Genomic DNA, 72089 nt, shown 5'->3' with positions numbered 1-72089 from the left:
AAAGTCCAAGGTTCAGCTATGTAAAGTCATAAAGTTCGTTAGCGCTGGTAGAACGGTTTAAGCCTCACAACATGGACTACTTCAGGTCGTGAGCGGCACCGCTGTGATAGCGAAATGTCGTCTGGCACGACCTCATATAGTCGAGTGCGCCAATGCGTCAGATGATTTTGTAGGGTCCAAAATAGCGGCGTAATAGTTCCTCACTGAGTTCTCGGCGGCGTGTTGGGGTCCAAACCCGAAGACGGTCGCCGGTCTCGTACTCGACGTAGGGTCGTCGAAGGCCGTAGTGTCGGCTGTCGGTCCTCTGCTGGTTCTTGATCCGCAGGCGGGCGAGCTGTCGGGCTTCTTCGGTGTGCTGCAGATAGGTGGCGACGTCAAGATTCTCGTGGTCGGTGACGTGCGGCAGCATGGCGTCGAGAGTCGTCGTCGGGTTCCTGCCGTAAACCAGATTGAACGCAGACACTGTTGAAGCTCGGGCAAGTTGGCGTGATCTTTTTTAATAACGCCAATGACAAGGACGAGACAAGTGCACATGCACAGCGCTGCCTTACAACTTGTTTTTATTGAGGCGATTTTTACTGCGTAAGTAAGGTGGCAACAAATCTGAAATGAAAATACACAAAAATACACAAAATTGGTAGGAATGACAGTACCTGAGCACAGGGCTACACTGACACATGAACAGCTGTGCACGTGTTTCCTATTTATCTTCAAGAAAACCCAGTTCTTTTTCTGACAGAGCTATTGAGGCAGCGCTTACCCATCTGTCTTTGAACTTGTGGATTTCGTGGGCTTCCGTAATCTCTCTAGTGAGTTTTGTGCAATTATCTTCCTTGCAGAGACTGCACGGGAGAAAGAAAAAAGAATAAGGAAGCGCGCTGTTAGGCCATCTTCAGTCAGTGCAGCGTGTTGTCGGATAATCGCCTGCAATAGCCTCATTGAGGCTGCAGTATGAATAAATGAATAAATAAATAAATAACAGTATGAATAAATAAATAAATAAATAAATAAATAAATAAATAAATAAATATTTTTTTGGCATCAGAAGGACGAATTGCTGTGGTGGGTTGTGGCTCTCTGTCGCGTGTCCCGGCTGGCTGGGCTGTAGGTCCCGGGGCGCGTTCGTCGCCCATGTCCGCTGCTCCGTCTCTTGCCGAGACAAAGCGTTTTGTTTTGCTAGCTCACCATAGCTTCGCTTTAGGCTCCCGCAGAGCGTCGGATCTCCGTGATATTCTAGCGAATGGTCGGAGCAGTATCTGGCACCCGTGGAATGAACGAGGGGAGACGCTTGTGCGGAGCGCGCAGCTATTCTTTTAGCATTGTAGTCCCGACGTTGTCATGTAGTCGTAGTCACTTTACTACGTCGTCGTGCCGTTATCATTTCCATGTTCGCGCACCGTCATCGTGGCGCTGTTATGCCGTCTACCAAAACCTATCAATGACAATTTACATCGCCGGTATCAAACACTGCTATCGACGTCATCATCATACTTCGGATGTATTGCTAGTGTGTGCATTTATTTAAGCTGTCCGCATAAGGTATTCGCTTGCTTTGACAATCATGTTGTATGGTTTCTGCAAAAATGTTTTTTTTTTTGTGCAACACATACTTCACCTGTATTTAAAATGCTGTCTTATCAATGCGTGCACTGTGCTCCTGTGCAACAGCATCTTCTCAAAAGAAATGATTGATTACGTACCAAAGCGAATGAGCCACAAACCATTCCCGGTCACGAAGCAGACAAATGAGTGTTGGAGGCCGATGCAGCTAAAAGTGAAACAAAGAAACAAAAATTCCATGGAGCAAAGAGTACAATGAGCTCGAACTGTAGGAGACAAAGGCACGTTTGCCCACAAGATAGAGAGGAGTCACGACGCGTACAAGCGACATCGTTTGTATCTGTCAAAGCACCGCGAGACCGGTATCATGTAGCGAGTTCAGAATGCAAATAATGTTATACGTTCCCGGGTGCCATAAATAACAACTGTCCAGGAAAGGGTACAAATTCTTAAGGAGAAGGGAAATCGTGTCGGGTAGAATACAAATCGTGTAAGTAAACTAGCGCTACAATGAAAGCAACAGAAGATAAAAAAAAATCTTCTTCGCGAAGTAATAGATTCATAACCGTTGTGTCGGCGCGGGCGCAAAGTCTTTTTTGCAGTTTGGATCCATTGCAAACGCAGGGTAAAAAAAAAAAAAAAACGGGATTGTCCGCTATTGAAGTTACCCTATATATTCAGAGCTTGGTGGACTAGTGCTCTAGTATGACTCTAGCGCTTTAATGACGCATGGTAAAAGGAATTCAGACTTTTTTTTTAATGAAGCCACCTGAATATGATCCAAAAATACAGGAACTAACCACCCTCACAAAGCAGCGCAAATACTTTGTGTTCTGGCCTTAAGGCGGCGTCGTTCGAAAAAAAAGCGCATTCAGTCGTTACGAAGCTCTCCCAAATGACTATAATGATTTTTAAGCCACCTGTAACAGGTATGCGTATCCGTTTGGTTCCTTTGATAAAGTAGTTGGCTGTTTGCGTGCTACAAGATGCAGGCAGCGAGGAAAACACACATGAGGAAGACGAGCTGTGCGAATCTAAGAAGGTTTATTATTGGCTGTGCTTTTGTTGGGTGGCATATTTTGACACATTTTGTTCGGTGACAGCATTTTCGAAAATTCTGCCTTTGAGCTTATAGCGCGTGCGGCATGACAGGGGTAAAAAAGGGGTCCATTTTAGAATCAAGTGAATGATATTGATAAGTTCATTACAACTTCTTTGATCATTTCCCAGGTGATAACTAGTGCTTCTTTGCGGAGATACAGTGCATCATACGTTGTTCGAACACGCTATAGTGTCTCGCGAATGAATGTCTCCTTCTTCTATTTTTTTATCATAATTTCTTCTTATTTCACAAGTCCAGAATTAGGCGCTTGCGCCTGTGGACACTGAGGAATTGAATTCATTTGCCACCTAGTATCTTTATGCATTACTATTATCATATTATTAACAAAATAGAAGGCCTTGCTGCAAAGCTAACGGGCAGACTTTTTGTCAGAATACAAACACTGTTAGGCTTGAACGAAATCAAAAAGAGAGACGAAGATTGTTTTTTTTTTAATTCTTTCAGAAAGATCTAGCAACACAGACAATACGCCAAATTCAAAACCAAGGAATTGGTTACAAATTTTCAGCCCCCTCCCTCCCCCCCCCTCCCCCCCCCCATTACGCATGCCGTGATACTGGGCTCTTGCGGTCGAATTTTACTTCTCAAGGCCATATGGTCAGAGGAAACCGATAATGAGCGTCCGTAACGTTGCGCTTACAAAGCAAATTATCCTGAACTAAATAATAAAGATAAGATTTACAAGGTTCCGCAATTTGAAGCTAAGGAGCATGGTTATGGTTTTCTTTTTTTTCCGGACACATGCTGCATGCGAGGCTCAAAATCCACACGTCAGTAGTTATGCATATGATGCGCAAATTGAAAAGAAAGCTTGTAAGGATTGACTGACGCACTAGTTATACCCCTGTCAAGCGGGCAAGTTAAGTGCACTTACGGGGAGTGCACTTCGGTACCTTGAGTCACACTTTAGGCAACGCGCTTCTTAACGGGAAAACAGAGTGCACTCGCAGTAAAAACAAAATGGTGACAGACTAAGAGCGCGTTTTTAAAGATGTAAATTAACAAGAGAAAGCTGCTAAAAAGCGATTGTTTTAAGAAGAATTATATATAAAAACAAACTTCATCCATTTGTCTCAACAAAAAACGAAGAAGTTTTTATTATAAGTGTGTTGCAAGTCAATGCTGGCCAAGACGAATGCCTAGCCAATCCAAAACAACATGGCGGTGTGCGGCAGTTGATCCTGCTCATAATCGTGCTAAAACAGCATATGAGCGAGTATATATGAGCAAAGACGGCAAGTTCGATATTTAGCTACACTGCAAAATGCCACGCACACGATTCAAAGCACGACCGGCGTGGTCAGCACGCTTTCACACCAAAATAAACACGAACTGAATGAGCATGGCGGCACCGCAATGCCGCATTATTCTGGCGCCGTTAGTTGCGTACATGATAAATTCGTTTCTTTGTTGTGCTGTTTCGCTTCTCGCTAAACACAAATTATATTGTTAAAAGCTGCTCAATAACTGAAATGAACATTTGTGTCCTTTTTCTATGCATTACATTTTGCGTCGTTGAAAGCGTTGGTGGCGAGGCTAGGCACTCCTTCAAACCGTTGGCGGCGAGGCTACGCACTCGGCCAGCAAAGTGCGTTCCGTGAACGTACTCCGACTTGAGTGCACTCATATGAGAGTACACTCCGCTGCGACGTTAAGATTTGGGAAAGTGCACTTCAAAACCGAGTGCACTCGCCGTAAGTGCACTTAACTTGCCCGCTTGACAGGGGTATTAGTCTTGCATAGCTCCACTCTTAAGTGACATGTACTTTGCTTACTATGACAGAATGCTGCTCTCCTCTCTTAGTCTTCATTCGTTGTCAAGACCATTTATTACGCAGATGATTATTTGGTGCTTTTACATTGTAAACATATTTACTACAATTCGATTGTGCAGATGACTCTTGCTGTTTTTTGCGAGTGCTTGAAGCCCTTGACTTTAACCCATGAGATGCTGGAAAATGAATCAATCAGATTACATGACTTGATACTTCTCTTTGGCCAAAGGCATGTCTGCTTTTCATACGAGCCTAGAGGCAACAAGTCACTGCTCCCGTACAAGAAGGAAATCAATTTTCTTGAAAGTGCATTGTAACAAGAATGCACTAGGTGCGAGGTCTTTTTTTTATTTCTCCCTTTTGACCCAGGCGCCCTTTCTTTTCATGATCTTGTTGGTACTGCTTTACTACTCTGTATGAAAGGCGTAGCAAGATAATAAACACGTAGCTCTTAGTCAGCGCAGTGTGTGCGTGTGTGTCATTCCTCCTTTGTGTCCTGTATTGATGTTCTTTCTGTGAAAAGGAAAACAAAGATATGGTTTCATGCTGAGAGCACCATGGAGCAAAAGATGACAGGTTCAAGATTTTATGCTTCTGAGATAATTGTAGCATTATTTGGTAAATCTAATACACACTTAGAGACACATTTGGTCACGTGAAGAAGCGCAATGTTTTTCTGCGTCACTTCCCCGAAGCGCAACAGTAATTATCAAAGTTACCCTCAAAAAGACTGTCCTTCGTTGCTGTAAATGCCAGTTAACATTTCGGGGCCACGCCGTCGTCGTCGTTGAAGAATTGTTATTGTGACCGTCATGTCGTCCTCATCTTCATCAGTATTGCCCTGGTCCTCGTCATCAATGTCACGCTAACGCTGAACACGCCGCCGCCTTCGTTAATGCCACTGTCGTCGTCACGCCACTGTCTTCGCAGTCGTGCTCAATAGTCGTTGCCCCTGTCCTGTTTTGCTCTCTGTCACTTTCTACCGCCACATTCATAGTAATATTCTGGGGTCCTGTGTGCCAGAACCACGATCTGATCATGAGGCACGCCGTAGCGGGGACTCCGAGTTAACTCTGACCACCCGCGCTTCTTTGACGTGCACTCAATGCGTGGTGCACGGGCGTTTTTGCATTTCGCCGCCATCAAAGTGCGGCCGCCGCGACCGAGATTCGACCGCGCGATCTCGTGCTTAACAGGGCAACCCCATAGCCGCTAAGCCACCACGGCGGGGTCGGTCTTCATATCGTAGCCGTCGCCTTTGGTCATGCCGTATACTCGTAATGACAGTTGTCATTACTGCTTTGCAGTGTTCTTTTTTCAAGAAGAGCTGGCGAAGTTTCGGCAACTGGGCAGTTTACTCCTCAAGTATCACTAAAGAAAATATTTTTTTTTTCAGTATTCACTGCGTCACACCGTATTGATGAATGCGTTGTGATGATTTAACGGCAATGCTGTGATCTGCTCCAAACAGCGCGGCCTGGAAGTGCATTATAAGAGTTACATACGAGCTGTTTTAAATATGCGATCATATAATGAAGCGGAAACGTATAGATCTAACGTTGAAGTTGTATGCACTACAATACACCTACGAAAGCAATGGCCGAGTGCTTTCATCAAGCACCGATATACAGCCTCGTGATAAGTCGAATGTTTGTTCGCTATAATATGATTACCGCACCAGCATGCCAACGTGTTAATGCTCCTCCACTTCGCGAATTAGTTTAAGAAATGGCCGCACACAGCCATGTATACGTGGCGGCTTGTTTCATCGCAGAAATTTCTAATTATTTACTTGAGATAGTGGTGCTTGAAGGTTATGGTCCATCGCTAGTAGCCCATGGCAATTAACTGAACCTAAATGCCCAAAACTATATGTCATTCCTCCTTTCATTTAACAGGCCTACCCAATGCTAGACGTGGTGGCTTGTTCTTTGTTCGGTTACCCCAAAGGCCTGGTGGGGGCATTAAATAGGGGAAACGATAGTAATAGATAATGACGTGGTAAAGTTGCAGCTAACTCCTTTAGCTTCATTTGCGTTGAGCAGCACACTAATCGAGTTGAGCCGCAATAATTTCGAAACAAGCTTATACCTAGGTATTTAATATGTCCCTTTCTGTCGAGCTTTCTTACGTAAGCAAATGTAACCAGTGATTTAGTCTTTGTTGGCGCGCTTCTGAGTATATCCTTGGTTGGCTATTCTTAGTAGCATTTGGCACTTGTATTTGGCTCACGTATAACCTTTGTATATATACGCACAAATATATCCGCCGAGTACTGACCGCCCCAGCAAGAGACGGCAGTCGAGTCAAATCCAGGAGTGTAGGCAAAGAGATATTTGCTTTAAAACCCGGTAGACTTCTGTCCCACTGTTACAGTGAGTCTTTGAATGCTCAGAAAAAGAAATTGATCCATTAGCTTTATTTCTGGCACACTGACTGCATAGGGAAACCAGAGATAGAACTCATCTAATGTATCAGGTCACGTAATCGGCGATGAGCCGATGATTATTCAGATTTAGCAGGTCCTCTGATTTGAGTCTCACTTCCTCTTAGGTTCCTTAAGCACGAACCAAAAGGTGCAGCGGTTCGGGGTTGATAACCAAGATTCCATGATGTACCGAAACTCCGAAAAAATAAATGAGCAGTGCCACAAATTCTTAACGTCGTATTTACATGTTGTTTTGCTGTTTCGCAATGACGACAGGAGTTAAGTATACATTCATGCACAGTCCTACAACTTGAATTAAGAAGCACGTACATATACCATGGTTCGCGTCATTATCGCTTTAAAGCTTCAGCAAATGCTCAACAACGTCCACCTGTCACAAAAACACTCGCTGGTCATGTAAGCCACAGATCACGAGAATAAAAGCAGACAAAAAAGATAAAATTGCTAAACTCGAAGTAAATTACACCAAATAAGAAGCAAACCACTATGAGGCTGTGATGCTCGCTCCCGACACCTAATACCAGCTGCGCTTCTTTTTTGGTCACCGCTGAATGGCAGTATATGATTTCGGCTCATAAAGCCGGCACTTCCCATCGCAAGAGAGCACCCTATTTTTGCGCAGCTCAAAAGAAAAAGAAGACAAAGGCCTATTACACTGAGGATACGTGTCATTACTTCCTAACGACTTCTATTATCATTAGCACGGGAAAGAAGCCCCTTTAAGGCGAAAGAAGCCGGTCATAATAGATCTTTTCTTTCTTACCTTCGTAGGCACTTTCCTTAATAATTTGTTTCTGCTCTTTGTGAAGTAAGTTCATGCGTCTGTTGCACTTTTGTTAGGCTCAAGAGAGTGCCCTGCCTGCCGAACAATAGGATTTGCCTTCTTTTTCCTCCTGGCGTATACCCTGTGGTCATCAGAATGGACAGGCCGGCCGACAAAGTAGCAGCTGTTAAGCAAATCCCCAAGATAATAAAAAGGAAGAGCTAGACCCAGCGTCGGGGTTATATATAAGTCTAACGACTGGGAACATCAGAGCAAATGTGGAAGGCTACCCCGCCCAGTATTCTATTTAACGGAAACAAAGGAGCGGCGTGCCGGCACGAATGTGATGAGCCATTATTTCATCCTCCGTGTTTTCGGAAGTGCCATGGAAGTGTTACCGCCTCCCTAATGTCACGCTTACTTTCTTATCACCAAGTCTTATTATTAAAAACAGTAGGCAGGCCTGCAGAAAAGTAAGTAATGATAGATGAAGAAATTGAATAACGAGTCGAATTTTATGTGGTCGGCAAGTTAATGTCCTGCAATTTGCTTTTCGAGGACCACTGGTCATGCTCCCTGCGAAACGCAAAGCTTAAAGCCCACACAGGCGCCGTATATATTCTCTGTACGAAACAACAAAGTATAGTCAATGAATGAACAAATAAATTAACGTAGAACATTATTGAAACTTCGGTGCAAACAGTGTCCTGCATATTTTTTTTCGTTTATAACTCAAACAAGAAATGCTCTTGGCCGTTGTTATGCAAAGCTTCTCAACGTTATATCCGTCATTACAGAAAGTTCGGCTAGTTGGAACCGTGGCATCATTTAAAAAGAATTCAGTGCTTAGTTTAAAAGAGTAAGAAAGGCAAAATGGTTTAAAGGAAGGCAAGATTGAACCCTTCCGTCCTGTTGCTCTCCATCCTCTTCCATTGCTTACTCTTTTCCACGTAACGCTGGAAATTTTCGATTAATGTTGTGGTCGCCTATCTCCGTGCATTGACCATTGAAAATACGCCGGACGAGGCTCTCTGAAGAGCACTGCGACGTCCGCAGCCATACGCTATATTAATTTTCTTTTCAATCGCATGCTTTGCAGTATGGCGTATATTATTTAAATAAACCGGCGCACTCCTTCTTCATTAAGAAGCTTCCTAAATGACCTGTGGAAATTCTACACAATTAACTGTTCCTAGTCTGTGGGCTCGTGTGGCCACAGACGGTGAGCATTCGCTGTAGCTGGGGTGGGGGGGGGGGGGCACTGCAGTTCGAGCACTTCACTGGGTCTTCAGGTGATGGGTCCCAGGCACAGGTTACAGAAGGGGTCAGATAAGGTCCGTACCGAATTGAAAACTTAGTTGGTATTATCCGTCCCATCGACTATTCTTTTTTTTACGCCTTCATGGACATGCAATTTGTCGTCGTTATTTTATCGTCAGGCCCAGGCAACTTCCTCATCCTCAGCTTCACCCCTGACATACCGCAAATGAAAGCAGAGCTACCGCCCACGGCGCTCATTTGAAAATCGGCATATCCCAGGTACATTTGTGGCGCAGCCTGCTAATGCGGCGGGTAGCTATCCATGAGGAGCGCTTGTGACATGGGCTCGATTCCGCTCAGCATCAGATAAATTTAGGGGTCTTTCTTGTCATTGTAGAATGGCAAATTCCTAGTGGTACACACCTATTTACCCAAGCTGGCTTGAATGACGTTCATTGAATAGCGGCACACACCTCTTGACACATACTCAGTGCCCAAGTTGGCATCAAGGAGGTTCATAGTTGAACAGTACAGCCCGAGGGGCACATACGCTGTGCTCCAAGTCGGTGTCAAGGAGTTTCTTCGAATAGCAGTACCTAGCCAGTCCCGCGTCTACAGTGACCTATGTTGGCGTGAAAGAGCTTCGTTGAAGAGCGGCACGTGTGTGCACATTACCACATACCCAGTGACCCGAGTTAGCCCCATGGTTGGTTTATAACTTTGTTCCCTCAGCAGCGAAACCCGACGCGCTGCCCATTCGACAACGGCAGGTGGAAAAACGGTTATATACAAGCATAGATAGCCCCCGGAAAGTGCGTGAAGCTCCCTAAGGATGAAGAATGATAAAGCACTATTGTCGACTTATAGGTATCTGCAAAGAACGCATACTTAGTGGGTTAGCGCATGTTGCTGTTAAGGAGTGATGATGCATCTGTACCAGCACTGTCTGAAAGAATATATATATATGTATAAGTGACCATAACGTAACTCCAGCTTCAATATTCTTTTTATATTTGGTCTACCCCATTCTTGGACTACTCAGCATGTGCCGCTGTATTTGTGACAGTGCGTATGTGCCTAATCTTGTTCTATCTTCTAGAATACGCATGAAGCATTGTCACACAGGGGGGATAGTATACCTAAATGTATTTGGATATGTATCTTACTTATCTGTGCTACCCGTGCACCCCTCATCCCCATTCTTCCTCTCAAAAGCGTCATACATAGCTTCCGTCCTCGTCACATCGTAGGGTGGAATCCCACATTGCGCATCCGGTGAATTTGGAGTAGCACGAGCTATGCACTTCGGCATAGCTCGTGAACGGTGTATTGCATAAACAGTAAATGTTGCACGGACATAATGTAGTGACCTGTGCGGCACGATGCTCTAAAGTATCCTCGCTGGAAATACAACAAATCAGTTGTCATGCAATCGCCGCGCCGTCATACTATCATCATCACCGTTGTCGTCGCCTTGCAGCTGTCGTCACACACAAGCTCGAATCACACACAAGGCGTACATGTTCGTTCCTCTGCTAACGCTTTGCAGAACCACAAACGATGCTGAGTAGCCAGCTACTCACATCAATTTCCACAGTGCATGGGATCTGAATGTTTTATAAGGCCTATGAGTCCCTACAAACGTGCTCTCGCTAAATGCCTAGAACAAAATCTTTGAAGGTGTTGTTGTGTGGCTCTTATTTGCTAAACCAACATGGGTCATGACGCCACCATTCGGGCGTCGAAAGATTGCTAAACATCCATGCAATGCAATATATGCAAAGCTTCGAGCAATGTTTAGTTGTCTACCGATTTGGACATTCAATACTTGAACGGCCGAAATAGCTTCCGGACCAGGAGGAATTTTTCAGCAAACCAGGGCGGGAAAAGTTTGGAAGGATCCCCAGACCAGCACAATCTTTTTCTCAACTGCAAAGCTTCTTTTCTGAGAAATCCGTAGGGGTTGTCTTCGCACCTTCATGCTGTATTCGGGTGGATGCAATATTCCCTTTCATAGCTTACTACTCGCTTTTATCTTACGAAATGTAAATATTGCACCTTTTTAATTAAGCGCAACAGCGTTGCTACAACCGTACGTTTGACAAATATCCATGTACATGTAATTATCCGTGTGGCTGATGCTGTTCGCATAAATAATATGATGAGCCACGTTTCTCACGCTCAGAAACCGCGTTTAGGTGCGAGAATTATTACTTTGTAGAAATCATTGTTTTTCTTATTTTCTGCGAGACAAGCATGAACTCACGCAACTTCATACCGAAAAATTGCCCGCAGCAAATCAGGCTATAAGGGACGTCTAAGTCGATGGTGTCGCGCCAGTTTTCTAACATATTTCATAGGTCTGCAACACTACTATCAAAAGTGCAGTTTACTTATATGAGACTTTCTCTCCCCAGTCATCAAAGTATAGAACGTGATGACATGGTGGCGAGCCCGTGAAGCTCGTGTAACGGCTCTCATGCGCCCCCGATGCCGCAGAACCACGGCGAGTCTTCGTGTACGTTCTTTCTCCGGCAGTCTTGAGAACGAGGTCTGTTTCCGACCGACGAAAATACATAGAATAGCGATGATCTGCACGGACGCTATAGAAGCATCGCGATGGAACGAAACTTTACGACAGACGACGTATAATTGAAACTCTGGACACTAGAGAGAGTCAGTGTTTGGGGAACTCCTCCTAGGAGTGATGCAAAGCTCGTGATGGGACAGTCCCCTGATGCTTTTATCTGCGACTTTCTTTTTTTCACAATTGAAGGCACGTGCAGTGTAGGTGCAATGTGTTAAAAACTCATCAATGGCCGCACTATCCCCATTTAGTTCTTTCCCTTTTATAGTTCTTTCGTTTCTTCTTTCTTTTTTTTCTTACTTCTTTTATCTTTCCTTTCCTCTTTTTGTTAATCTGGTTTGACCACACGTTCAGGTAGCGCAGTCATAGTTAAACTTCGTCTTGAATGGCGCAGAAGTTGTGTGCAACTTGCTACGCAAGTGCTGAGAATATTTGACATGACACTGAAACAGTGGGGCTAGCAAAAAAAAAAGAGCAACAACAGGCTCGCCGACTAACAGATTGAGTGATTAACTGACTGATCTTAACGTGTCAAACCAACGCCTATGCTATAAGAGACGGCAAAGTGATGGGCTCCAGATTTAGTTTCATGCAACTGGGTTCTGAACAAGCATAGATTTGTTATCCCAGCATTCATTCACTCATTCATTTGATCATTTAATCATTTATTCATTCTTATTCATTTATTTCGTTGAGCTGTAGGCTCATGAAAATTCGCTGCGCTAAATTGAATTTGCAGTGACTACGCTAAATAGATGGAATAAACTGTTGTTGTTGTTATGGTATGGTAAAACTTTATTCTGGCCGTTGGGAACGCGCGTCACGACGTAGCGGGCCGCTCCCACGCCGGTATAGAAAGGCCGAGCCACTCTTCTGTGTCGCGGGCTCAATGGACAGCCCATAGTTGTGCCTCAAGATCGGGGCTGCTTAGGGCAGCCTCCCATTTGTACGATGTGACGCCGTCGCCATCGCGTAACGCGGGGCAGCGCCGGAGCATGTGTTCCAAGTTAGCTACGTCTGAGCATAGCTCGCAAATTTTGGTGGATTGTGTCTCTGGATAGATTCTGGGTAACAGTTCGGACTGGCTGTGGCGCATACCCATGTGGGGGATTTCTGTGCATGTGTCGCGTTCACGTCTTCTTCGCCATCCTAGCCACCACATTGTTATTTTAAGTTCTTTTCTATCTTTATTTTGTCTTATCCTTTTTATATTCTGAAGATGCTATTGTGACTATTCTCAATTTCACAATCCTTCCTACATTCTCCTCAAGTTTTGCTGACATTAATAATTAAACCTTTACACACGATGCCCGATGCTTGGCCGATTAGTCGAAGCGGATTTTCGCCACAGTTCCAGAGGCCATAAGCATCATCGTCATTTAGCTGCCGGTTGGTCTCTGCGATTGAACGAGAAAGAACAAAAAGGCATCGTGTTAAGCCTTCGTTCCTTTCAACATCAACTTCAACAACTCGTCTCACCGAGTTTGTTCCGTCTTGAGTTCTCTCTGAAAACTCGGATCTCCCGGTGAACTTCTCTCACGTGAGTTGAAAATCTTCTTGTTTTATAGGTACCATTTTCTAGCATACACTGCCCGGTACAGCTGAACGTTCTTCGGGAATATCTATTTGCACCCCTCGGACCTACACCTTATACGATAGCGAATCGCGCTGTTCTCCAGCGATATTCTTAGCTGTTATAGGGCCCAATCACAACGATCAAGTTGCTGCAAATTTTCGGCGTCGGCCAATGTCGGCTGGCTTTCATGCTTTGCTAACTTCTTCAGGTGTTGACGCTTCGACTTAGAATGGGACGACTTTGGCGTCGAGCGAGCGTCGCATTGTTCTAGGCGACGGGGGCCTGCGCCTATGCCGAAATTCCGTCGGAAACTTGTTCCTTGCGATTGGAGCTTTATGCATGATTGGTTGTGCTGCTAGTAACCTTGGCTTTAATTGCCGTATAGCGAAAAGCTTTGTTCAGAGTTGCGCGATAACATTGTTCGTAGTTTTTCCGCTATTAAAACAATGCAAGAATGGCACGAAAGCAGAGCTAAAGACTCAAACTGGGAGCACGCAAAACACACGGTACTCGATTAGGGGTGACTTAATGTGTTAAGAGCAGCACAGTACCTATGTGAGATGCAAAAATGGCGTCTCTCAATATCCAGTGAGAGACTGCATAATTATTTGGACCAACTCACACACAACTGGTGGTACATGAACGCTTGTAGATATGTTTTTCTAATTTTGAAATCAAGCACAGTATATTCGTCTCTTTAGTGAATAATTTCTTGCCTCATAATTTTAATGCAACTTTGATGCCACCTTTTACGTGTTATTCTTTAAAGTAAAACCAAGCATCCTTGCTTGCGCTGCAAAGGTCATCAAAAGGAAAATGAATGAGAGAATGAACATTTATTGAAATAGGACGGCGCCTCAGCCTAGTTATTTTGAAAAAAAAATTGTTAAGAAGGTAAATTTTTAGTGGTGCCTACTCCTTAAAAACGCCACGATTGTCTGCGATAATATTGTTGCGAGGATAGCCTATAGTTACAATTAGCGACTAGGAGCGGTATAAGGTAAAGCTATTCCAAACTTTTCTATTCCAATTCTGCAATCAGCCCTCCGCGATATGTCGAAAACGTTTTTGGACCACCCCTACTTCGCTTGTCTGTCACACGACGTCACTAAAACTGCGATAGCTCCCCATCTGATGTGACGTCTACACACTGATTATGCACAATTTGACCGAACAAAACAAAAATAGTTATTTCTGATTCGACGCCTTTTTGTCATTAGCCCTCGGCTATTGGTGAAAACTTTTCGGTCTTCACCCACTTCACCTGCCTATAACCCGACGTCACAGAACCGCGAAAACTCCCCGCGTCAAAGTGACGTGTGCGCGTTAAAGTAGCAGTAATATGCCGAACAAAACTGGAGTTTTTTTTTCTGAATAGCCGCAGGCTGCCCCTTTCCGAAAGGAATAAAAGATGGCTGCCGTCGATCGCTCAGGCACTGGCTACTCCTACCTGCCGGAGAGCATGGGTTTATTTGCATACAATAAAGCTTTTTGCATGGCCGTGTAACGTTTTCGAGCACTATCGGCATGTTTACGACCTCGCTATGCCAACTCTTTTTTTCGCTGAGGGTCCGTTTTAGCAGCATTCTTAACCTTCCGTTGCATGCCACCGCGATTTTCGACCAGCCACCGCAAGCTAAGTAAGGGAAAGCGGAGCAATCGCAGACGCCGGCACCACCCTCTTCATCCAGTTATCGATTTTCAGTGCACTGGCTCGGCCCCATCGAACCCCTGTCCACTTGAGCGTGCTCTTCGCCTCTATTTAGCCTATTAGATAAGACAAGCTGATGAGTGTAGGCAATGTTATTCGTTGTTAAAGCAAACAAAAGTGACCTCCTATAAATAAGGAGAACGTTTGATTTGTCTCTTTAGACAACAATGCGGGTCACCACCCGATGCTTGCGTTGGCGGAAGGATGAAAAGCACAACAGCACAAAAGAACCTAGAGAGTATAGCAGCTTGCGTATCGTTTACTATAACCAACGTACCTGTGGCGATGCTAATACAAGGCTTTCTGGCTAACCTGGGGCACTGTGAGCCGCACACAAGCGATTTGACGGGCTGTGTTTGTTCGCGCTATGGCATCGTGAACGTTCGTAGTCAATGAGCTTAGAGCATAGGGAAGTGAAGTATCACGGCACAGAGAAGGTTCGCGTTTGTATTGAAGATAAAACGGTGAGTAACCGGCGGTGTCGTTTCTAGACGAGCTCTAGGCGAAAATAACATAGCTTTCTAGCCGCGGTGGTCCGCGGAAACGTACATGGAGAATATGTTCAACGTCTTCTCGCAGCAGGGGACAAGTGATTCCCTCGTTCGCCAAGTTTAAGCCGGAGATGCCACACATATTTCTGCGGCGTGAAGAAAGCATTTGTGGCAATCTGACTGTAAATTGTTCCGGTTTCGGTAGTGCTGTCTTCCTCCTCAGGGATCACCTCTTGCCTAGTCTCGAAGGAAACCGAGAACTAGGCAACATAAACGCAGCAGGACACATGTTGAGGGCAGAGTAGCGGGAATGCCTGATTTATTTAAGAAGACGGAACCACCATCGGGAAGGCATTTTGGCAGCAGCAGCGGCAGCAGCTTTATCGACCAACTCTGACCAGTATTTCTACGGCACTTTTGCAGGTCAGTTAGAAATTTCCTTGCAAAATTTTGCTTCAATTAGTTACCTTTACTGCTGCTGCTGCCGCCACTCTTTTTCTTCTTTTTCCCATTGTGCGTTCCTAAACAAATAAACGCGTGTGTGAACTTGTGTCCAGCCTTACGTTGTCATGGCTCCGGAAGTGTGTCCGGCCTTCAATAAGGATTGTCCAGATTGTCCAGTGTAGGTTGTACTTGCGTATATTACTTCGGAAAGTGTTCGGGAGTTGCAGAATTGACATTCAGGTCAAAAGGCGAAACATGGCGTAAGGCCTCGCGCGGTCCAACATGTCGGACCGCAAGCACAAAGAGCCGCCAGGGTGGCAGGTCAAACACTGAACAGGATACTGATTATGCCAGCTTGATATTCAGCATAAATGACAATCTAGCACAGCTGATGACATCAAAAAGAACGGTGGAGAGCATTGAATAGTCAATGCAGACAATGTCTGACCAGTACGACACAATTCTTCAGCACATTACCCACTAAGATAAGGACATATCCGAGCTAAGGAAACCAGTGGACGTCATTGAGAGTAGGGAACGTTCACTTGACTCTGAGCAGATAACAAAGGAAATCAATGACCTGGAGTGGCAAAGCAGGAAATTAAACCTTGAATTCCAAGGCATTCCAGGAAGTAAGGATGAGGACCTGCTATCGAAGCTTACTGCAGTTACGAGCAGGGTGAACCTTCCCCTGCTAACTATGAACGATGTGGCCGCTGTGCATCGGCTGCGAGCGCCTAAACATAAGGTCCCAGCGATTATTGTCCGGTCTACAAGACAGTTACAGAAAGATCTGTTCTTCAGCAAGAAGTGAGAACTGAATCAACTGAAAACAAACTGTTTTATGCTCGAGAATTTGACAAAGAGGAACAAGGAGTTGCTCAAAGATGCAATGAACCACGCGAAAAACAACTTTAATTATGTGTGGCACAGAAATGGGAGAATTTTTGTGAGACAGTGAAACAGAACAAACTCAGTTCACATTGCTTGCACAGCAGATTTGAATAATACAGTATAGCTTATTTGCTTTTTCCTTTTTTTGTCAGTTTTTCACAAGTTACAACGGAAAGTGTACTTTCGTCGTTGCACATGGCGGTAAATGCATCTTGCTGTGTAATGCCACGTGATTTTTCGGATGTTTCTAGATCTCAGACATTGCAATCTTTCAGTGTGTTTCATTTAAATGCTCGGTCTGAGGTATCTAAGACAGCCGATCTCGAGTTGCTTTTTACGCAACTGGGTTTTGCTTTTGATGTGGTCATGTTGACTGAAACCTGACATGGTGAACATAGCAGTATACTCAAGTTTCCTTTCTATGATACATTTGTTTTAAATCGCACGAATAGTCGCGGTGGTGGCGTACTATTGATGGTAAAGAAGCACTTTCAGTGTGATGTGTTACCTGAATTTTCTCTCATCAGTCCTGATTAAGAAATATTGTCCCTTGTTATGGAAAACAAGGTAGTGGCGGTCATATATCGTCCTCCACACGGAAATTTGAAATCCTTCTTCGCTTTTATTGACCTTTTTTGTCCTTCATAAGTCAAAACAAATACGATGTCATTTTAGGAGGTGATTTTAATATTTAGCTCCTTACAGATAAGCCCGCAAAAGAAGAATACGAAAATATATTGAATTCTTTTGCCCTCTTAAACGTGATATGCGATCCTACACGTGTTACATTGCAGACCGAATCACTACTTGATCTACTTATAACCAATATGCACATGCCTATTCTGAAAGCAGGCGTAATAAATACTGATATCAGTGACCACCGACGTTTTTATGTGCGTTCCGAAAAGTAAATTTCCTAATACAGAAAAGATACCAAAGTTTTTTCAAGATATGTCGACTAAAAACCTGAACAATTTCAAAGAGAAAGTTCGTAATCATGACTAGAGCAATGTTCTTAAGGAAACAAGTGCCGAAAGGGCTTATGATTTCTTTTTAACGGCTTTTTTGTGTATATACAACGAGTCCTTCCCTTATAAACACGCACAGGTACGAAGCAACATTAGGAAGCCATGGATCACACCTGAATCGCTGAAGAAAATGCATAAAAAGGATAAGCTATATCAGAAGTTTGAAAAAACTCGAGACCCTGACAGTCTTAAAGCTTTTAAAGTGTTTGGAAATAAACTGACGGGGGAAATATGCAGTGCACGAGTTCCAATATCTCTGTAACCAGTTTTGCTGCTCGATGAATAAGTCGGATGAATTATGGAGGAAATTGGATGGGCTTCTAAACAAATCTACAGGCCCAAGCCCAGTAACAAAAATTCAGACTCAAGATAAGGAACTCACACGCACTGATTTAGCTAACGCATTCAACAGCTACTTCAGAGAGATAACTAGTAATTGCGTTGATTCTAATACTCTTCATATAAGAAACGAGAAGTCAATGTTCTTAACGCCAATATCAGAATCGGAGGTCAGGTTGGTTTTCATGTGGCTAAATAATAGCAAATTTTGTGACGCAGACGGCATTGTGATAACACCGGTGAAGTTTGGGATAGGAGATATAGCAGAGTGCTTAGCTCACATATATAACCTCTGCTTATCTCAAGGAACATTTCCGGGGCAAATTCAACTCGCCAAAGTGAGCGTATTGCGCAAAAAAGGAAGTAAGAATGATTTTACAAATTTTAGACCAGTGCCCATACTACCAGTTTTCTCAGAATGATTTGAAAAAATGGTTCTTACTAGATAACAAATTTTAGCGAACAATGCAATATCATTCACGGCGCGCAGTATGGCTTCGGAAATATCGATCAACAGAAATGACATTGTTAGAACAAAAAGAATTTATCCTGCAATCGCTCGAAAATAAAGAAGTAGCCCTTGGAATATGCGTGCATTTTACGAAAGCTTAAGATTATTTAAATCACTCCATTCTGCTAAAGAAACTTGAAATGTACAGATTCCGCGGAACGGTTCTATCACTACTGACGTCCTACCTTAGTGAGCGCAAGAAGTACATGTATTTAAATGGCTACTCTTCTAATATATTACCGATTTCTGCCGGCGTAACTCAAGTGAGTATTCTGGGTCCATTTCTGTTTAACTTATTTCAATGACATTGTTAACGTCGATCCGATGGTGAAATTTGTCATTTACGCTGATGATCTGACATTGTTATTCTCTGCCGGAAGTATAGATGAGCTAATGCTGAGAGCGAACAGAACGCTTGTGGAATTAGATACATAGGAGCAATTAAGAAATTGAAAATAAACGTTAGTAAAACGAAGGCTGTCATATACCGTGCGAAAAACAAGAAGATTAACATTACCTGAGACATTAAACTGCAAAAATCAAAGATAGAAATAGTAAGCGCATTTAAAATACTTGGAGTGTATTTCAGTGAAAATATGACCTGGGACATTAATATTGACCACGTTGTGTCAAAAAAGTCTCGCATCGTTGGACTGACTTATGCCAACAGATATATTCTACCGCCAAAGGTTAAGCTTCTATTTTACAATGCGCTATTCTACTCACATACGAAATGTTGCCAATCAGTTTGGGGAAACACGACAGAAAGTAAGTTGCAAAGAATCATGATATTGCAGAAGGAAATGCTAAGAAATATCGAAAACGTCCCCATGAGTCACCCTGCCTTCCCTCTGTTCTTGAAGTACTGTATAATGAAAATAGACGAGCTATATCCGCATTGCCTGTGTTCACGTTATAAGCTTGAAGTAAAAAATAACAGCTATTCCCTACTACGGTTAGCATCGCTTTCTAAATGGTCCGCACCTTATGAGAATCGAAACACACAGCCATGGCTAATGAAAACGTGCAGAGCCAGATACGGACAACAAATGGTAAACAGAACGCTGCCGCATCTGTTAAATTTCTGCCATAACAACAGATTCACTCCCGAAACAGCATCGAACCAGAAACTGAAATTGTTCTTCTGTGTCAAAACTCCTTTCTCATGACAGAATTTCATATGGTTTTTCATCTCTGCGCATGTACGCTATACGCATTACAAAGTACCAATGTACTGTTTCACACTACACAAATGTGTACCATTTTATTCTTTGTCTTTTTCTTCATTATGTAGCGCTTCTTACTTGCAGTTTTTTTTTTCATGTTTGTACGTTTTCTTTAACATTGGTCTATCACGCAGTTAACAAACCTTTTATTTCTAGAGTTACTTATTCTCACTGTTGTGGACAAGTTATTGCTGCATCACTATTACTATTACTATTAGTTTGTGGTTTTTATGTTGCCATTACAAAAGTGTTCTGCTTGTATTTTCTACTCCGGGGAGCTGGGAACTAGTCAACCTGACTTGTCAGCGTTCTTTCCCGCACTCTCTCACTTCATGAGTGGAATAAAGATTATTATTATTATTATTATTATTATTATTACTATTACTATTATTATTATTATTATTATTATTATTATTATTACTGTTATTATTATTATTACTATTATTATTATTATTACTATTATTTCATTTGCGGAACTGTTTAGCAACAGCATTTGACGTGTTTGATGCTCTGTTTCTCTTTGACGTGGGCTAAAATGGTCAATATGTAGGCGGTAGTTTCGGCTCAAATTCCGCTTAACCGGAGCTCACAAGAAGCTTTCCGTGTAACCGAAGTTTAACCCAACGTTGCGGCCAATCAGTGTTGTTACACTCGTTATGCTTATCCATAATTTTCTTTTTTGGCGAGACTCCTTTACCCGAAATGCACTCTTTTTTATTGTTTTGTTATTGATCACATACCAATGTGACTGTTTACCACTGATGTCAAGTCAGTAAATCGAATGCAGGTTAACATAGCGTTTTATAACGTGTTGTGGATCTGTAACCTGAAAACTTAACTGCGGAGCACATAGATATAATTCCTAGAAGCTTCCATTGACCGTGAACGTGCGGTATCGTTAGTACAGATACCATGAGACTATATAGAGAATTCGAGCGCTCTATAGGCGAGATTCTTCAGTATATCAAAACACGCATCTTGCTGCAATGTCGTCAGACTATTTATTTTGTGTTGACATCACAAGCTGGCAAGGATGCAAAATGTTGGTGCAAAGGGACCACTGTAGTTTTCCTTTTTCTTCTTCTTGTCTTCCTCAGGTACAGAATACAGATAAGATATGGCCTCCAGCAGCAAGGGTTCTGTGGGCAAGCGAGCAGCCACAGCCGACCAAACAGAACTGGCCGAGAAGCCTCCACTGGAGCAGCAACAACAGCATCAGCAAAGGAAGCATCAACAAAAACAACGGCCTCAGCAACAACATGAACTACCTCAGCGACAGCAGGTAGATCATCAACTGCAGCAACAGCCACAGCAGCAGCCTCAGCAGCAGCCTCAGCAGCAGCCTCAGCAGCAGCCTCAGCAAAAGGCCCAGCAACAGCAGCAAGAACAGCGACAAGATCAGCAACTACAGCCTCCACGCAGCTGCTTGAAACGCCCATCGTCCGAGAAATCCTTCGCTGGGCCCGACGACAAGCAATCGATGCACCCAACACCCGCCAGCTCAATCGCCCAGAGAGAAACAAAGACGAAGCCAAGCCATGTAACTGAAGGAGCTGAGGTGAGCACTTTCAATGCGTGGCATTACATGGTAGGTCGGTGAAAAAATGTCATATGAAGCCGGAAAACCTATTTCCCAATACAGGGCAAAAATGCACAGTTTAAGCCCATGTGTGCGAGTTTAATAGCTGCCATCCGGAGGACAACGGCAAACGCTCATTGTCCGCGAGAACAGTAGGCGTGCTGGCGCGAACATGGTGTGAGACTGTCCGTTTTCGCCGTTCCCCAAACCCCCATACGTTGAAAGAACGCGTTAGAGCGAGGTCAGAAATGCCTAAGCCTATACTAAAAGGGGTACAGCAAGCATCATGGGGCGCCCTGCTAAAAGACTCGACCAGTGAGAATGGCAAGTGGCTAAAGAAGACATAAACGAGAGTATGCGCCACTCGTGCATTAATTACGCATGCACGCGCTGCCATCTCCCCTCCACTGCCTGTGACAGCATTAACTCGTTGGTTTTGCCGCGCTGGGAATCGCGTAAACAAACTAAGCGGAACATCTCCGCACGAGAACTGTCGGACATGCATGTAACATTTTATGACTGCCGGCGTGGTGAGGAATGTGTATGTTCGGCAATGTAAAAAGGTGCATCTCTCTGCTCGTGCTCCTTGCGCATATATAAGTAAATCACGGGTGCTACATCAGTATAACCTCTACACACATCATTACCATACATAATACATTCCCTACCACGCCGACTGCCATATATTGGTACACGCATAGCTTGGACAGTTGCCGTTCATGGAGGCTCCCTTTAATTTCTTTTTGAAATTCATTTGTTCATTAGTAATATAAAATGTAACTCATTCTGAGATGAACATGAGCAGAGGAGCTCGTGTTTGTCGTTTATTACTAAAACGACACTAAATACAGACACTAAATAATTTCATACCACTAAAGTATTCTATTTCAGGGTAATATGTTGCTTATTAGAAGAGATAATAAACGTCTCAGTTCAATTTTATTGAATGTCGTACCGAAATCCCCGCACCGATACTTTAGTGTCATGTCGCGTATCTAAGTTTTGTCAAAAAGGTCCTAGACCACTCCTCGGGCTTGACGAAAAGGCATAGTCTGCGGATAGCTGACGTTGCTATGAGCCTCTCGGCCAAGTTTTGCAGTCATGCGCGGTGCCTGAACTCGCAAGCGGCGCGCCAAGTAACCTTTGTCTCTAACACTCTCTATTCAACAGCAGCTTGCTCCTCAATTTTTCTAGACGCTTTATTTAGTAATATAGCGGATTCTCATACGCGCCTGCAATTAGCCAACAGCTGACGTCAATCAAGAAGGGAGTTTGGATCAACTGCACTTCTTCCTACTGTCACTATTATGTATTTATTGACGAAGTCTAATAAACAGACTGCAGTTAGCGAAAATCTGCTTTCAAATTTCAATAATAATTACGTACTTCCGTTAGTAGCCGACTATCGTCTGCTCACGCTCAGAAGCGGCTGCCCGCGAAGCAATTAAAGTTTGGCCACCCAGCTTACCGATCTCGTAGCCGTAGGGTCTCGCTAATTTCGACTTGTTTTGAACACTTAGCTTGCCTCGAGGCGCGCGAAACTTAAGGTCACACGACACACTAGCTTGCCAGCGCGTGCTCACTGCTTCCCGCTCCTGGATGGACGTATTGGCAAACTTATTGAAAGCGCTTCAAAATGCGCAAGTTGGACGTGGCTACTGTCCGTCGGTAAATCTGGTGAAGGATAAACTAGTCCGCACCACGTAGCATGGTCAGACGAGCGTATAAGCGCGACCATGCACTCAAGCCATGTCGTGCACAATGGAAGCACTCGCATGCGCACAACAGTTGCCTGTAGCGGCGGCATGCTATGCAGATACTGCGGCCGCCGCGGATTGCCACGACGAGTCCACTGGCTAACCGCACTGCGGCTCGCTAAGGACAAACGCGTTTGGCTTACGTTGGGCTTTACGTTTGGCGCATCGTAGGCGCCAAAATGGAAAGTAGTGGTATCTACGTTACCATCCAAAATCAAATTTGAACTACGCGCCACGGTGACTTTCAGTAGGTGGAGCATTGTGGGTACGCCCCACTGCACCGTAGCCTTCGCAGTGCAAGGCATTGAAGAAGGAGCGCAAGCACCGCGAAGGGGGTATTTGATTGCCAATAACTTCGCTTCTGCTGAACGCATTGATGTACTTTTTGCGGCAAAGTATTTCTGAAATAGCCTATTTTACCTTCAACTGCATTTCTCCACTTCAATAAAAAGTGGTGCAGGGCCCCACCAATAAAGCACAAATTACTTCGCTCTTTAGTGTCTCCGTAAGGTCTGTCCTCTTTCTTCGTTCAATGCAAAGGAATGGAATTAGGCGAGAATAAATGAGGGAAATCACTTGAATATTGTTCTCACCGCCTTTGAGCAGGCTGCTGTAGCGGAGCAAAATATCATTCACTAGTGTCGCACTGAGAGTAATTTTCTGCTTGTTCTACAATAAGCGATAGGATATCTGCGCCGAGATACAGCATTTTCTGACATATGTACATTTCTAACATACACATCTACAATTTTCAGATAAAGTCAAGCACTGCATAAATAAGTAACGAGCCCCAATAACGTGTACGCAAGTACGCGTTATGGGGTCTTGTAAAAAGCAAAAGCAATTTGAGCCATTTTTCTGCTACATATTTTTTCCCACTCTGACTAACCAGTTCCGCCAACATATTCCCAATTTTTCCTGTAATAATATCCTCTTTCTATTACGAGTAAGCGCCACTGCTAGGATAATGAGATGAACTAACTGAATCAGTAAAAATATATTTCTTATTGCTTTTACTCCCCGAAATTAAAGCTTATCAGTCGTGAGGTTTGTATGGAGAGCCAGTAGGACTGTACTCATCGACCTAGAGGTAAAGGTACAAGCAGCTTTTTCTTTTCTTTTTTTTAAAGCGTATGCGTTTTTTTTTTTTACGTGGGCAAAACAAGTACCGGTTTTGTTTCCATAAAGATACCTGCGATAGTCATTGTGGAAAAACTCCTGGCAGATTCCTGTTGATCCTATGATTGCACACATGACATTGACTGGGTTTGTGGTAACATATCAGATGAGGAAACGGCCCCAGACTGTTTCAGTTTAGCCATAATAACTGAAGCAATCAACTTTCATTGAGCCCTTGACTAAAATCAGTTAGTCATTGCTTCTGCACCTGTGATAAAATTTCTGTTGATCGGCAGCAGTTGTAGCGAAAGGACTTGGCTCTTTACGAGCAATTTTTCTTTCGCTATTATTTTTCGTGTTCAATGCGTCTCGACTAATCGTCGCTAATACCAGAAGTAAGGCTTTAATCTCAGACCCGTCTTTGTACAATGTCTGAATACTGTGGAAATGGTCGCTGTACAAATTGTAGAAAGGATCGTGTCATAAGAACATGATATCATTATATTAAAATGTGCGGGGCACTGTTAGTGCAGTCAAATTTTATAAATTTATCACGGGCCGTTAAGCTCTATCCCTGAAGCAATGAAAGAAACTTGATTTGAATTAAATAGTCATCTAAAATGCCCAGCCTATTTAAGCCAGACTGGTCACTATAAATATTCTATAAGCGCAATCCCTCTTCCCGCTGCTCATGCGAGCTGTCGCATGCATGCATGACGTCGAAGGCCATTAATTCCCAATTTGAAACTCAGCAGCGAAAAATTAAAGGAGGACCTGAGAAGTGTTCTTTCTTTATATATGCACGGCTGGGATACTTACGCAGCTTAAGTCACAGCTTAAGAAATAATTCCTCTATGGAATAGAAGAAAATGGGGGAGATCCTAGAAAGAAAACTGCGATCCTGTGACAGGATCGCTGAAAACAGATAGGAGTATGCTGATTATTGTTCTGATAAGATTAGGACTCAAGATGAAAAAAGAGTTCGCTTGCAATAAAAATGTGCGCCAAGAGTAAAAAAAGTAGGCAGGGGCGCATAACGTAAAGTTGAGCCAAAATTTTCTATTCTAATTTTGCAATCAGCCCTCCACGATTGGTCCAAAAATTTTCAGGCCACCCCCACTTCACCTACCTGTAACGCAACGTCATGAAAACCACGATAGCTCCCCATCTGATATGACGTGTAGACACTGATTATACAAAGATAGATCGAACAAAGGACAAATAGTTATTTCTAATTCAACGCCTTTTCGCCATTAGCCATCTGCCATTGGTCAAAAATTTTCCGGCTGCGCCCACTTCGCCTATCTGTCACGCGACGTCACAAGACTGCGACAACTGATAACCTCATCAATATGACGTATATGTGTTAAAGGTACATTAATAAGCGGAACAAAATTGAATTTCTTTCTCTCAATAGCCGGAGACTGCTCACTTCCGAAAGGAATAGAAGATGGCTGCCCGCTAATTCCTCAGGCACTGACTACTCGCACCTACCGGAGAGCATGAATTTATTTGTGCATAATAAAGCTTTTCGCATGGCAGTATAACGTTATCAAGCCCTTCCGGCACGTATACGACATCGCTCTGCCAGCTATTCATTGCTGTGGATCTGTTCTAGCGGCATTCTTAACCTTCCGTTGCATGCCGCCGTGATTTTCGACCAGCCACCGCAATCTAGTAAGGGGAAGCGGACCCATCGCAGGCGTCGGCATCACCCTCCTCATCCGATTATCGATTTTCACTGCGCTGGCTCGTCCCCATCGAAGCTCTCTCCACTTGAGCGTGCTCCTCGCCTCTGTTCAACCAATTAGATATGAAAAAGCGCTCAATGTAGCCAATGTTATTCGTTTTGAAAGCAAACAAAAGTGACCTCCTATAATGGAGGACAGTGCTTGATTGGGCTGTTCAGACAGCGCTGCAGGTCACTGCCCGATGTTTGCGTCGGCGGTTACGTAAACTTGACGTCAGTAGAGTGGAATAGAAAGAGGTTTGAATAGTTTCACGTTATATGGCCCCTGAACGCACCCTGACGTCTGTCTATACAAGCGGAATTTTTTTATTGATATGATATAAGGAGACGTTGACGCACAATTTTAGGCTCCGGCTACTCCCTAGTTCTTGAATGGGTCTAGCCTACAACATACAGGGTTCAAGATTACATATCAGACAACATTTCACAAAAACACCAGAACTTGTCACGGAACGTTTTTACAGTAGCCTTATGACGCAAGAAACACATCGCACATACAATGTACAAGTTAAATGACTACACACGTCTGTAGAAGAAAGTCTCAAAACTACAAATGATACTGTGGCCCAATAATACAGTCTCTAGTCAGCGGGTGGAACATACATCGTGTAAATGTCTTATCACATATAGTCACAACAGAGCAATCAACATAAAATGATGCACAAACATATATATAATACAGCGACATTGAAATGAAAGGAACATTAAAAGCGTTAATAACGGCCAACAATGCCGCTGTCATGAGAAAAGTTTTAATGCTTTCAAGGCGCTCTTCTGCAAGGCCGTTGTTGTCCAAGGACCCAAAAGTTTCTTTAAACTGAAAGGTATGCGGTCTAATGTAGTCAGGGACGATTTAAGTCGGGGTCTTGGTGTGTTGTGATATATATATCCTTAGATTTGGAGAACAATACATTGAAAGGCAGCACATGGAATATGCTATGTGCAGGTGACTTAATTTACAGATTAGGGCGTCTCCGTATTTTGGGCTCATTTATTTTTTTCTTGTTCCGCAGCTGTCGGAATATTCTGAGGGGGCGCCATTCGTAACTACCGAAAAAGCCTGGGCTGGCTATTTTCGCGCGTTTATATCGCTTTGTATAACAAGGTGCCCCACTATTAGTGCCATGAGCTCTCGGCAATAATTGTGCCTCTTATTTTTTAACATTTCTCCACATCGTTTCTTCGAACAATCTTACCATTATTCTTCTGCATTTTGACCGTGTTTTATGCTGGTTTCTTCATTTTTCTCCTAAATGGCACCCTATAGACCATATCAACCCGCAATCTTGTCACTGAGTTAGGCCCGACATGTTGCTTCCGAGGTCGCCATAATTCTAAACATTCACCGCAAGATTGTCCACTGGGCTCTCAAGCATGTCAAACACTAAAGGATTTTTCCCGCAGAGGTCGTACTGTCTCTGTGGTCAATTATGGCCTTAAGAAAATTGTGAGGAAGAGAACTCAACTCCATCAACGGAGAGGCATCAGAAGGATGTCCTTGGTGCTGAATATGTCGACGACAACAATGACAAGAGCCGTGCGAAGGAACATCAAGATGTTCCCCTGCAAGCTCCAGAGGAGACATGACTGACGGACCGTGCAGAGAAAGAGAAGATGGGAAAAATTCCGGCTGCTCTGGACACGAGCCACGTATGAGGAGACTTGCCGACTGTCTTTACTGGTGAAAGCATTTTTACGCTAGAGGTGCGTCACAACACTCGGAAGTCTCGTCTGTTTGCTCCGAAGTTCGAGCTTGCTAATGCAGCCAGCTAGACAGTTCTTTTGAGCCCACATCCGGCGTCTATCGTGGTTTGAGCTGGGGTAGCCACCACTCACCACATTCCTTTTGTTTCTTTTTTTTTTGTGGGGGGGAGGGGGCGGGGCATGTTGTGCAAAGATATACACTGAGACATTCCTTAAAGATTTTCAAAGCCTCTATCACTGCCCTGATCCTAGTCCCACTTGGATGAGTAGTCTTGCACTGCAGCAGGACGGCGTCTCAACCCAACAATCATAAGGCAAATGAACACCACAGAAATGGTGTCGCACTTTCACGCCCCATTTCAATACAGCTGAAGAGTGGTCGACGAGCTACCTGATTGAAGCTCAGTGAAGTTCCGTGTACACGATATTTTTGAAAAGCAGTTTCACATCCATCGGCACACCAGAATGGCAACCATTAAAGCATCGCTGGAGGGAGCATGGAGCGAAATTTTTCTTGTCGCGAATGAATTGTGCCCAGAATGTTTAATGGCCGTGAACAAGGCCACGAGTGGAGATATTGAATAAAATGTTTTGTGTGGCATTCCTAACGTATCGGGTAAGTGCCCTACAAAATATTTCCTGAAAGGTTTTTATTCTCAACGAGAACATTAGGCATAAACCTCGTGACAGTATTTGTAGCGCGCCCTGTATTCGAATGCGTCATATATATCACGTTAGTGATGTGAGAACTTATGTGACGGTCAACTTAAGTCAAGCGCCACAGTCGGCCGGCAATGATTATATATTCATGAGTGTTAAGGGTGCGGAAAAATGGGAGGACGTTTGGTTCTTATTAGGAACTATATTAGCGATACAAGACTATAATACATCAGTGTGCACTTGCACGGTCGATAGAGGTGAAACGTAGCCTACACTGAGGTGCGAGTGTGAGGAGAAAGCTTTGCTTTAAAACGCTTGCCCATTATATTCTTCGTAAACCACAATGACAAATAGCTCTGGATGTCGGGCGTACTACGACTTGCGAATAGAGAGTTCCACCTTAGTGACTAAAGAAACGTCCCGACGTTGAGTCTCGCCAAAAAGGCACAAAGAAGTTTTCCGAAATCGCATCGCCAAAGTTGCCGAAACCATTGGGCCCTAACTTTGGAAATAAATTGCGTTCAACTGCAGGTCTTCCTCTAGGTGTTTGCGAGCTGGAAAACAGATGAAATTTTTCCGTCATGACTGTGGTGAGAACATTCCGACAATCTTATTTGTCATCAGTGAATTGGAACCAACATTGCTTACGATGCTTTCAGCACCTCATGCAGAACGCAACACAAAGCCAGCTGTGACGAAGAATGCTGGACTCGCAACCGAACATGACTCTATGGCCAAGAAAAAGAACAAGAGGAGCTTTTTATTCTCGTTTCTCTTATTGCGATAGAAAAAAAACGAAAAAGAAATAAAGAAAATCTTTATGCCGGCATAGTCTAATACATAATAATTAACAGTATCATCCGGCTGTGACGAAGAATACTGGACTCGCAACCGAACATGACTCTATGGCCAAGAAAAAGAACAAGACAAGCTTTTTATTCTCGTTTCACTTACTGCGATAGAAAGAAACGAAAGAGAAATAACGAAAATCTTTATTCCGGCATAGTCTAATACATAATAAATGACAGTATCATTCGGACCCTTATCTAGCTGTGTGGCTAGCTTTGGATCCATTTCATGAAAGTCTGCGTTAATTGCAGCTATATGCAACTATATGGACACTATAGGTTCATTTATACCGTCGGCATCGCCGTGAGGTTCCGTGTGAAGTCCGAGGGCGATAAAATGGACGCAGCGCGCATTATGCAGAATGTGCGAGTGCAAGCGTGCGAGGGTGAGCCGGCGCTCGCGGCTCAATTTCACGCACGGAAGGGAGGAAAGCAGGCAGGAAGCCGGCTGTCTTCCGTCGGACGCAAGGCCCCGAGGGGAGGAAGGGAGAGACGGGGAGGGGTGTGTTTTACTCCGGGCGGCCCCGTGGCCGCACGCGCCCACCCGGGTCGCTGTATCTTGAAAGCAATCTGCAACGGGGACAGAGACCGCCGTGTGCTGTTTTCGCGGCTTAGTTCGCGTTGATGCGAAAGGCAGTGCGAAGGTCAATTCGCTCACTGCTCCTGCCACGCTTCCTCACTCGAGCATATTGACCGCAAGTTTCCGAGAAACAAACGTGCCCCTGTATTACATTGGAGCCGTTTCCATCCTTATTTGCGGAGCTCGCAGCTGTGAGGGACGGTTTAGCAGCCATGATACCTAAGCTACAGTGCTTGTCGCCGAATAGGTGGCTTATGTAGAGAGACTCCGCTCAGGCTGTTCCAGAGCTACGAAAAGTGACCGGCTCTCTTCATATCGCCTCAGACATACATCGCCTTGTCGATTCGTGCACCTGTCCTATTCGGGTAGCGTGGACCCGTCGGTCTGCACCTGCTCAACTGGACCTAGATGCCGCCTGCCATCCAGTGGAAGTCCAAAACCTCTGCTGGCCTCTGCTTCGTCTGTCCCCAAAGGACAACTTGCTCCGGCACAAAGAATCGCTCCGATGCTCCACACATGCACTCATCCCTCCGCGTGGGTCGGACCTTCCCGGCGGCTTAACTCACCGAGAGGAGATTGCGCTCAGGAGGATCCGCGCTGGCGCTGCCTTGACTCCTGTCATCCGGGCCACTTGGACGTCCCGTATACAGCCTCCCCCAGTGGTCTGCCCTTTCTGCACTTCTCCAGCCTCAGAGGCAACGCTTGTTCACCTCCTGGGGACCTGTTCGGGCCTTCAGGAGACCCGCACTCACCACCTGCGCTGCCTTGGCTACCACCCAGGTCGACCACGTGACCTAACGTGCTGGGCTGGACGCACATGCCTCTGCACCGGCCGCTCCTGGATTTCATGCAGGAAACAGAGCTACATCTCTTTATTTAATTTATGCCGTAGGACATACTGGCGTCAATAAAAAAATACAGCGTATTTCCGCGGTCATCGAGTGAGATGTGTTCATGTTTGCTTGTCCACGCGTGACACCATGCTTGTTAATTTGGCTAGTATGCTCATGTTCAGAAGTTGATACGGCCAATAAATCTACTATCGTTACTTCGTATAGCTGTATTTTTTTCTATTGCAATCGATGGTTCGTCTTTCGAGTGAAACTGCGACATTTTACATACATACATACGTACGTGCGTGCGTGCGTGCGTGCGTGCGTGCGTGCGTGCGTGCGTGCGTGCGTGCGTGCGTGCGTGCGTGCGTGCGTACGTACGTACGTACGTACATACATACATACATACATACATACATACATACATACATACATACATACATACATACATACATACATACATACATACATACATACATACATACATACATACATACATACATACATACATACATACATACATACATACATACATACATACATACATACATACATACATACATACATACATACATACATACATACATACATACATACATACATACATACATACATACATACATACATACATACATACATACATACATACATACATACATACATACATACATACATACATACATACATACATACATACATACATACATACATACATACATACATACATACATACATACATACATACATACATACATACATACATACATACATACATACATGCCCCCAGTTTGCTCCTTGATTGACTGAGGGCTATTGCAGTGCTACTTCGCCCGCCCTACGTAGTCCCAACATTTATGACAGTAAACACCGGAGTGTGCCACTGGATATAAATGTTTTATTTATATAAGCCGCTGGTAAGCGGCTGGAGCACACTCTAGTTTGCAAAGGTATAACGGCCACGCTCTCTAGTCACGTTCGCGTGCATCCTTCTAGAGCCACAACCGCACAGCATCTGGAAATTACTGCACGTGCGGTCTCATGTCTATTGACTCATCGTCTGGCAGTTGACTGTAGCGAAGGACGCGGAACCAATATCAAAGAGCATCCGCTAAACCTACACGAAATGCGGGAGTGGGTTAGCCGCTCTCCAGAGAGCTCTGCCTGTACCGAGCCACACACGCTCCCACGTGTTCTGTCATAAAGCTTGTGACTTCACAGTGGCCCTGGAAATAAGAATAATACCAGCCTCAAGACTGAAGGTATGGCGATGCCGGTGTCAATCTTTGGCGTACAGGTGGAGGATGGTACGGCTGCCGGGACCTTAGCGCTTCCGGAAGAGGCCACTCCCCCGGAAGGGACGCAGGCACGAACAAAAGAACGGAAATCGGAAGCCGCAGAAACCTTGTGTGGTGCGTACAAACTATTGGAAGTGTCATTGGTGCCCATAAGCTTAACGAAATGCAAAATATCTACGTGTTTAACAAGTTTTTTATACAAATAAAAGGAAACTGTCTGTTTATTTTACCTCTCTATTAAGAAAAAATCTGTTGCATTTTTTCAATGAGTATCACTATGAAGCTTTTACACCTTTGGGGGCTTATTTTGTCCCCAAACGATATTCACCTTTTGATGTGTACTTTGTTATCTTGCGTTGCGCGATTGTTACATTCCAGTAAGGAACTCTTATGTCAGGAGTTCTGCGCGCGTGCGATTCGTGATCTGGTGTACTGCAAGCGCAGCGTTAAAGAAAAGTACACACAATGTAGATTATCAATATAGTTTGGAAACGAGGTAAGCCCCAAAGGGTGTCAGTTTTTCTTAGAGTGTATCAAAATCGTTTCTCTAGTACTAAATCTGCCAGACTTGATGCCGATGGCACAAATCGGTGCCAAGGAGTAAACATGAAGCGCTAAAATGAGACAATTTAATTGTAAATGCGTCGTTGCCGCTTCCCATTGACCATAGTTGTTCTGCGCACTGCGCGCAGGGCAATTCTTGTACTCACTCATACGCCAATTATAGTACGTACCTCTTTCCATTTTTGCTCGTCATGGCATTTCCATTGATTTTCATGTCTTCTAAAAACGTTGCGTTAGATCACGTTTTCTTTGGAAATTGCCGCGTCAATATTTTCTCCCAGTTGTGCACAACCCACCGCCTGTCGGTGTCTACTACTCCGGCTCTGGATTTCCATTGTGTACGTGTAAACAAAGGCCAACATGGTTCGACCTTCTTCTTGGAAGATCAGCGGATAAGAGAGCAGACTCGGAGGACAGTAAAGGTATATACTTCAGCGACAGCCGGCACGGCTATTCGCTTACATAGGCAATCATCTTCGATGGTTTCCGCAGGATTTTTTTCAACCTGGTGCATTTATTAGCGCTTTGAAGTTGCTGTAAGGAGAGATGTGCAAATGTTCGAAATCTTGAATGCGATTCGAACAGTCTCCCCTATTTGATTCCTATTCGATTCTGGAATTCACTACTCGGAATTGTCGCATATTTGCTTGCGAGTATAAATAAGGAATGACAGCACCTATCGTATAGTCTTGAGGCATACAGATCAATGCAAGTCGAGACTGTTCCGTCTGATTTGTCGGAGTGCTGCGCTTGTTGCGCGGAGTCACCAGTTCTTGGGGTGAAAGCCCGGGACAGATAACTTTTGCTGAATAATTTCGAGTCATTCAATGATACCGCGCTTTCAGGCAGCTCGTATGCTAAATGCTTGTCTCAATTCAGTTAAATAAATTTATTGCTTGGCCACTCTCACTTCACTTATATTACTTTAAAACAGTGTGCGGTCACACAAAGCGCACAATTGTCCTTCAACGAACATGAACACGGCGCACTATACGTGCATCTGATGACGTGCGTCCTCTTCGATTACTGTATTTGTTGTGGTGCACCAGATAATTGAATGAAGTTCATTGTTTCTGATTTACAAGGTCAGTAATTCACGGGAAGCCCAGCTGCGAATGAAGCGACATGCATGTATGAAATGATGATGTAGATGAGAACATTCTTCTTAACAATACCGATTGAACGAAAACATCAAATTTCGCATTGGTTGATAATAAAATGTACTCGATATATGATTCAGTGCTCAGAAGCCATTTTTAGAACATTTCTACTGGGTTCTATTTGAACACCCCTACCAAAGAGTCAGCATGGAAAATTCGCTGCACAACGGGAGTTTTATTTATTTTTAGTCAACCGATTTTTGCATTTCGTCGTGCAGTCGTTCGACTGGGCGCACTGAAGGTACTCTTTTAGCGCTAGAGCCCCCACGTTGCTTCACACATTGCGTCGTGCAGTTGCGTCACACAAGATAACTGCCGGCAGACTTGAGCTTATCTTGCGTAACCACAACCAAAATCTCAGCAAAGCCGACGCGGGGACAAATAGAAGGCAGAGCTCGACGTGCTCCTTGTAGCTCCGTGGCACTTTCTATAAAAGCGGCACTGCTTACTGCAGAACTCTTTTGCAGCACTCGTGCACCCTTTTCACCACCTCCACGCATTGCGTTGCGCCACAGTTTATGTGCCAGCATAGTCGGGGTTGCACGCCATTACGGATTTCTTACAAACTTTGTGAGACAAAACGCTGGCGCTGTGATCGTTCTCCTACCGTGAAATTGGTGGGCAGTACATGAACTTTTCCAAATTTCGAGCTTATGTCTTCCGAAAAGGATGCGGTGCCAAAACGTTTGCCCGGCTATGGACGTGCGCGACGGGTACCACTAGCTACCGGTCGTGGTTCCACTGCGGTATGATCAGTGATCGGGTATTTGTATTTATTGGCATCTTGCAGCCGGAATTTTCAATTTCCTTTGCTTTATCATACAGTTCCGCTTGAGTCACGAAAAACAACCTATTGGCTCACGCTAGATATATTCTATTATTCGCAGGTTTCCTCCGCGGTGACAGCTGCGCCTCCGTCGAGGCAATACAGAAGGTCAACTGGAGCGAGACTAGCGACGTCGCATCTGGAAAGCTGCGAACCATGTTCAGAAAGTTCCACAGCATGGAAGATAACAGCGTGCGGAGCGATGTCTTGCCATCAACAGCGTAAATATCCTTTCGTAGGTGCTTCACAGCGCAACATACAAGCCGCGCATACAGGCTGGCTATATCTAGAGAAGATGCCATAGATTAGGCGGATTTAATTTTATTTCGCTGAACATTGTTCACGTGGTACTCACACAACATAACTTAAGTAAGGACGAGACACACGCTTTAGCTATCTTCACCGACGTACACGGCAATGTTTGACAGACAGCTATTATAGGGATCTGCCTACATACATTGAATGTGGCTTTACAGTTTACCTGGCATGTCTGTCTGTATTTGAGAAAAAAATGCAGCAAAATGTATTTGAAAGAAAGCACAGGTGGAAAATTAGCAACTACTGTAAATCAGTTTTAAGACGTTCGCTACGAAGGTCTGCAATTCTACTTGTGTAATGTATAATGAGTCACATTAAAAATGGGCAACGAAATGTTTACGCACAAACGTATCCACATGCATGTTGATCGTAACTTTAGCATACGTATTCTGAACAGCCGAAGAAATTCGGATGCTAATTTATAAAATTGAGAATAAAAAAAATAAAGAGGTCTTTCTGGTCAGGAAAATCATTGAATAAAGTCAATCATTTTTGCCACTGTGAGGCGTCTTCAATTAACGCTATGATTAGGAAAGGACAGCCGTTGAGAACTATTGGTCAAGAAGAAAATATCCATTTCACATTAATCTTACCCGCAACTCCTCTGAAATAATTATGGAGATCTGGGCAACTACACATCGTATAGACAGTGGACAGCTGTTGCGTGGCAGTTGCAGTGACACAACATAGGCGCTCAAACTTTCAAGGGTCCACGTTGAACAAGACAGCTACGTTGCCTACGGCACTCAACTGCTTCCCATTCTTAGGAATGCAGCGTTATAGCCACTTCTGTCTTCACCAAAGAGAGTTAAATCCCAGCACGGCTAGCATTCCTCTGTTTTAGGGCAACTTGCACCAAAAAAAACCTATTTTTCTCCCTAAATGGGGTATGGCAATCTGAGACGCATAGCTATATAAGCCTGGTTAAAAGCTAGCGCCATCTGACGAAATCGGTTGTCTCATAATGACGTACAGCGCCCAGCAGAGTTACCGCAAATTGGTGTGCTCAGGCGCGTGTCCACGCCTTCTACCATGGGCGTTTTTTTTTTCGGGGTTCTTTTGTTGCTAGGAGTGGCGCTGTCAAATGAACCAGTCCAGCCAAGATAAGGGCCTCAGCGGTGAATGACAGAACACGCACTCCGATAAGGCACCGCCTTCATGTGGTTGCCTATATACGCAGACTATTTGCTGTGGCAATGAAGGGAAAGCTACCGAGGCAAAGCGCGTACAAGCGTGAGCGCTTCTAAAAGAACTCTCACATTTTCATCCGCGTTAGTTTAATCTTGAAAAAGAAAACATAAACATTTCATTTATAACAGTTAATTAAGACAAAGCACATTGCTGTGTTTGGAAGTACACCAATTTGCAGCTTCCCCCCCCCCCCCCCCCCCCGTTGGGGCAAGCACGAAATCGTCGCACGTGGTAGCTGCGCCGATTCCAAGGTCTGTTCATAGAAACCCGAAGCGTTGCCAAACGCTGCCGGGGTATACTTGGTGCGGTAAAACAAAAGCAGAAGAGCCGCCCCCGTAGCTTCCACTTCATTGCCACAGGAAATTCGCCGCGAGTAGAGGTGATGCTACACCCTATGGGGCTGTCTTGCTGCGAGGTCAGCTAACTAAGCTCTAGCATCGCTAAGCAATGAAGAGAAAGACCAACTAGTGACCGCGGCCCGTTCATTTGTTAGCGCATGCTCGGGAGTGACAGAAGGAAGCAGTATGACGTGAACTAGCAGCCCCTCTAATATAATGCGCTGAACAACACGCAAGCGCACCGTTTCCGACGCTGCAAGAAAACGCGCTGGGGCTTAATGTCCATCACGACGGAGTGAATCGCGAAGAGCGATGTGTGTGGCTTTTGGTGCGCGCAGCGCCGTCCAACCGCATCCGCAGCAAACTGCTGCACAGGCACAGTTGAGTTACGAGGCTTGAATGTGCGCGTCCTGCCCACATCTAATTCACAAAGGCTCACTTCATCATAATTTCAATATCATGCGGCTGGAGCATGCCCATATAGGTAACTCGCGCTTTCTTGCGTGATGGGTAGCAAACTGGATATCTATCTTCCGGTTAAGCGCCCTGCCTTTCTCATCTATTTTATATATATATATATATCTCTTTATTGCGTGAGAGGCAAGAAAATTCATCGACGATTACCGTACTTCCTAATGCGAAATTCGAGCGCAGCTATATACGTCTTTTCATTCAGCAATATATTAGCTGTTGCGGACGAGCTGTCTCGCGCGGCACGTTGCAAACGGAGCGAAATGTGGCGCGACTGCCTCCCTAATCGGGAGATCGCGAAAGGCAGCGCGTGGGTAACGCGTGGGCACGATTGACAGCAGCAGCCGCCAACAGCCCTCCGCTCATGCAGCGCTTTGTTGCCGTATGGTATCGGTGCCATCATCGATGAACAGACAATGCCCGCAACTCTGGAGCCATCTCGTAGCCATCGTCACCGCAAAGCCCATCTTGCACGGCACTAAGCTTTTTCTTCTCACGCTTTTGGCATACCTTCCTCCTCCACTTTCCTTGGCGTGCTCCCTTCGCTATCGCCGGTTTCATTTCATCCACGCTCCGCATTCTCACTTTCATCCTTCGCTGTGCTCGTCCGCTCGGTTACGAGGACACCGAGGGAAGACGCCGACGCTCGCCACAGGAACAGGCGCCTAAGAGCTGCGCTTGAAAAAGGAAACATCAGTTGCATCCACCGCTAAGCACCGATGGGGAGGCGGTGAGGGGGGGGGGGGGCGGGGGGGGGCGTGTGGCGCGCTATAGGCGTGAGCGCAACGACGTATCTCGTCTCTGCCAACAGGAAGGTGCGGATAAGCCCCGGACCTGCTCGCCTGCCCTCGTTCGCTCGCTACGACAGCAAGATAAAAATTTAAATACATTTAAGCTTCTCCCTTAAGAGTGGAACGCGATAGCATTCAAGGGTCCCTGACTGTTTCTCACACTTCCTGGCAACTGGAGCTTATGTAACCGTAATGTTTACCGGGAAACGCTGGCAGCGAACGCTTGCTGGTAGAAACGCAGCCACTTGCATGGGCCGTGGATGCGCCGAGGCGAGCGCAATCCGGATGGTGTCGCAAGGAACCGAGGGCGCCGCTTTATTAATGGTAGAAACGTTAAGAGGTTTGTCTTTGAGTTGCCACGTTACAGAATTATGTATTCTCGTATATTCAAATTACAATCCGATGCTATCATGTCTATAGGTTGTGTGTAAGCTGTACTTTACGATTTTCCTGACGCATTTTACTTTGATACATTCAATTAGTTCAGCAATATCTTTGCGCTACACGGAGGGCCCGCGTGGTTGGGTATGCGTGGTTCGCAATGATTTTTCTCTCACAAGACGGTACACGATGGACGCGGGACGCCGACCCTAGATATTCTGCAATACAAGGCCCTTCTCTATCGTCCTTGTACCGACACCTATGCGACTGCTACATGGCGTGTCACCTGGTGTAATAATATGTAACTACAATGCAAACTGTGCACTATCGACGCTACGCACCGCGCATCTCACATCGCGTGTCTCCTCGCGCGCTAGGACGGGTTTATAGGGCATGTTTCCGCTGCAAGTTAGCAAGCGCTGGCGTGGCTCAGTGGTAGAGTAGCTGACTCCTGCGCAGCAGGCGTGTGTTGAATCCCGGCGAGAACTAGGTATATTTTTTTTTCTCATTCCCAGCGATAGCTGTGACGGACACCGGCGGCGGCGGCGGCGGCAGCGGACAACGTCGGCAACCGAAACGGCTATTAAAATGAGCTCATAAACGCTTATCACTGTAAAAAGCCACAAGACCGTCTTAATTCATAAGCATGAAGACCTGACTAATCGATGTTCTAACCATCATTCCCTTGGCGGCTGAACGATCACGGAGCCAGAGTTTCCTCTAGTAATTATTGCAGGAAACGAGTACAAACGCTGGCAGGTGCGTGTGGCTCACGTTTATTGCCACCGCAAAAGCCATCTTACGTACACCTCGTTGCAATATTTGCACGACGCTGTCCGCCTTAGCAAGTGTGTAGAAGAGAGTATTGATTTGGTTCTCTTCCATGTCCACGCCACATCGATGCCTCGATTGAAGAAGGTACTGACTGACGCTGAGCTTACGAAACGCAACCACAAGCAGGCAGAAACGGATCATCGCTGGTACGTCGCTAAGACAGCCGAACTTCGAGCCACTCACTTAGAGCAGATGAGGTTAGTCTCCCTAGAACGGCGTGGCCCCCAAACAAAGCAACACAGAGAGGCCACCTTGCATTTTGGAGTAGAGCCGGATCGCCGCAACTCAACGATGGTCCTGCTCGGACGTATATCGTATCTAAAAGAGGTGCGTGTCCATTCTAATACCATATTTCACAACAGACAACGTTGCAAACTTCGTGGTTTGTGCGAGCTGACGAACGAGCTTGAAGAAGGACGAAGTGCCTTGCCTCTCTCGTTCGAACGGTTAGAACGGCTTCACGTACTAGGAGCAGTCGATCGGTGTCTGAAAGAGCTAGATCTTTTCGAAGATTCCGAGAACGCCGAAGAAATCGACACCGTCTCTGTGTAAGATCCCGTTCAGGCAAATATGATTCTCACTCTAAAGCAAGAGACTGTAATCTCGAAGGAGGATAAATACCTCTGAGTCTACCCCGGAGAGAATAAGACACCCGTAAGCATACTCTTTGACGAGCATGGCCAGGAGTTATTTCCTGAACCGTACTTGGGGCATCCGAGGTGCATTCACTCTGAAGTGGGTCCTACTGTCTTTGACCACAACACAAGCGAAATACGCCACAGTCACAGACGTGGTGTGGTGCCCTCGCATGTGATGTACGTGGTAGTGAAGTGCCTAAGATGCAAGATCTCCACGGCACTTGCGATTACCTTTAGAAAAACTGAAGCAGTTGATGAGACAACCAAGAAGCTCTCCAATATGTGTGTATAATATACATCCTTTAAATAATTCACTGCAAATAAAATCATTTCTTCGTATGACATGTTGCTCTTTAATTCTATTATTAATCGCGCGCAAACCACACTTGATTACACACACAGATGTTTCATGTGCTATTCACGCCAAGAATGCTTTGGTTTACGTAGATATTAACGGCAATTAAATTTGCTTGTAATTTTTTTTCTTGCTTTGCACGACATCCAGGCAAGCCATCTGCTTCGCTTTTGGTGTACTACTCCTCGTAACAGGCACTGGCGCGCTGCTATATTTTGTCTGGGAGGTGGACCACGAGGTGCAAGTGAGCGCAGTGCGCGGGCGCTACGCTGGCCGGACCCGTGTGGTGGGCGCGAGACAGGTGCACGAATTTCTCGGCATCAACTTTGCGCGCCATCCCGTCCGTAGCATGCGCTTTCAGCAGTCCCTGGTGATGGACAGGCAATATCGTCTCGTCAAGGTACTCTCGATGAAGCCGGGCTGTGTGCAGGACAAGGACTACGCAATGGCCGACAGAGACCTCCCAGTGACCGAGCGCTGCCTTCATCTGAACATTTGGACGCCGAAGCTGCCGGGTCGCCGCTGCAAGAGCGAATGCGAACTCAGGTGAGGAACATTGCTGTTGACAGAACTCCCTCAGCTGATGTCTTCCTTCGTATCCGAAAGCGCCGCGGCAGCTAAATAGCTATGGCGGTACACTTTATACTGAGTTGGCGAGATCGCCGGTTTCATCCCGGTCTGCGGCGGCCACGTTCCAATGGGAGCGAAATGCTAAGACGCTCGTGTACTTAGATTTGGTCGAGTTAAAAAATCCCCGGAGTTCAAACTTAACCCTCAGGTCCCCGCTATACAACGTACGTACCTCATTATTGATTTTGCGGTTCCAGCACCTTCACAATTTAATTGTTAAGACTTTTTCGTATCTGCTTCAATCGTTAACTATGATGGACTGTCAATAATCGCCTCAAGTTTGCATAATTGTATTCCTAGACTCTACAGACTCCTTAAAAATATATTCTGCAGAAATCATCCATGATACTTGTCAGTGTAAGCAAATAGTTAGACGCCTCTACAAGGTTATCTGCCTAATTATTTGATGATGCACTTGAAGCGGTATGTTTGTTTCAGTGAAGGCATTTAGGTAGCATTGGTTGTTTCATTCCGTAATTGTGTGGAAAACGGAGCCGTTAACCAGTGGCAGTGTATAGCAGTGCCGGAGACCCTTGCAGCCACCACAGGAAAGACGGCGGCCGGAGAAGAGGAAGGATGACGTACCCGACCGCTCGATCCACCACAGCATTTAAACGTTCGGACGAAAACTCTCGCGCGACAGCACGTGTCGGCAGGCCCGGCTATTCGCTTACACGCAGAACTCTCTTGCGCCTAACACAGGCACGCATTCAACACAGCCGAGTGATATCTTAGCGCCGTCGCCCATTTCCTATCTTCATGACCTCCTCAATACCCCTGTGTGTGTAATGAAAGCTATTTACCATTGTTTACATTCATTTCATCGCTGCGAGTGCCCTATCTGGAACACAACACTTTTTTAGAATTACGCTCACATCGAAAGTTTTCTCTATCTCATATATCTTTTGTTGGCGTTCATTCGCAAACAAGTCCAGCAATTCGGTTGCGCGAAAGCACCACTCTTTGTATCGGTGACAAAAATATGACGGTCACGGTTCCCGAACCGCCACCTACCAAGAAAACAGGCGAAAGAGCCAGAAATAGCAATTGTCTTTAAAAGTGTTTTACGGCGAAGAATTTGATTATGAGGCACGCCGCAGTGAGAGACTCTGGAGTAATTTTGACCACCTGGGGTTCTTTACCATGCACCCAATGCACGGTACACTAGCATTTTCGCATTCCACCGCCGCCGAAATGCGGCTGCTGCGGCCGGAATTCGATCCCGAGCCCTCGGGCTTAGTAGCGCAATACTATAGCCGCTAAGCCACTGCGGCGGGGTCACTTTAAAAGTTCAGGTGCAGAGGATGATATGCCTTTGTGCATATTCTAGCGAGTCCTCGAAATCAAAGTGTAATCAAATATAGATTTAGTGCACGATGAGTATGTCATGTTTCCTCATTAATAGAACTGAATTATTCGCTCGGAGCACATGCGCAAGTTAGTTATTGTCAGTAGGCATTGCGAACAGGGAAGAAGCCGTGCTTCATCATTGTTGACGGAACGAAGCAGGATGTGCATCCCTTCAAACATAGCAGTGACTTCCTTAAAGTTGTCGTATGTAGCAGTATTCTATAGACTGAAGCAAAATGGAGTTAAATTGTGTAAGCAGGTTGAATTGATCAATATAAAATGTCATTCAGAAATTGCGAAACTGTTCCCACTTGTATTTCAACGTAATTACCTGGTTTTTTTTCTTGTGTTTGTGCAGTTACATGCTCTAACCACTCTTTGTGCAATCCCCCTAGCGGGTTCTTCAATGTAGTGAAATGAACTGAACTCCAAGTCCTTGATTCCTTCTGCCCACTTCTGAACAGAACTGGCAAAACATGAGTGCCGGACACAAACGTGCACATTGTGACCGCAGCAAATACGTGATGCATCTGTCTTCGCTAGAAGCTGCAAGCAGATGATGGGCGACATACGCGGTGTGTCTCATTTGCAGCGTATATCCGTTTCGGGCATCCTTTGTCCATGTCTACACGATAAAAAAAAAAAGCCGCAAAATAAGAAGCATCCAGGAAAACGAATACACCGCTAACTCTTCTCAATAACCTGAATATACTTCTAGTTGCGCCTGTGCTCTAATATTTATTGTATGAGCCAACTGCATTAGTCAAGACGGTTGCCAGACCGACGACCACGCGCTTCCTGGGACGTTGATGCTGTCATGTAACTGGTTCGCTTCTCCTACTGACGGCCATTAGCGTTATAGGTAGATTTTACAAGTGGCTTGCTGTTGTCAAACATTCACGTGAAATAGCTGCGGCTCGTCTCAGGAGATGACACATCTCGTTTGCCAGCTTAAGCCTTCCGTAGCTGTTTCCTTGAGCGTGCGGAGATCAGTAATTTGTTACGCTTTCGTGTATATGGATGCGATGCTGAACTCGCCAGCACTCGCGTACACATAAGAAAGAAAGTGTGCGGCCGTATGGCACTGTCAACGAAATGTTGCCGAGCTCCAGGGCTCGTATTTCCTGCCAATCCATTTCATTTACTAATTTTTCTTTGTGATCATTCCTTGCGCCCACGTGATCATTATCGCTGGTAACTGCGACATGTTCACGGCGGCGTCTGAGAAAGGAAGGAAAGAATGGACACTGTAATGCACGTTACGAAATGCGGTCCCATTAGTGCCAATTGATACGCATTTTTGTGATCGGGTATGCAGTAATAATCGCGTACATAACGTCATAGCTCAGGAACTTTCGACATCCGCTACAAACCATCATGCGTAACCTCTCCGCAGGACAGTGCTGGTCATGTTTGTGGGCCGAGACTTCCAGTTCGGTAGCAACTCGCACAGCCTATACAGGGGCGACCTGCTGGCTCTGCACGCTAATGCAGTTGTCGTGGTCCCCAACTACCGGCTTGGCCCGTTCGGCTTTCTAAACGGTCGAATCGTGGACATAAAGGGCAACGTGGGTCTCTACGACCAGAAGATCGCACTTGATTGGGTCCTGGAAAACATCCAGTTCTTCGGTGGCAACCCAGATGACGTAAGCCGGTGCAGAAAGCGATGTACTTGCCGTAACTGGCAAGTGGACCAAACGTATTGCGGTAGCGTAGCGAGAAATTCATGTTAAAAGGTGTTGTCAGCTTTCTCGTATACATGATTCTCATTCCTGGCAGGGCGTCCACAAAATAAGAATAAACATTTCGGAGGGGCATTTTCGAACCTTGAAACAACTTCTACGAACTTCAATAGGATTGGTAGCTGGGTGAGTTGGTATATGTTGTACATTCTTGTCATTTTTTAATGATATCACTCGACCGTCGACCACACAGCGGGTCAGCGGCGTTGTCGCGTCGAGGGGCGGCGGGAACGCCGACAGCATGCTTGGGCCCGCAAGGCGATTTTCAGTTCGAATGTATGCTGCTGCACTATTCGCCTCAGGAGTGCCCCTCGCCGCTACAAGGCCGCTGACACGCCGTGCGGTCGACGCTCGCGCAATATTTTTAAAGAACTTGCAAGGGGGCACAGGATATAAAACAGCGGTTTTGTACTACGTACCAAGACGAACGATCAGGAGCACACAAGGCGAGCGCTCACTAATAACTACAGGGGCGCTATGACGTAAAGCTATACCAAACTTTTCTATTCTAATTCTGCAATCAGCCCTCCATGATTGGTTAAAAAATGTTCGAGCTAAGGAGGAAGTAAGAAGTCCAGAAAAAAATACACCGATATTTTGCAACACTACCAGCTAGACAGAAAAACTTACCCGCCATGGTGCACCTTACCTCAGCCTAAGGAAGAAGCAGTAACACTTAGAAAATTGCAAACCAAAACCTACATCCACGGCATCATATTGCACCAAATTTCACCATCTTAAAACTCATACATCTGCAAATACTGTGATGTCCCAGACACCCTATGTCATATGCTATGGGGATGTGTACAAAAACATGATACAGTAGACATCGAAACACTAACTGAGGAGCAGTGGGAGGCCAAGCTAATACACCCAGACCCGAAGAAACAGCGCAGCCTGATCGAATGGCACGGGAGATGGCCATGGCCCGCGGCTACCTGGAATAAGGAGACCGTCCACCTAGGGCGCACACAGCGCTTCCTCAGAATAAAAGTTTATTCTCTCTCTCTCTCCACAACCCACTGTGCTCGTCTGTCATGAGACGTCACGAAAACTGCAAGAACACCCCATCTGATATGATATATGCGCACTGATTATGCATGATTAGACCGAACGAAAGAAAATGGCCGTACCTTTTCGGGCTGCACCTAATCTGCCTGTATGTCACGTGACGTCACAAAACCGCGAGAACTGACAGCGTCAAAGTGAAGTGTACGCGTTAAAGGCGCATAAATATGTCGAAGAAAACTTGATTTTTTTTCTGAATGGCCGGAGAGTGCCTGTTCCGAAAGGAATAGAAAATGGCTGCCCGTCGATCGCTGTGGCACTGGCCACTCGGAGTGGCCGGGGAGCATGGTTTATTTGCGTATAAGGAAAGATTTTGCGTAGCGGTATACATTACCTAGGCCTGTTGGCCCGTATACGACATTGCTCTGCCAACTCTGATTGACAGAGGATCCGTTTTAGCGGCATTTTTAACCTTCCTCTGCACGCCGCCGCAATTTTCGCACCGCCAGCGCAAGCTGAGTAAGGGGAAGCAGAGTAATCCCAGGCGCTGGAACCACCCTTCTCATCCGGTTGTCCACTTTCACGATGCTTGTTTGGCCCCATCGAAAGTATCTCCACTTGAGCGTGCTCCTCGCCTCTTCACAGCGAATCAGATAAGAAAAACTTCTCAATGTAGGCAATGCTGAAGTAAGGCATGTTGTTGGGCTAATCGGTTCATAGATTCAGCAAAATTTTAAGCTGCGCGAGGAAGACAGGACATGAACAGAAACATAGACGCACAAACAAAGAGCTTTGTCTGTGCGTCTATGTTCCTGTTCATGTCCTGTTTTCCTCACGCAGTTAAAATTTTGCTGAATAGGCAATGTTATTCGCTTTGAAAGCAAAAGAAAGTGAGATCCTAGAAACGAGAAGCGCGCTTGATTGCGATTTTCAAACAACGCTTCAGGTTACCGCCCGATGCTTGCGCCGGTGGTTACGTAAATTTGACATCAGGGGATTGGAATAAAAACAGATTGCAATAGTTTCACGTTATAGGGGCCCCAGGTTTATCTAAAAAATATGCATTATAAAGGCAACAGTGGACGCATGCGGGTACGCAGACAAGCCGTAAACAGCCGTCTACATTTACCGGCTTCCTGTAAAAGGGTAAGAAAGATAATAACGTGGCAGACAAAGCGCTGTGTTATCAGCAACATGTATTGTTATGTATGAAGGCAATTTCTTTTCGAGCAAAGCCAAGAATGGATGGGTAGTGCAGAGAAAATTTTTCTTTTTCCATATGATGGGATTAAAGAAAAGGATTGTGCGCCTACTGCGGCGCATTGTCAGCCGTGTAGATGTGTGCTTTTATGTAAAATAAAGAAACTTACATTCTAGATCACCACCTCCACAAGAAAAACAACGCATGGAATTCTCGGAGCCATATATACTATACACAAAAAAAAGCTTTGTCCGCGTTAGCCAACCTTTATAAAAATAAATTGCCTTTTTGCATAACCAACTGTGCGTTTTGTTGTCAATACATTGCTTTGCTTGTCGTGGTATCATCCTTTATTATCCTTAAGAGCGAACCTGTGCAGGCGGCGTTTTACAGCATATTTGCATGTGCGGAAGTGCGCGTCATTGCCTTTATAAATCGTTTTTTAGATAACAGTAATGCTGTTAGTCATTGCTTATCTTGTCTCTTGCTTTTCCTGCGTCTTCTGTTTGCGCTTTTTACCACGCACCTTAAAATTTATATTTCTCTTCCATTTCAGCAACACGCCTAATTAACACATGAAATAAATAAACAAATAAATAAATAAATAAATAAATAAATAAAGAATGCAAGAAAGAAAGAAAGGAAGAAAGAAAGAAAGAAAGAAAGAAAGAAAGAAAGAAAGAAAGAAATAATTAACTTTCCAGCATTAGCACGCAGTGGACGATAATGCGATCGAGTGGCGGGGAGGTGTTGATTTATTAACGGAGCGTAACGGGCACAACACGGTACGAAGGCGCAAGAGCAGTCGTAGATGAGTGTTCCGGATTTATTTGGCCAAAACGGGGATTCTTTAGCGTGCATGTCAAAGAACGGCAACGAGCGCTTACTTCTTTTTCCCCCTGGCAACCGCCGGCAACCGGCAGCCGGCAACCGAACCCTCGACCTCATCCTCGACACATTACGTCACCGTATACGCAGAGAACCACCGCAGCGCTACTTGGTTGGAGATCAAAATCCTGCAGATATGACGTCTGTGAGAGCTAGCAATAACAATAACAGAGGCTCGAAAGGCCTTTCCTTAAGTTCATTAAAATTTTGGACAATCAATGCACACAGTCAAATTTCGTGCAGCGATATTTTTTGTCTTTCTTATTGCACTAGCTGCATGTGCATATTCAAATAAGAATTTCCTTTATTTTAACAGTAATGGTATGGATGGCTGCCTATAGGCTAGACGCTGTAACGAAACAGCTTGCCGAGGCACCAGGAAGCCGTTAGATGGTGCGGGCAGCAGTGCGTTTAGAGTACAATATATTCAATGATGTAGTTACAAGAGTAACCGATCAGATCAAGTTGCAGCAGTAGCCTATGGAAAGTAATGGCGAAAAGTTTTTGCATGCCATAATCAGTGTATGTTGCGTTCAGGCTTAGAGGCCTACCGGTGCTGTTATTGTGTTACCATTTCGTTTGGTGGTGCACCGCTAGGATAGGTTTCACAATTCCTTTACGTGTCTTCACCCGTCATGGAAGTGTACAGTTTCTGCATTTTCTTTCACGTACTCATTCAGCCGGCTATGCTAATTGTACACCTTTTTTTCTTTCTAATGCTTAATCATGTATATGGTGCATACTTCGTGCCTTTCTATTATGTAATTGCTCCTGTAATCCCCCCTTGTAATGCCCGAATGGGCGAAATGTAGGTATACTAATAAAAAAATAAATAAATAGAACATTTTAACACAATGTATGTAAATAGATACTTAAGTTTGCTGCTACATTGGGACAAAAAATACATTCCAAAAGACCGATTCGTACAACAATATATAATACCGAAAAACATAAATTGCAGTTCTGAAAGTAATATCATTATCATAAGACGAGACCGGTTTCACTCGATCTGTCTTGGAATAAGAAGTAAAAAGAGAGAAAATATTGCAAAAGAACAACTTTTCAAACAAATCATTTCATTTATTAGATAATATTCTCAGCGATAGGGAGACAGGAAGTCCTATTGTACCAAACTTTTCTTCCAAAGCAGCTTTTATTTGATTTATTATTTATGTATTATATATTTGTTATCTGTAGTTTTCTTTTTCTTCTTTTTTTTATATTAGCAGCTGCTTCCGACCAGTTCCCTTTGTTCACTGCCTATGGTGTCACGCTGCTGAACTAGAGGTCATGGGTTCTATCGCGGCCGCGGCAGCCGCATTCCAGGGATGGCGGAGTCCAAGAGAGTGCATGTTAGATAATCCCATGTGGTCAAAGTGAATTCTTAACCCTCCACTAACCTCGAAATTATTTTGTTTATTTGTGATGCTGCTTCAGTTTTCCTTTCTTTATATCTCAATGGGTCTGCAAAAAATTCGCTGACGATTACTACACTCCCAAATGCGAAATTTGAGCGCAGCTCTCTATGTGTTATTTCGCGATAAATTGGCTGGCGCGTACAATCGGTCTCGTGCGGCACATTGCAAACGGAGCGAATGTGGCGCGACTGCCTCGCTGATGTGGGCATCGCGATAGCCAGCACGTGGGGCCAGCGCCAGGGTGATGCGTGGGCGCGCTTCACAGAAGCCGCCGCCGACAGACGACGCGCGCTACTATGGCGCCATCTCGTAGTCATCGCCGCAAATCCGCTCGTGCATGACGATGAGATTTTCTTCTCACGCTTTTTCCATACCCTCCTCCGCTTCCCGCCCGATGCTCCCGATGTTTCCTCCTCTCCCTTTTCCTCCTCGCACCTATTCGCTCGAAGCTTTTTTCATCTCCCGCTACTCGCTGCGTTCGTTCTCATATTTCGCTGTGCTCGTTCGCTAGTTTACGCCGGGAACGTCGACGCTCGCCGGAGACGGGCGCCTAAGAGCTGCGCTCTAATATTTTTCCTTCGTATCAAATCTTCATTACCTTCATTCTGTTCGGTAACGTTATCATAAGTCGCATCGCAATAAGTCGCAATACGTCGCAAACTGGAAGCACAGAGCTGAAGAAATAATACATGATTTGGCGTAAGCTTGCGCCCACAGGTTGTAGTTGCATGTAAAGTAGCTTCTGCATATATAGCGTTGTGGAAAATAGAATAAGTGCACTGAGAAACACGCAGAGTGATACATCTATGACTGAACTACTTCCGTACCTTCCGCAGCGTTGACTGCTTAGTATGAAACAGAATATCAATGAGTTGCTTAGTGACGTTGTGAAAAATCTTGACAGGTGCACATTAAAAAACTCCATGTGGTCTAAATTTCCGGAGTCCGCCACTACGGCGTGCCTCATAATCAGATCAGGGTTTTGGCACGTAAAATCCCAGGAGTTAAACATCTTCACATTGCTAGGCAGGACAATACATAGAGCATATACTGCGTATTTCGTGTTTTGTGTCTGACATTCCTTAGTAATGTTAACACGCTTCACAATGACTATGTCGACGACTAATCTGACAAATTCAGTCATGGCCGCGGCTGGCGCACTCTGATGAGGGCGAATGAAAAAAAAAAAAAAGCCTTCGTGTGACAGTGAATTAGGTGCACGTTAAGAAACCTGAGGTGACCAAAATTAATCCTGTCCCTCAATACAGCGTGCCTCACAATCGGGTCATAGTTGTAGCATGTAAAACCGTTTCATTAAATTACAATAAACGGATTTGACATAATTGCTCTTTGTGTAGTGCAGAGGAAGTAACGTCGCATGCTATGGAAAGCACTGTATGTTGTCATACCACTGTCACCCAATCCATTGTCGGTACTTTGTCATTTTCAACTATCGTCCGAATGCTTCATCGCCTTGCAAGTCTCATAACACAGCGCAAATATTTGGCTGCAGGCGATGCTTGTAGTTTCCGAAGGCTTACTACTTTGGTGATACCTAGAATGATGCGGGCGGTTAGATTGCTCAGTCCACATTGTCCAAGGCTGTGGCTTGGGGGTGCAGATATTTCGCTTGCTTCCACAGCCTTGGTACTAACATGATTTCAATTACAAGTGGAGACAGATCAAGCATTGTAACAGCTGCACAAACTTTGCCAGCTTTGGCCGCAGTTTCCTTTCATACCGTAGTTAGGAAAACGAATGACTTGTACTGGGTTGCAATAGATTTTGCTGAATATGAAGTTTCAATGAGTTTACTTTGATTAGAGATTTCTCCTCCCCTCTAAAGGGCGTAGAATGGGCGAACTGGTCCCGCGTTGGTGCGTGACTTGCAGTTATCACAAGTATTTTACAAGTCACAAAATGTATATCATTAATTTATCGCGCTTTTATTTCGCTGAGTGAAGTAAGCGCAAGTAAGCAAACAGTGAAGCACCCGGCAAAGTATCTGCATAAAGATGTGCAAGCAGTGCGTGTTAGTGCACCTCGACTGCAAGAAAGTGTGCCAAAAAGCAATTCATGCAATTATTCATAAGCAGTGAGACGCCGGAAACTGAAACCAGTCACAAATAAACTATATGGTAAATAAAAAAATATTTGAGGGCTACTTTGTGGACATTCCGCTGACGGACCTGTTCATCTAGCATAAGCTTAAGGGAACGCAAGCATTACATAAAGTGTAAGGAGGGAAGATGTCACGCATACAAAGAAAGTCTGCAGCCTTGTTAAAATTGCAAGCAAGAGTAAACAAAAATAAACGATGAAGTAAAAATATTCATTGAAAAGCAAACGAAGCAAAACTATGTACTGAATAAAGTCCACAGGTTCGCATACCCATAATTAATAATACAATTAATTTCGGATGTGTTAGCATAGAAAATAACCTCCAACATTTAAGTCTTATGGGGCAGTCGAAGTGTATATTGATAAATTTTTACGTAATGTAATTGATTGATTACGCCAAAATGCTTCGTAATATGACATTGGCAGGTTGTTCCACTGTGATAGTGCGTGAGGAAAAAAGTGATTGCTGTGGTAGGTGGCGACTTAAATTTGCGATGGCGTGACGGTGGCTAATGTGAGAAGGTGTCCTCAGTTCTACATGCGGTTTAAGCTAGGAAAGTGCAGGGGAAATCGACCAAGGTGGTAGCGCGGTTTCGTAAAGCTTTGGGATTTTTGGCCAGATAGGGTTGGCGATGCACCAGGGTTGCAGGTGGAAGAAACGCACTAACATTTCGGCCTGACGTAATGCGGTAAGGCACTTTCTTAATGACGTGTGGGGCAGATTTTGGGGGATTTCAGCCAGCAGCTGAAATAAGCGTCAGCGCATTTTGTTTCTATAAGTCAGACGCATGAAAGCTAACAGTATAAGCGTAGTCTGTGGTGCTTTCGTTTTGGTGCTTAGTTTACTTAATTATTTATTTATTTGTGATACCCTCAAGGTACATAGTGGTACATTGCAGAGGGGAGGGGCAAGAATACATTCCAAGAGCAAAAAATACAGGATTAGTTCTAGGAATTCACAGTGCAGGGAACAAGAGAGATATGAAAAAACTAGTAATGTATTCATACCAACCAAAAAAGATACTTACATAATATGAAAATAATGAAAGAGTACACTTTGCAAAGCAGGCAATGTTCACGAATAAGTACGAATAAGTATGCCATTTGCCACCATACATTATTTTATGTTGATTAGTGCATTCTTAAGAAGAGTGGGGTCACATATGCTTACTAAGGATGTAGGTAGATTATTCCAGTCAATTGAAGTCCTAGGAAGGAATGATTGTGAGCACGCGACGGTGTTACGACGGGGTACATTAACTTTACGTACGTGATCACGACGAACCGAATAATAAGGCGCAGGGTGGATCCAAAGACGGCGAAGAGATTCGTTGTGGTAGTAGATTTTATGAAAAAGAGAAATGCGTGATTCCTTTCTGCGGAGAGATAATATTGGGATTTGGAAGGGTACTCTTCATTAATGTAACACTAGCAGTGTGATGGTAGTTAGGATGAAACGAACAGAGCGATTTTGCACTGATTTGATTTCGTTAATGTGAGCTGATGAGGAAACCAAACGGATAAGGCATATTCTAATTGGGGGCGGACGTATGTTGTGTACAATAGCCGTTTTAATAAAACAGGCGCAAGCGAAAAATTTCTCTTCAAGTATCCTAAGGAGCGGTTAGCTTTAGATATTAGATATTGTACGTGCTGCTTCCAAGAAAGATCGCTAGTTATATGAATGCCAAGGTAAAGGTAGCATGTAACGGATTGAAGGGGACAGGCATTGAGGGCGTAGGTAGGGCAAGTTGTGTTAGAACGAGAAATACGCATAGATTTGCATTTATTAATGTTAAGTTCCTCGCACCAAGTGAGGCACCGATTAGATATGTTATTTAAATCATATTGAAGTGTAGCTATATCAGAGGCACTAGTTACTTTTCGATATATAACACAGTCGTCCGCAAATAAACAAGTTTGTGAGGAAATGTGATCAGGTAAATCGTTAATATATATTAAAAGTACAAGACGACCAAGGGCGGACCATTGCGGAACGCCGGATTCAACTGAAGCCGCGTTAGATGTGAAGTCATTAGTTACAACAAATTGGGAACGAGACGAAAGGAACGATTGGATCCAGCTAAGTACTCCCGGGTCAATGTTGAGTGCGCTTAGTTTGTGTAGTGGCAGTACATGTTTGACCTTGTCAAAAGCTTTCGAAAAATCCAAAAATATGGAATCAGTCGAAAAACCGCTATCAAGATATACATGTAAGTCATTAGTGAAAGTTACCAGCTGAGGCTCACAAGAAAAGAATTTACGAAAGCTATGTTGACTGTTAGAGAAAAAATTATTTGTTTCAAGAAAGTTGATAAGGTTAGAAAATATAATGTACTCCATTATTTCGCACGGTACTGAGGTGATCGATATGGGCCTGTAGTTAAAAGGATGCTGAGTTTCGCACGATTTGTGCATCGGAATAATTTTACTTGTTTTCCAGTCATGAGGCAAGGATGAATACAGGTACGACTGTGAAAAAAATGCTAAGATGATAGAGGAATACTCACTAGTATTTTTAGAAATGTCGTCGTGATGTCCTCTATTCCGCAAGATGACGTAAGCTTAAGAGTATCTATTATTTTTTTTATGCCAGTAGAGTTATAAATTATGGGATCCATAGGTAAAAAATTGCAGCGTGATAGCCTTAGAAGTTAGTTATCATGTGCTGAAGGAGTGAAAGCTTTCATAAACACATTATTTAGAATCGTAGCACAGTGCTGCCGAAGTATAAGCTCACCGGAAGAAGTGCTAAGTGATATAATTTTCGATTCACTAGGCCTTACTACATTCCAGCAACTTCTTGGATTACTTATAGGCATGTTCGGAAGGGTACTATTGAAAAAAGAACATTTTGTATCTTTTATCGCAGATGAGTAGGCCGAGACAGCTTCTTTGTAAACAGACCATTTAGCCTGGCTTTGCATCCGCTTAGCTGTGCGACAAAGACGCTTTTTTCTGTTAGATAGGCGTTTCAAAGATTTAGTATACCACGAAGCATTATTATTCGACAAAACGTGTCTCTTCGGGATAAACTTGTTGACAAGATCATGAATTTTATCTTTGAATATATTCCACTTAGTATCCAGTGAGCGCTCGGCAACATTAGGCAAGAAATTATTTAGAAAAAGAGCAAGTAGCTAGTTGATAGCAGTGAAGTTGCCGTTTTTATAATCACGAATCTTTTTAATGCTGTATTGGGACGGTAGAATTGCCAGGCTAATGGAAAAATACAAGAAGTTGGGATTGCTTAAGCCGGTTGAGTGTGTAACCTTAGATATGATATCTGTTGATGACGTTAAAACAAGATATAAAAGAGGACGTGGTGTTCGTTACACGTGTAAGGGAAGTAACAACCTGAACCAAGTTGAAATCAGCACATATGTCTACAAAAGGCTTTGATTCTGCGGAAGTTGTAGTTAATAAAGGACACGTGCCTGACCAGGAAATGTTGGGGAAGTTAAAATCGCCCATAAATAATATGGGCGCTCCGGGTAAGCGAGCTCTTATCTGGCATAAACAATCGTACATGCTATCGCAAAAAGTCGGAGCTGATGATGGTGGTCGGTAACAAACACCAATCACAACCTTTTTTTGAAATTTACAGAAACGCAGGACTATACACATTCAATGTTACATGATATGGCTACATGGAAACAGTCAAAGCATTCATTAACAGCAATTAAAACACCACCGCCTAGTGTGCCAGCGCGATCGGTACGGTAAACAATATACTTTTTATTACAATGGAAAAACTCAGAGTTTGCTACATTACTCGTCAACCACGTTTCGGTTAATGTAATTATGTCTGCATCACAATCATTTATTAGGCTACAGAGATCATTTCTTTAGGTAAGAAGCTAGTAATATTAGTAAAAAGAACCGGTAGTCTCGATACTATAGGATCGAGGTCCCTATCCCTCGCGTTATCCTATGGGCGCGCTGTTGGAACATCGTGACCTGATCTTAAGGATAGAACAGACGCCGCGGCATCAAATGGGGTACTACTTAACGGCTTCATTTCATAGACCTTTTGTTCAGTGGCGTCGTGTCCATAGCATTTTCTTCACTAACAGAGATAGTGATTTCTTTTAGCATGGGATGGTTCGATAAAATTTATAGGCAGCAAAATTTGCTATACAATTAGCAGGCTTCATTCTATTGTATGCGCATCGTTCATATTGGCACGTTTTAGTAAACTGCATTAGTTTGCGAGGCATACGGCTTATTGAGAGATGTTTGGATAGCGTTTATATCGTGTTTCAGAGCATTCGGTAGGCTGTGATTTGTGGCGGAAAGGATAGCCATAGGCAAGTTTATTGATTCAGTTTAGTTGACAAGATATTTATGTAAACCGAGAACAGTAGTGTAGATGAGACGGTGCATTGAAGAATTCTATGAGTCGCACTGGTGAGAGGCGTACAGCAGTTTGGGCAAAAGGACTGCTTGCGGTCTTACGAAGAGTGTTTTAAATAACGCATTAAGCTCAGGGAGGCTGAGGATGGACAGCTTTAGAAAAGGTGGCCTTGTGAAACACATTCGAATATGTTCAAAAAGTCGAGCAATACGAGCGGGGGACCCAAAAGTAATGCTATTTCTTTTTTATGTTATTATTAAGCCTATTTTTTAAACATGGCCAAATTATAACCACCTTCGAAGTAGTTTCTCAAAAAAGTCAACGGAGTTGGCCAACCGATATATTCCTCGCTCAAAACTGTCTTCGAACCGTTGCAAACATACGCTCTCTGTGCTTCTGTCGTTTTCATCTCAATATCTTCAACGTCTTTAAAGCATTTGTAGTTAGGCTCTTTTTTCAGCTTTGGAGATAAGAAATGTCAAGGTATCGGAAGTAGACGGTGAGATAATGTAGCGTTAGCGCCTTATTTTGTCAGAAAGCGGTGCACGCTCGATGCTATGTGGGTGAGAGCGCTTTGACACACAAGCCATTTTAGCCTGAGTTCCACAGGTTGCGGCGTTTTCTTCGAACTTCAATGCGCTACCGCTACGGCACTGCGTCGTACAAATACTGTCTGACTGTCTCATCTCGTGGTACAACCATAAAACGAACCAGCTCTTTTGTATACAATAAATATTCTGAGAGAAGAGGACTTGATGCATGTTCGTTGCTCTTTGACGTTCGCCATAGCAAAACCGACACAAATATTGACAGAGGCTAAAAGAAAGTAATGCCTTCAGCAGACAAAACTTTACACAAACACGCTACTTGGTCTAATGATGAAAATGACAAAGTAGAACGCTAGACTAGTCGCACGCATCGGCAATAGATACCCTACCACCTTAGTGAACAAACCATTCGTTACTTTTTCGTTTCTCCTTCATGTGGCTTCTACTTGCAGGTTGGCACCTTAGATACGAATATTAATATGGATACTTTTCTTCCAGATTGTCCCCGTAGGTCATGACGCAGGAGCCATCTCAATAATGCACCACCTATTGGACAAGAAGCTACACTGGGTGCAACGAGTGAAGCGCCTGGTGTTACATACATCTTCGTTCTTTCGACCGTACCGGGAGAACACGAAAAATGCGCTGCAAAATACTCTGCATCTGGGTAGGCTGAGCATGTGCCACCCAGACGATGGTGTCGATATGGTGGTCGAATGCTTGCAGTCTATACCTGCGAGCCGTCTCAAAGTGGCTGCTCGGCACGCCTACAAATTGGCACCCGTTTTCGTTCCCTCGACTGCTGCAGGAACATCGGTGAGAGATGACTTATCGTAAATCTCGACCAAAGGCTGGTGGCAGAAATTAACAGTGATTCCATGCTGAGCAAAATGGCACAGATGTCCGCACTCCTGCCTATATAGAGCACTCGCGCTTTGCATAGCGAAGCGGGGAGTGGTATGTCTTTGGTGTTACTGACTGGATTCTGGGCCTTTTCGGAGCAACGGCAGCTAAATAGGTGTGGGAGTCGTGTAGCTAGCATTCATCTCAATACGTTGAACTATAACCTATTCCTTGCTCTACAGCGAAGCACCCGAGTGCGCTATAGACAGAGGTGCGGACGAGCGCACATAGAAAAACTGAGGAACCAGTGCAGTGACGTGACTCTATAGAAGTATTTCACGGTACGCACGCTGGACTTATAACTGACCTTGTTTGCTGAGAAAACCATCAATGGAACGGAGGCCATGATAACAAATAATTTAACAAGATTTGGCCCGGAAGTGCGCGCCATTGCATATTAGCCGCTTCTTGACTGACAAAGAATGCGGATCAATAGATAAACATGGCTTTGTGCGATGCGATCTTTTCTGTCGTTGCTTGTTTCTGTGATGCTGACAAAACTACTATGCCTACGCTTTCTTCGGCCTGTGGGAACATTCCTTAGAAAATAGTCAGTTGGGAGCGTAATGCGTACAGCGGTATCACTACACTACGTGCCATTTCTTTCTACGCTATTTTTTCTCAATCTGTGCCTTAGTGGGCTCAGCGTAACTGTAAGTCATGAAAGTTCAAGAAGCCGTGACGTGATATTCAAATTTCACAGAAAGCAACTGGAATGCGCTGCTGCTAAGTGGTTAGGCCTAGAGTTTTGAAGCTGTTCTACATCCATAAGGTCCATAAATAAACTGCACAGCACGATCCATCCGATAAAAATAAATGATAAAATTGTTCCAGGACTGGTGCAAGTTTGACCTTTTTCATCGCACGTCTACCCTAAAACTCTCAAAGCCTATTGTGTCTTATTTTTTTAATATTTCGTTTTATAAATCTTTATGTGAATACTTTCATCTGCTGCTTACTTTTGCTTTTTAGGAGATAAACGGTGCTCCTATTGTCTGTACACGGATACCAAGACGTCGTATTATGTTTATTTCCCACCGCGTGTAACCTGAGTGTGCGTCAGTATTCAGAACATCGACCCTGCTGTATGCTTCAGCAAGCCATATTAGAATCCCGTCTGAACCGCATCACCTTATAACGTCACTGCAATAAATTTTGCATAAATTGTAACGCAGCTCACTGTGCAGGATGATATTACTTAAACCTAGCCGACTGCATAAAAAAATCGTTTGCTGGATATGTACTTTGTTTCTATTATCGCGGATAAATATAAAATCGCATGGTAAAACAGCTGTATCTCGGCATGATATAATCCACACGTTCGCACGATGTTCTCAGCCATACATATTTGTCCAGAAATAGTGAATATATTTACTAGATGACTTCGAATGCCTCGAAATGTTTCCAGAATGTGCGCTTTAGGCTTTGTCTGTGCTATACAACAGCACCAGTTACGATAGGTACCAGAAGATAGATCACAGAACACGTGCTGACTACCAACGGCTTTTAATTCAAAAATTTATTCTGAGTTTATTAGTTGGCAGTCGACACGTGTCCTCTGTTCTTACTTTCTTCTTTTCCTTCTCTTTTTTTTTTTTTGTCATTCATATTATAAGTGGTGCGGTCGCAGTAAGAATTGTTGCCAGTTTACCACATTTGCAATCCTAGGGCCCTGTAACGCAAAACTATTCCAATATGTTTTCATTTCAATTTTTTACGTCAAATTTGCGTAAACGCCAAAACAAGCATTGGGCGGTGACCCGCAGGTTGTCTGACCAGACCAATCAAACACTCTCCTCATTCATAGGAGATAACTTTTGTTTGCTTGAAAAACGAATAACATTGCCTACATTCAGCGGCTTGTCTTATCTAATTGGCTGACAAGAGGCAAACAGAACACTCAAGTGGACAGGAGTTCGATGCCAGTGCACTGAAAATCGATAACCGCATGAAGAGGGTAGTGCCGGCGTCTGCGATTGGTCCGCTTTCCCTTACTTAGCTTGCGGTGTGTAGTCGAATATCGCGGCGGTGTGCAAAGGAAGCTGACGAATGACGCTAAAATAGACTTTCAGCAAAGAAGAGTTCGTAGAACGAGGCCGTAAATGCGCCGAAAGTGCTCGAAAACGTTACACAGACACGCAAAATAGTTTTGTTATACGCAAATAAATCCATGCTCTCCGGCAGGTGCGAGTAGCCAGTGCCTGAGCGATCGGCGGCAGCCATCTCTGATTCCTTTCGGAATGGGGCAACTTGCGACTATTCAGAAGAAAATTCAGTTTTGTTCGGCATATGCATATTTAATACGTACACGTCACTTTGACGCGGCAAATTTTTGCGGTTTTGTGACATCGAGCGACAGGCAGGTGAAGTGGGTGCAGCCTGAAAACTTTTGACCAATAGCCGAGGGTTAATGGCGAAAAGGCGTCGAATCAGAAATAACCATTTTCTTTTGTTCTGTCCAATCATGCATAGTAAGTGTGTACACATCATATCAGATGGGGAGCTATCGCGGTTCGCGTGACGTCGCGTGACTGACAGGCTAAGTGGGGCTGGCCCAAAAAGGTTTTGACCGACCGCGAAGGGCTGACTGCAGAATTGGAATAGAAAGGTTTGGGATAGTGTTACGTTATAGAGCCCCTAATAAGGTTAAATCTATTTCTTCGTGTATAATCAGGTCTGCTTCTTTTCCCTTCCAGCCTTCGGCTGTTATTAGGATTAAAAATTCGAGCGCCGTAAGGACCTGGCTAAGGGACAAAGTGTTTCTCCTGGGAAACGTAGCGGACGAAGGTTCCTTCGAATACTCAATGATCCTGAAAAGACTGGCCGACCTAAAATATGTTCTTCCGCAAGGATCTTTCCCAAACGTAACAGCTGAAATTCTTAACTTTCTCGCCGAACTTCCTTTGGGAGGTCAAATCGAGGTAAGTCACGTCCACTGCTCGCTACAGTCTCGTCGGTTGCCTATCGACTCCATTGTCACACCTATTGCTTATCAACCTCTCGGAAGTCTTTGCCCGTATACGGCTGGCCCTTCATTCCGAACGCTCGTAGTCTGTCTATGAAAACTTATTGACCGTGTTGGCACCACATGTAATGATACTTGTTCAGTATTTTCTTGGTGCTCTTTCGTCATAATAGGCTTCTGTAGAGTCATGTGACAACTATGAAACTAGAAAAGACTGTCGTGTTGAAATGAGGGAACACTTAAAGACGAGAAAGAAAGGAAAGGCGTGGAGGGGGAACTTTCATTTCAACATCTTATGCAAGAAGCGACTGATGGCACGCATAAGTGGTAGTTGAAAGAAGAAAGTTATTTTAATGATACCGCCCAAGATCGCGATTTTAAGCGTCAAAAGCAAAGAAATTGTTCTGTGACCATATAAAAGAGTATAGATGTCTAAATAAAGAATATTCCTAATGGTAGTTTACAGCTAGCCAAGCAGATAGAGCGGTTCATTCAAAAATTTCTTTACGAAACGAAGAAACGCCGCCTACTGTTTTGCAAGGAGTCACTTATGTAGGGTTCGTCGTATCATACGTATAGTGGAAAGGTTCCATAGCACGCCATCTGCAGGTTAAAACAGGCTTCAGTTGTGGATTTAGTAAAAGAGAAGACAAACCTTGGCCCCGTCTATGCTCATGATTATTTGTAAATAGGGGTATTTCTTTCGATTAACGTCGTCACAATTCTTTCGGCATATATAACCGAAGACGCCTGTTAGCTATGAAGCTTCAAATCTCGAACTTTTTCCGGCACAGACCTTAAACAAAAAGAGAAAGACATCTATGACATATGAAATCAATGAGACCTCGTACTACACAGATGCGAAAACGAGACGAAACTGATGTCCAGAAGGGCTCCAAGGATTCAAGGGCTGTATTCAGTGAGCGCAGCAGGGAATAGGTTAATGTTTGTTTAAAACCAACAAAAGACAACGCTGTTTTCATCCATTTATTGTTATGAGAGGAGAAGCAACTGCAATGCTACGTGTTTGGGGCAATAGAAGGAACGAGAAATGATTTTTTTCTAATAAAAACACCTTTCGGCCATGATTTTGAAATATTTTTAGCAGTGCATGCAGTCCTTCGCCACGATGGAAGAGAAGCCGTGTATGCATCTCATTCGTTGTGAAACTACCCCCTCAGACGCGCGGTTGGTCCTTACATAACGCGGTTCCTGATCCTAATTAACGAAGTTTCTTCCCATAAAGCACAAGAGGATGCGACGTCTGAAATATGCTCAAGATTTATGAGCATGGCAGTCATGTGTAATCTCCACGAGTGGGCGGTTAGTTGTGAAATGGCTGCTGAAAAATCGTATAATTGAAGTGTGGGATTTTTCACACTTTGCGAAATAGAGAACGGAGGCCGCTGCCTAACTTGTTTTGCGTTCTCGGTCATAGTAATCTTTAATTTGCGCACTTACGCTTATATCGCAGTAGCAGGTTTTGCCGCAACTTGCAGTCATCAGAAAACTTACTCGCAGGGCCAGTATTCCAAGGAACCATTTAATTACACATAGTTATATTACACATACTTTATACACATATATCACGCGTATGTCCCACATCTCGGCACTTATCGGAAGTGTACTCTAAAAAATGTTAGTGAGGTTGCTGCGCTAAGTTTATGTTAAATCTTGTAGATTTACTTCCATTCTGGTCAAAGATCACCGAGTTGAGATCAGTTTCGTTCAACGTGTCAGACATTGCAGGCGATTGCTAAGTGCGGGCAGACTGCATCCTATTAAGCTCATCTCGGTGTCTGCTAGTGGAGGAAACAGCGAGACACGCAGTCGACTTGCCCGGTAGGTCCGAATACTCAGAAAAGATGCACCCCACAAAAAATATTCTTTGTTAGAGCGCAGCTCTCAACCGCGCGTTCCTGATGCGAGTGTCGGCGTCGACGTAACCAAGTGAACGAGCAATTGATGAAAGAGCGAACGCGTAGCGCAGCGGGAGATGAAAAACGGAATGAGGAAAGCGGAGGGGGAGGATGCGGTGAAACCATGAGGTGGAAAGTGGAGGAGGAGCGTATGGCGAAAGCTTGAGAAGAAAAGCGTAGTAGTGCTGGCGCCCGAGTAGCGAGCGTCGTATGGGAAGTACGTCTGCAGCGGTTGCCGCAATCGCGCCCACGCGTCACCCACGTGCTGCCTCTAGCGATTTCCGGATTGGCGAGGCAGTCGCCCCACAATTCGCTCCCTTTACAACGTGCCGCACGAGACAGATTGTCCGCGCCAAGCAATATATCGCGAAATAAAATTTTAAAAATGAAACTATGGGGTATTACGTGCCACAACCACGATCTGAGTATGAGGCACGCCGTAGTGGGGCACTACGGAAATTTGGACCACCTGGGGTTCTTTAGCGTGCACCTGAATCTATGCACACGGGTGTTTTCGCATTTCCGCCCCCATCAAAATGCGTTCGCTGCGGCCAGGATACACTATATTGCGATATGAAAGCACATATAGAGCTGCGCTCAAGCTTCGCATTAGGGAGTATAGTAATCGTCGGTGAATTTTTTTTCAATGCTCACGTAAAGTATTCTGAGTGCATACTTTTCTTTAGGCTGTAGGTAGCACCAATGCCGCGTGAGCTCCCGCCGCTACCTGTCCGAGTGCACAACAAACATAACTGCAGCATTATCCATAACGTTAACGCGACAAATACAAGAAAGATGAGAGGATGAATGTTTCAGAATCAACGTTATGCTTTTGAGTATGAACGGACTAGCGCAAAAATAAGTTCCACTGAAGCAAAGAAACTGCTGTCTTTGTAAAGCAACGACGCAGACATTTCTCATATCACGGATTAGTAGCTTGGGTAAACCACTTGCACACAGTTTTCTTCTCATACTGAAGGATGCGATTGGGTGGCTGAGCGATGTCATTTTTTTTACACTGACATCAGAGTGCTACATACTATCACGCCTTTTACGGCAAGTGCTGTCGAAAATGAACAATATTAGTGCTGGATCCTTGTGTAATTAATAGTACACACTAGCGATGGCGTCGCTGTGGAACGTTGCAGTGTAAATGCGCACATGCTTATTTGAAAGTGTTACAGATACCGCCGCAAGGAGTGCAACATTCAATGAATATAGTTACATTAATTTGCTTAACAATAATGTTGCATTTCGCTGTACTCGGCTTTGCCTCGGAGGCGCGATGACAAACTGCTTATTTGTCCAACATTTCCTCGTGCCTATATTTTTTTTTCGGCAGGCACACCATCCGCGTCGTTTAGTAGCTCAAGATCACCGTTACTGTGTATAGACGAAACAAAACTAACATCAGTTACTAAAGTCTGTATTCAACAACTCATAAATCTTGCTAAGCAGAAGTGGGCGCACCCTCCACTGCTATTGACGCTGATCTTCTCTGTGCGAGAAATAACCGAAGTCGCCTACGAGATATTTATTGCATTTCTCGCGTTTTCCACCGAACAACCCTCGCCAATGACGGACTTCAACATTTGCCACTGCCATCCTTTTATGGTTTCCTGAAGTTATGGTTGCGTAACCTCTACCATGAGGATTCGGTTAGCATTCCCACAGCCATCTCAAGCAAAGCTTACCTGCGCAGCAATTCGGGAGAGCGTTTTGACACGTTTTTGGGCTCCCGGCTTATAAAGGCTATTGTAACCCTTGTACGAAATTTGTGCCCTTAATGACATTCCCAGCAGAGCGGTCATAGATATATATATTCTGGTTCTGGTAAATGGCCATAGAAATGAAGTCTTGTATTGACTTTAACGCTAATATTAGTTATGTCAAATTCTGAAGTGCACAAATCTTCCAATAAGCCTTCAATTATTTCTCATGTATATTCAGTCTATCTTGAACCTATTTGGGCGGATTTACCTGAGTTCAAAAAATATTTGTAGCACTCATTGTTCCTGGGCGTTTGAATGCAAACGTAGCAACCCTTTTTGTGTTTTCTTAGGATATAATCGGCGAATACAGAACAGGCTACAGTAATGAAACTTTCAATGAGGCTGATATGTGGAAGAATATATTGGGAGATATACTCGTTTACTGCCCTATGCAATACTTGGCTGAGACTCTGTCAGCTCTTGGCAACAAGGTACGTGCCCTATTTACACGAGCAAGTGACGGTGTTTTATTTGTGCATCTCCTATATAAGACGAAACGTACTTTCGAACAGTGTGGTGATGTAATACTTACCGAAGGGCATAGCCCTCAGCTTGTAGCTATATCGCAGCCCAGCTGTCTTGCTTGAGTAACAGCGACAGCCGTTTCAGGCAATGACGCACAGCTGCTGTTTATTGAATCGGTGTGCGGCAGGATGTGCTCATGTTACCTGCGCTAATAAAAGTAACCCATTTTATAAAACGTGTTTCATTAAATGCGCTCAAAATTCTTTAAATATAGGGAAAATGTCATTTACTTGAGATTGCCTCTGCCACAAAGCCACACATTTTAATATTACTCGAGGTAGCACTTGGACAACTAAACATAGCAGTTAGGTTAGCTTTTTAACCGAATAAGTCAGACGACTGATCAAGACTTCAGCAAAACTTGAAGCCCGTCCAGACTTGAAGCCAGCCACAAACACATCCGTAGCTAATCAATGTTTTACAACGGACTGTTTCGGAGTATTTATTATGCTTACTTTCAGGTGTATACTTTTGTCCTGGGCACAGGCCTAGACTTCAGAGGAGGCGGACGTGCACAGCGTTACGATGACTTGCATTTCTTGTTCGGGACTCCTCTTCGGTTCAAGGAAGGTTATCACGAGACGGACAAGGAGCGTGCGATTACATTCCTAACACGCTGGGCGACGTTTGCGAAAACTGGGTTTGTCTCCATTGCAATGTCTGGCTTCTATCTCTCACTCAAAAATATCCATTCCTGTAGCGTAGAACACCTTTTACCCAATGTGTTTTATGGCAGCTATATTGTAGACATTCAACGTTGTTAATTGCATGAATATTATTTAGCTTGACCATTATCATTTTATGTGAAACTTATTCTTTATTCTATAAGCATGGGGGGGGGGGGGGGGGTGCTCCTACAACTAAAGGAGCTGCCTTCAGGCTTTTGCCAAGTTAGTTTACAAGTTTGTCTGTTTTTCCCTCCACCGAAAATTATTTCGATATCCGATGTTATAACTACGTGAACTTGTCAACACGTATGATCAGGTGTAAGGGCCTCAGAATTCAAACAGGTGTCTATAGCTATTAAATCAATGGTACTTAGCTGTGCGCGCAGTGTCGAAAAGCGAACGATAGCGGCGTTGTGCGCGGTTCAAATGCTCCAAAGCTGTAACGAGTGCTGTTTGCAGTTGCTTCTAAATTTCTTGCGAACAAGTAAACTGACAACTCAGCGCTTTGAATGAGAAAACAGCATATTCTGCTTGTACCACTAAATTTAAAAATGCTATGAAAGTGATATATCCCTTCGCGGCATAACACATTTTCAGACCTTCTGAGGCAGCTATCATTCCTGCTACCGTGCCTCCAGACAAATGTACATTAGCGAAAATATTCCTTCTGCTTAAAGCATTAGTAACACTAATTCTCGGGCAGAAAACTATAAACGAACAAAAACTAAATGAAGCTAAGCATACATCACTCTACTTTATAAAAGCACCTGCATGAAGAAAGTTCACTTGGCGGTTTGAAACGCTAGCAAGAAATTTGATATAAAGAAAGGCAATGGCTGCAAATAAAGAAGCCCACCCGAGTGAAGCGTTTCGAACAAACCGGTATAGTATCGGTCACCTTTTTAGACTACCGAAGTTTCTTATCAAAGTTGCTCTCCGATGCGTGTCATCTGCTTCTTTCTAGAAACGATGAAATCATTCATTGCTGTCTTTCCACCGCCATGACAAGCATAATAGTACCGAACAAAGTCTTTCGACATTAGTTCTTTTTTATTCTCGATTTTGTGCGCGGCGGCAGGGTTGCCAGGTCTTTGGGAGGAAAAGTATAGCCGAAAAATTCCGCAAAGTAGCCAAGAAAGTCACCAACTGCGGCAAAAACTTTAATTGGTAGCCAGAAAGTTGCTACAATGCGACAAACCAATAATTTCTAATTTTTGACAGGAATATAAAGAAGAAAAAGGCGAAAAACACCTGTATTTTCCTGCTGCACTAACGGCAAACAAAAATAGCAGAATATAACAAGTGTTGTCACATATTATTATATCATAATTTACTATAATGACCAGCTGACGTTCTGTGGCAATTCCTGCCGCAAGCTTGCGTGCTTTCTCATAGCCGAAGCGGTGTCGCTAGTTTCAGTACACTAAGCTCGCTGCACACCTTCCTTGCACCACTATGGCTTCAATTTAATGGTTCACGTGCAAACTGTATAACCTCACACACGTTCTACTCTCCCTAGTACAGAGTTGCATAGTCACATAGACATTGGCACCTGTAATGTCATGGCTGCCATGACGCGTTTTCGGTTGTTGCAGTCGTTTCTGGCGCCGAGAACGATGTTCTTCGAGGTTCTCTACAGATTTAACGATCGCTGAGGGTGATATTAGGGCACCATCTATTGTTTCTGTCCTACGAAGGATGCATAAACATTGCCTTTAAGATTGGTCAATTCATCTCACTCAGAGGTAGGTGCTTGAGCCTTTTCAATTATCAGTGCATGACAGTCGCGAACTGCCCGAGGCGTTGGTTTCAGCTAACGAGCGTTGCATATGAAGAATCTCGGGCACTCCCGCACGGACCAGGACGACAAGCCGGAGACGCCCACTGACCATATGGCACCTGTAATATATTTTGAGCTTCTGAATTTGCTCCCGGAGCTTGCAAAACACAAAACCGTTACCTTAATGATCTGGCGTTTGGGTCAGTTCCTTCGCGGGGACTGCCGAGGCAAGCCTGATTTGGGCACTAACTATACGACTTACCAGCGCCAAAATAGCCAGCAAGCAGCCAAGTCGCCAAGCACGATTTTCGGTCGGCAATAGCCTGTATAAGTAGCCAATCTGGCTAATACGAGGCATTCTACGAGGCATTCAGCGCATGCCTTAATAGGACACCCTATTTCGCTTCAAATCTGAACCTGCATCAGCTGTATATTGGCGTAGCCGCTAAGTAGCGAGTATCTACTTGGAGTCGCGAATAGCTGTCTACTTATTTGCTACTAAAATAATGCTTCGCCTATTGGGCGCAACTGCGCGGCTTTTTGTGTGTGTGTGTGTGTGTGTGAAGGCTATACATACACGCTATGTAAACTCTGTGAAGGCACTTGCAAGGGACTTTCCTATCAACGTGCGTTAATGTGAAGATCAAGCTTGCAGTGACAGGGCCCGTTGATATTAGGCGAGAAACGCTAACATGAGGAATAACTTTATGATGCCAACAGACGAAGAAGCCTAGGAAAGCATAGGGGGAATTATTTGTAGTTTTTAATTGAAGTGATGTCTATATTATGTCTCCTGCATACTTTTATCACTTGTGTAGAAGTTGGCAAATGACTATTGCCCACATTAATATCTGAGCTCATAAGTATAGTCGCCTGAGTTTCTAATCAAAGGTGTAAGTGTATAAAAGAAAAGAAAACTTATGTTGCCTTTTTCTCGTCGTCTGATATTCTCTTTTTTTTTTCAATGCGCAGGAAATTACCAGATTTAGCTGCCGGTCTAAAAGCCTGGCCCGTGTTCAACGCCAAGGATCCCAAAACAGTACTCATCAAATTTGGAGGACACACCGAAGTCGTCAAAGCGTTTCGAGCCGAACAATGCGATTTCTTGAGAGGATATATCCTTCCAAGGCGAAGGAGCTAATTGCTGGCAAACCTTCATTTTCTTATCGTGCGTTCCACAAGGAGGGTGCGGCTAATTTGGCACGCCAGATATCGCAGAAACAAAAGTGTATCCCACACCAATTTCAAAACATTTCTAATTGAAGCACTGCTACACATTGAACATCAGCAAATTTGTACTAAACTGTATATTGCATCTCGTTTGTGCTTCTTGCATAATAAATATCCAATACATTGCAGATTACTTTCAAACCTTCCTGGACGTTGCAACAGTTGTAGAAGGGCTAGACAGGCCTTATTGCAATAAAATGCGTCTACTTCGACTTTCCGCGAACGAAGATATTCGCCGTCACCGCTGCTGTTGCTGCGATGTTCCGTATAATGGCCGCATAATGTCCGTATATAAGACCGCGTCCTGCGCGCCGTGTACTGCGAGTGCGAAGGAAAACGTGCGGTGGTGAGCCGAGGAGTAATGGTGGCTTGATGTGCCCCGTGTCCTGAGTGCGCAATGTGGGACGGCACGTGATCAATCGCGTTACGGTAAGTGAGCACACGTCTCCCATAGACCCGAGCTAAGCCGTGTCTGCAGCATGCGCACGGTTGCCCGCACGGCTGAGCGCATGCGTGGCCCACGCGCCCCATACTGAAGGTTCTCAGCGCCGGGTGCAAAGACTGCAGGGGCGAGCCCAGGTGACTGGTGCATTCATGAGCGCTCTGTCTTCCCGTGCGCCTAGTGTTAGATGTCGCAATGTCTCAAGTGTCAAAGACTCGCTGAAGCGAGAGGCAGCACGAAGCATACGCTCCTACTGCAGACGCTATTTACGTCAGCGTTGTGAAAGCGAGCGCTCGCGGTCGTCGAGTAAGACCTGTTCGCGTCTGCCTGTGGACGCGTGACACCTCCATTACTATTTTAATTATTAAGCGAACGTTTACTGCAAGTTATACGACCAACAAAACTACAACCCTCACTCCGTGTAATTGTCTATTTTGCTATATATCGCTATCAGTTATTTGGCTTTGAGGCCAAACTGCGACATTTTTGAAGCAGTGTAAAAAAATATAAGTGGGGTTCTTCTCGTTGCATACAGAATATCCTGATGAAGCGCTATCGCATGTAATAAGCGCGTTAAAATTTATTGCAGAAATAGCCGGAGAACATTTCCCTCGGTGTGCCCATCGCGCCAAACTAAAATGTCGGCCTCGCCCTCCTCTCACTACGACAAATTCATTTCGCCAGATGTGAGTGGGCGGAAGCGTTCGTACGAGAAAGAGTATGCTTGTGCGCGCATGAGTGTGTGTGTCGCTTTGCGTATGTGTGGTAATCTGAACAGAACTGAGAAATTGAACAAGCTTTGTTCAATGTAGCCAATGACACCTGTTTTTGTTTTGTTCTGCGGCGCTTTCCTTAGACATAAACTCGATGAAAACTGCCCTTGAGAGGGTAGCGCGACGTCTTAATTCAGAACACTCGCCCTAGTGTGGACGGCTGACCGCGTTCTGCCCATCACGCGGCTGCGTCGGCGTGGGCCGGGGGGGGGGGGGGGGGCGAAAACCATCCTTCACCTGGCACCGACCGATCGGCCGCTCCACAAGCGAGTTAAATCCCCAGCGCTGAACCTGAATCGTCGAAAGTTCTGCCTTCGCTCGAGGAGGGGTGTAAGGTAGACGGTCGCCTCGTATAGCAACCTGCCCGCCATCGGTCTACCACTTTCGCCGATTACGAAAGGAAAACGACGTCGTACGACTTGGAAAAACAAAATAGGAACGCGAAGGGGATTGGGGAGAATCGAAAGACAGGCGTCGGGGAAGTTGCAGAGGATGGGCAAGAGGGAATGAAGGAACGAGTGAGTAGGCCGATGTGTTTCCCACGGGCGCCGACTACACAGGCACGAATTCGAATCGGCGAGCTCGCTTTGCTTCCTGTCCGGCATGCTCCTCCGGACGCTTCCTTCCTTCGCCCCCGGATGATTTATATCCAGAAGCAGAGTTCGCCTGTCAAATTATACCGTCGCTCGATGGAAAGGGATAAAAGAATGGCCGGCCTATAGAGGCGACCATCGTGTTTCAGTGGAAGCACGGCACCCACTCGTATATATAAGGCTGGGCTCGAGCTGTGACAGTGTATTTTGTTGGAAGTGCACCACTGGAAGCGAAAGTGTGATCAAACGGTGGAAGCGACTGAAAAAAAGAAAAAAAAGGCAAGGAGCGTGGCTGGCAGGCAAGAAAACGCACAAAGGTTCGGTGCCTACTTGGCTCCTTCGAGACGGCGTGGGCACGTGTGTGTAAGAGCGAGAGGGAGGAAGCCTTCGTAGTGCACCAAGTGATCGAGACTTAAAGAGTGCTCTTCTCGAGGCTGTTACAAATACGGCTGCTTCCGAGAGTCCATTAGTCATCGGCCGAATGACAGTTTCATTATCATTCCATTTCTTTCTTCTTTAATGCGATATGGCTCCGCATTGATTTGCGCGGAGTCCAGACCTTTGTTCTTCTCGCTGCGGAGCCCGAGTTCGGAAGAGAAGAATGTTTCTTTGTAGCGACTACTTCCCGTTTCTATCTCAAGGATTAGTCTTCGTTGTGCCCCCCCTCACCCAACTGGCTTCTGCGGCGCGTTTCCAGCACGTCAAAGAGAGCCGCGGAGAGACGGACGCTATAAAAATCAGCCTTAACACTTTCATAGATTGCTGATAAAGAATTTTGGCATCGAGCCATCTGCGTCGTGTGTTCGTGCTTGCGCAATGCGCTTCTCCCGAGCCTATTGCAGACAAAGCTGAAGGCGATGCCAAATATACTTTTTCGCTTACTTAAATCGATGCCACGAATGGCGCTCTTTGGCCACACCTGGCCCTTGCGCCATTAAACACCACATATCATCATCAAATCGATGCCACGAGACGACGGTACAACGGTGCGCCTATGCTGACGCACACGACCTGTACCCAGACCTGCGCCTGCGCCGGGATCCGCTGCTCCAGATGTACTCGTTCACACGTCCGGGCACGCAGTCTGTTTTAATTACAGAGGGGGTTAATGTTGCGGAATCTTTTTTCTATTCACAAGATAACTTGTAGCAAGCATGAGCTATATGCACTTACTCAGGGTGGCACTTCCGAAAAAGAAAAACTGAAGCAGCCGGCGCCTCCATGGGCTGTCACACGCTACACGAATGTTAGCCACACGTCTAAGAAACATCACGTTCGTCATGGCTACGACTGGCGCAAAGCGTCCTAATGTATCCGCTAACTGCAAGCCGTTCCGGACGGCGGATGCCTAACCCTATGCGGCCAGCTGCTCCTGCTGCGTGCTCGAGATCGCCAGCAGCAGCAAACACGGCGTCGAGAAATCCGCGCAGCCTATACAGAGTGGCATTGCGCGAGCAGCCACGCATATACACAGCGCAGCAAACACAGCGGTACCCGGCGCTGCCGGAGTACGCTGTACGTCGATGGCAGCTGCGCGAGCGTAATCCAATTGGCTGCGTTCGCATCGCGTCTGGCGCACTGCATGCCTTAGACGAAGAGCTCAACGAACTCTGCTCCTTCGATAAATGTCCGTTCCAGGCAGGCGCACGCGGTCGAGTTCGTGTGTCTTCGCCGTCTTAGCGACGAACGCACACCTTACGCCACACGCAGATAACTATCCGGGCGACAGCTTAAAAGACCGCGCCCATATCTCCTGCATTGCGCGCGCGCCATTCCCGCAACCCTTTTCGCTCGGCGCAGTTTCCTCGCAGCCTGAAAGCGAGTACTGAGCGCGTGACGAAGGCGGGAGCAGCTGAACCAACAGCGCTTGCAGAACTTTACGCAAGCTATTGCGCAACCTAAGAATCTGCACTGAAAGTTCGTACATTTCCGTTAGCCGGTGATTATAATGCATTCCTTCCTAATGCTCTAGGTACTTCTCAGAAATGTGTCGTCTATAGTGAGCCAAGCCGAGGGGCGCCCGAATGCGTCCACGAGGAAGCAGAGTGTTTAGGACTCGTTCTTGAACATACCGCTCTCTTTAGTTCTCGTACATATAGCATTAAATTCTGGGCAAACTACTAGCTTCACGCTTTGGTTTAATCTTACACGAGTCTGGAGCGTATTATCGATGTGACTCGATTTTCCCGTAGGACTGCTTCCGTGCCGTTCGTAAGCCATATTCATAAGGTTGGAATTTTCGCCCTTGTATACTATTCTTTCTTACAATACTTGTTTGCTAAAGGAAGACAGCTTCGATGAAATTTTATTTATTTTTCGTGGAATGATGCGAAATAAGAGGGGTCTTACTTAACTCTTCTAAGCGACACTAAAGAGCAAACTTATGTCACCGTTAGGTAAATTTCCCGCACGAAAAAATAAACACGCTGCTTTTTTTTCCGAGAACAGTGGCATATCAAGTAGAAAAAACTGCAAATATCAATCACAAATACAGTGTGTTTAACTTGTACCATAATTTAAAAAATATTCAAATTCTACGTAGCTGGACGGAACCAAGGTAATGTTGTTTGTCGTCGCTTGGAGATACTCAGATTATTTTTCTTGCAATCCACCTAATTAGATAATCAATCTTCATTAAATAATCACCTTCTCAATTGTTATAATTAGATGAAAAGTGTTGATGAGAAAATTGTAGAGCAACATGAGAAACTCCCGATACAGCTTTCTTTTGCTCAATACGTGCTCCATAAAAGTGTTTTTCCAAGCGTGAAACCTCTGTATATATATATAGAGGTTGAAGCTGCGGTTGAGGATGAGGCAAAACGATGTCGGGCGCTTGAACATTACGGTGCAGCAAACAGAACCATCGGATGGACTGGGTCGATCCAATCGCGAGAAATAACTTTTTCGCAGAAAGGCTCAGAGGTAGGCCTGACTTACACTTTTTCCTGGTCTGCTAATCTGCACAGGAGGTCAAGAGATATAGAAATAGGATTTCTAATGATGAGGAGAAAGCATCGCTTACATATACAATCCGAACGCGTTGCAGCAACTCTGAAGCCGCGTATCAAGTCCAGAGTTTTTCTAAAAATACTATTTTAAACGTCTAACTCGTGTCGGACTTCAACACTAAGGAGTGAAATAGAGAAGCCATGCCAGTACTGCTGAAGTTTCCGCCTACGAAACCAAACTTCAGAATAGGTAGGATACTACCGCCACCTATGGAATAAAGCGCAAACTAAGCCTTGTGGTGCGAAATTTAAGACAGGTTAAATGAGATACCACAGTTGTCGCTAGTCGTCGCTATCCGGACCCATTGTACCATTTACTTTCTCTTATTTCGTGACGGATAAAGCTAAGCCTATACGAACATGTGGTCAAGACCCGGAATGATCACTTGGAGTAGCGGCTTCGAAGGTTCACAACCAGAGCATACCGGTATTCAACTTCCTTTTTCTGCTCTGCAACAACAATGAACATTGCCTCCTACTATGAATATACAACATATGTTATAACAAATACACTGC

At 44.7% G+C, this 72089-nt stretch overlaps 1 protein-coding gene across 1 annotated transcript; it reads left to right on the top strand.

The window, feature by feature from the left end:
• Nucleotides 1-20840: 20840 nt before the first annotated feature.
• Nucleotides 20841-66906, top strand: LOC126542479 (uncharacterized). The gene is made up of 6 exons (XM_050189565.3): nucleotides 20841-21295; nucleotides 31862-31976; nucleotides 32708-32848; nucleotides 34474-34633; nucleotides 39880-40275; nucleotides 66497-66906. The coding sequence occupies exons 1-6, from the start codon at nucleotides 20855-20857 to the stop codon at nucleotides 66663-66665; spliced, it is 1422 nt and encodes a 473-aa protein (XP_050045522.2). The 5' UTR covers nucleotides 20841-20854; the 3' UTR covers nucleotides 66666-66906.
• Nucleotides 66907-72089: the final 5183 nt, after the last annotated feature.

This window comes from Dermacentor andersoni, chromosome 2 (genome assembly GCF_023375885.2).
Source record: "Dermacentor andersoni chromosome 2, qqDerAnde1_hic_scaffold, whole genome shotgun sequence".
Lineage (NCBI taxonomy): Eukaryota > Metazoa > Arthropoda > Arachnida > Ixodida > Ixodidae > Dermacentor > Dermacentor andersoni.
This window is presented reverse-complemented; position numbering and strand designations above follow the sequence as displayed.

What these genes read in the sequence shown, in the direction of transcription:
- LOC126542479 (XM_050189565.3), top strand. Translation starts at nt 20,855, where the DNA reads ATGGCCTCCAGCAGCAAGGGTTCTGTGGGCAAGCGAGCAGCCACAGCC. An exon ending in AGCCGCAGAAACCTTGTGTG is followed by an intron (nt 31,977 to 32,707) that starts GTGCGTACAAAC and finishes ATTTTCTCCCAG; the next exon opens with TTGTGCACAACCCACCGCCT. An exon ending in GATGTCTTGCCATCAACAGC is followed by an intron (nt 34,634 to 39,879) that starts GTAAATATCCTT and finishes CACGACATCCAG; the next exon opens with GCAAGCCATCTGCTTCGCTT.